This window comes from Nelumbo nucifera, chromosome 2 (genome assembly GCF_055504915.1).
Source record: "Nelumbo nucifera cultivar China Antique chromosome 2, China Antique-T2T, whole genome shotgun sequence".
NCBI lineage: Eukaryota > Viridiplantae > Streptophyta > Magnoliopsida > Proteales > Nelumbonaceae > Nelumbo > Nelumbo nucifera.
The window spans coordinates 45,359,563-45,431,651 of record NC_142650.1 but is presented as its reverse complement, the minus strand read 5'-3'; the positions used below and the strand labels follow the sequence as shown (position 1 = coordinate 45,431,651).

At 40.2% G+C, this 72,089-nt stretch overlaps 2 protein-coding genes and 2 long non-coding RNA genes across 13 annotated transcripts in view; 2 read left to right on the top strand and 2 right to left on the bottom strand.

The window, feature by feature from the left end:
- The window catches only part of LOC148802160 (uncharacterized), an 11,239-nt gene extending 3,250 nt beyond the window's left edge, over positions 1–7,989 (top strand). Inside the window, exon 2 of the long non-coding RNA XR_016082882.1 lies at positions 1–7,989. This exon is cut by the window's left edge and continues 1,743 nt beyond it. This is a non-coding gene — a long non-coding RNA (uncharacterized LOC148802160).
- Positions 1–8,002, bottom strand: part of LOC104602614 (ubiquitin-like protein 5) — a 13,165-nt gene extending 5,163 nt beyond the window's left edge. For 2 of the 3 annotated variants that reach the window (XR_736102.3, XM_010266367.3), the window contains exon 1: positions 7,608–8,002. Coding sequence is in view for 2 of the 3 variants with exons in the window: in XM_010266367.3 (XP_010264669.1) it covers positions 7,608–7,829 (222 nt within the window). In the remaining variant the exon portion in view is untranslated. The remainder of the gene's footprint in view (positions 1–7,607) is intronic. The other variant, XM_088898958.1, reaches the window with a different exon arrangement.
- A 10,638-nt stretch (positions 8,003–18,640) lies between these two features.
- On the top strand, positions 18,641–20,707 carry LOC148802159 (uncharacterized). The gene is made up of 3 exons (XR_016081808.1): positions 18,641–18,770; positions 19,236–19,395; positions 19,484–20,707. It is a non-coding gene; the product is annotated as an uncharacterized LOC148802159 (long non-coding RNA).
- A 3,175-nt stretch (positions 20,708–23,882) lies between these two features.
- On the bottom strand, positions 23,883–58,486 carry LOC104602615 (uncharacterized). 8 transcript variants are annotated; one of them, XM_010266368.3, is made up of 19 exons: positions 57,849–58,486; positions 57,085–57,188; positions 56,417–56,503; positions 56,197–56,272; positions 56,015–56,089; positions 55,866–55,919; positions 38,195–38,254; positions 37,964–38,080; positions 36,838–36,932; positions 36,530–36,735; positions 35,289–35,386; positions 30,858–30,961; positions 30,612–30,777; positions 29,304–29,429; positions 28,165–28,247; positions 27,766–27,907; positions 27,129–27,158; positions 26,902–26,972; positions 23,883–25,024 (listed from the first exon to the last, which is right to left on the bottom strand). In XM_010266368.3, the coding sequence occupies exons 1-19, from the start codon at positions 57,885–57,887 to the stop codon at positions 24,205–24,207; spliced, it is 2,553 nt and encodes an 850-aa protein (XP_010264670.1). In that variant the 5' UTR covers positions 57,888–58,486; the 3' UTR covers positions 23,883–24,204. The 8 variants fall into 8 exon arrangements, with proteins under 8 accessions (XP_010264670.1, XP_010264671.1, XP_010264672.1 ...); XM_010266369.3 differs by having other exon boundaries at positions 23,883–25,021; positions 57,849–58,484; XM_010266370.3 differs by having other exon boundaries at positions 29,304–29,426; positions 57,849–58,484.
- Positions 58,487–72,089: the final 13,603 nt, after the last annotated feature.

The window sequence follows — 72,089 nt, the reverse complement described above, 5'->3', positions numbered from 1 at the left end:
TTGCACTTTAAGGCTCTTTCTATGTAGACTAATAGTCTTGCAAGATTTTGCAAGTTTTCTATTCTCTCTCAATGGTGTTTGTACTTGCTCTAGTACTAGACTAGGGAGGCTAGAGCCTAGTCTCCCTTTTTGACAATCTCCTCTTTCTCAAAGAAAATTCAGTGATAGGAGTAAGAATGAAGGAGATTCTCCACTCTTAGAAGAATGCCAAAAGGGAGAGACCCTATCCATCTATTTTGTAGGTGGTCCCCCTCCCCCCATCAAGGAACCTCCTCTACTAGCCTATGAGAACCAAACACATCCCCCATTTTGCTCAACCACTCCCCACTCTCTCTTATCCTTATCCTCCAAAATTGAATTTTAAATTTAAAGTTAGATAATGACAAGGAGGTTAAGATTCTAGGGCCTTGTAACTTTGACTCAACCAAAATGGGAGTCCTTATGTGAGAAATCCCAATGACCACAACGATGGGCCATAACTTTATGGGTCCCACACTCTAACAATCTCCCACTTGGCCCAAGTGTGGTCAATAGTGGAAGGATGTAGCTTCATCAGCTCATGGTGATTCTCAAAACTCACTTAGGTAATTACTGATGTAAACTCAGATCATGGCAGTCCCTCCTAAAAGTGAAGTTTCCATCCATGCATCAGGGCATTTACACTCGTAACCCTTAGTACAGTGGATTATATACACCGGTCCTAGATGTGTTCTTGTGCTTGTCTATCATTATAATGTGCATGTATTAGACAAGTGCGGGACTGCAAGAACTGGAAAATTAATTACTGGCATGTGTCACCATATTGACTTGATAAAAGAAGTGACAATTCCCATGTTTTTAACGTGTCCTGTAAACACATTAAGGGGCACCCCCTTGGTCATCGAATCAGCAATCATGAGTTCAGTTCTTATATGCTTGATGATGATTTTTTGTTCTTGCACTCTGTCCCTCACTAGTAAGTACTTTAAGTCAACGTACTTACTTTGACTACTACTCTTGTTGTTATTCGAAAAGAACACAGCTGCAGAATTGTCATAGAACAACTTTATTGGCTTATCCACATAGTCAAGCACTAAGGCGCCAAGTCCTATGATAAAATTCTCCAACCAAATTGCATGTGTCATGGCATCATGACATCCTATGAATTCTGCTTCCATAGTAGAGGATGCTCTAAGCTTTTTCTTAGTAATTTTCCACAACACGGCCCCTCCTGCAAGCAGAAAAAACATATCCTGATGTTGAGGCTTTGCTATCGGGGTACCCAGCAAAATATTAGTCTGTACAACCCAACAGCTCTAGCTTGTCTACTTTTCTATAAGTAAGCAAATAGTCCTTAGTTCCTTGTAAATATCTAAATACCTTTTTGGCTGCTCTCCAGTGTTCTCTACCTGGATTGCTTTGAAACCTGCCCAACACTCCCACTGCAAAAGCAATATCTGCCCTTGTGCATACAAGAGGCTCCCAACTGGAGATGCATAAGGAACTTTCTCCATGTCTTTCTTTTCATATTGGGTTTGTGGGCAGCTATTTATGTAGCATGTCTCCTTTATTAATGGGTACTACACTCAGCATGCAATTCTCCATATCGAACCTCTACAAGATCTTGTTTATGTATGCCCTCTAGGATAACCCCAGTGTCTTGCGGGCTCTGTCTCTATGGATCCCAATGCCCAAGACGTAGGATGCTTCTCCCACGTCTTTCATGTCAAATTGTTTGGTAAGGAATTCTTTCATTTGATTAAGCAAGCCAATATTCCCGTTAGCTATAAGTATATCATCTACATATAACACCAACAAAACAAAGCTGCTCCGGCTGACCTTAAGTTATATACACTAGTCAACAACGTTTTCTTTAAATCCAAATGGTGTAATAACGTTGTGGAATTTGAAATACCATTGACAGGAAGCTTGCTTCAAGCCATATATTGACTTGTTTAATCTACACACCAAATGTCCATTTCCTTTAGCTATGAAACCCTCTGGTTGATCCATGTATATCTCCTCTTCAAGATCCCCATTCAAAAAGGCTATTTTCACGTCCATCAGATGTAGCTCCATATCATAGTGCACCACTAAAGACATTATCCTTCGTAATGAATCCTTCGTTGAAACTGGAGAGAAGGCTTCATTATAATCCACTCATTTCTCTATGTTATATCCTTTTGCCACCAATCTAGCTTTGTACCTCTCTACTATTCCAGCTGGATTCCGCTTATTACTAAATATCCATTTATATGGAATTGCTCTTTTTTCTATTGGCAACGATACAAGCTCCCAAACTCCATTCGTGGCCATGGAGTCTAGCTCACTTTTCATGGCTTCAAGCCAAAGCACAGAGTCTGAACCATTAATGGCTTCTAGAAAGGTTAGTGGGTCATCTTTGACGCCTATGTCATAATCTATCTCTTGGAAATACACAAAGTCCGGAGATGTGGTGCTTCTCCTTATTCTAGAAGATCTACGAGGAGGTACTAGCCCTTCAAGTTCAGAAATGCTTTCTTGAACCTCATTAGTAGCCTCAACTATTGATCATTTTCAATGGTCTCAACAGGTGTTACATCCCCATAATTGGGGAGTTGTTGTTCCATTTCTCGTACAAGTAAAATACACAAAGTCCGGAGATGTGGTGCTTCTCCTTATTCTAGAAGATCTACGAGGAGGTACTAGCCCTTCAAGTTCAGAAATGCTTTCTTGAACCTCATTAGTAGCCTCAACTATTGATCATTTTCAATGGTCTCAGCAGGTGTTACATCCCCATAATTGGGGAGTTGTTGTTCCATTTCTCGTACAAGTAAAACATAATTTGTATATGCAACAACACTTTGCCCACTTGGTTGAGCTTTAGGGAGCTCTCTCCCACTTTCTTCATAATCCTCTAAAAATTAGCATTCCTAGCTTCTACCACCCTTAAGGCATTATTAGGACAGTAAAACCTATATCCTTTTGACTTTTCTGCATATTCTATGAAGTATTCACTTATGGTTCTTGAATCTAGTTTCCCTAACTGTGGGTTATATACCCTTGCTTCAACTTTACAGCCCCAAATGTATAAATGGTTTTGGTTGGGTTTCTTTCCAACCCACAGTTCAAAAGGTGTCTTAAGAATTGCTTTTGTTGGAACCCTATTCAGTATGTACACTGCAATTTTAAGGGCTTCCCCCCACAAATTTTGTGGTAGAGAGGAGTTACACATCACACTCCTCACCATGTCCATAAGTGTTCTATTTCTCCTTTCTGCCACACCATTTTGATCAGGAGAACCTGGCATGGTGTATCACGCGACAATACTGTGTTCTCAAAGAAATAGAGTGAAGGCCCCCAAATTTTGACCAGCTTCTATGTACCCACCATAATAATCCCCACCTCTATTAGACATTATGATTTTAATGGTCTTTCATGTTTGTTTCTTTACCTCTACTTTAGATACATTAAATGCCTCTAGGGCTTCTGATTTTTCACACAGTAGATAAAGATACATATATCTAGAGTGATCATCAATAAAAGTGATGAAATATCTTTGGCCACCCAAGCAGGTTGTAGGTTGGGGTCCACAAATTTTTGTATGGATAAAGTCTAAAATCACACTACTTCTTGTAGCCTTCATTCCCCTCTTGGTAGTTTGTTTTCTCTTTATACAACTTACACAAGTAGGGAACTCAGTGACCCAACCTTTTGTTCCACAAGACTAGTAAGTCCTCTTCGTGATAGCTCCTTTTAATACCTGCATTGCAACTTAAGACCAATTTGGTCTTGCCCAATGAGCAGTCCAGTTTATAAAGGTTGTCAACTAAGAAACCATTTCCAACTAATTTATTGGATTTAAATAGATCAAACTTTGAACCAATAAAAACTAATTTAAAACCATCTAAAGTTAACTTGGAAATTGAAATCAAATTCTTGGAAAACCCAAGCACAAACACAATTTTGTTCAAAAATAACTCAAAACCAATGGAAAGTAATAATTGAAATGTTCCTACGGCCTTCACTTCAAGGTGATCTCCATTTCTAAGGTAAATGTGCTACTTACTTGGGCTCGATTTCCGCATCTTTAGAAACCCCTACATGGTATTAACAACATGGATTGAGGAACCGAAGTCAATCCACCAAGAGTCTCTATGGACTTCTATCAAATGTGATACACAAACAAGGGATAGATTTATACCTACATTCTTTCCCTTCTGGTCTTTCTTCCTCTCCAACCATTTCTTGTAACGAGTGCAATCACTCTTGAAATGGGCCATTTTTCTTATAGAAGAAGCATGTCGGATACACTTTTCCCTTTCCCTTGGTCATTTTCTGAACTTTGCCCTATAAAGCTTCCTTTATTTTTGTCCTTAAGCACAAGATTTGTTGTTTCCAACTTCTCATGCATTAATCTCTCTTCCTCTTGGACACATATAGTTAAGAGTCTGTTGAAACTCCATGACTCTCCTTGTGTGTTGTAAGAGATCTTAAAGGGTCCATACTCTATAGGTAGAGAATTCAACTTCAACACGAAGGCCACTAGGAAAGGTTCAGCAACGGTGACGCCTAGACTACTTAACTTGTCACTTATATCCTTCATTTCTAATATGTACTCTCTCATTGTTTTGGAATTGGAGAGCTTCATATTAAGCATTTTGTTAAGAAGGCTCTGTGACACCATTTTCTCTTAGGCCTCAAATTGTCCTTTTCTATTTCAACCAGGTATTCTATTACTATCTCCTTATCGAAGACTGCACCTCTAATATTTTTTGTTGATTTTGGACTTCATTACCATTTTGCATAGCATGTTGGAGTTTTCCCAATTTCTGAGGAATTCCTTCTCTTCCTTGGTGCTCTCATCCGTGATGATAGGGTTTTCTTTAACCCATATAACTAGGTCCAAGTTTGTACAGCCTAAGGCAATAAGAAAACTCTATTTCCCTTCCTAGAAATTGTCAATGTCAATGCCAATGACCATTGGCCTTTGGGCCCACATGATCATTGGCTCGTTAATTGGACACAATTTGTGGTTGCCTACTCTGGTTTACACTTAGATTGCTTTGGTGCACCATTGTTAGAGTGTGAGATCCATAAAGTTATGGCCCATCATTGTGGTCATTGGGGTTTCTCACTTAAGGATGCCCATTTTGGTTGAATCAAAGTTACAAGGCCCTAGAATTTCTCAACCTACTTGTCATTATCTAACTTTAAATTTAAAATTCAATTTTAGAGGATAAGAGAGTGGGGAGTGGTTGAGCAAAATGGGGGATGTGTTTGGTTCTCATAGGCTATTGTAGAGGAAGTTCCTTGATGGGAGGGAACAACCTACAAAAAATAGATGGATATGGCCCCTCCCTTTTAGCACTCCTCTAAGAGTGGAGAATCCCCTTCATTCTTACTCCTACCACCAAATTTTCTTTGGGAAAGAGGAGATTGTCAAAAAGGGAGACTAGGCTCTAGCCTCTCTAGAGCCTTCAAGTGCAAGGAGCAATTTTATTAAAGTTGCCAAATAGAGGATCGTTTTGGATGGCTAATCAATCAACTCTTGGGAAACGTTCTACCAAGCTTGAAGTCTAAAGATAATGGTTCATGGCAATGGGCACTGCAAGTATGATCATTATTTAGTTTATTTTAATTATTTGGTCCAAGTTTACATTGATATTCAGTCAACTAATAATGCTGAAACTAGAAAGGATTAGTAATAATCGAAAGGATTCAAAGGTTTTTGAGAAGGCACCAAATGCAGTTAGACAATTCAGTAGTCAAAAAAGCAGCCATAATGTTCAGGTCAAGAGTCTTTGCAAGATTGATCGGGGTTTACTTGGGGTTAGGCCCATTAAGAAGGTGAAGAAGTCAAAGAAAGCTAATAAGATAAGTAGAGGAGGTTCCTATGAAAACACTTGGAGAAGCTGAGTAACTGGTAATTTTAATTTTAGGATGGATGCTTAGTGAGTTGCGTGGTGGTGATGGAATGATGTCTTATAGTTGAAGGGCTTTGCTTAACAGGGTAAAGGTTGTGGTTTCTTTTTAGTTGAGGATGAGTTGTTTATCAGTTGGTTTCTCTGGAAAGATCATGTTTTTGAAGTTGAGTGAGGATGGGTTTTTTCTTTTTGAAGTTGCTTAACTTCCTATATCTCTCTTTTTTCTCTTAATAAATTTTCTTTTTTATTTGCTAACAAAAAAAAAACAATATGGGAAGGTCATTTGATCAACACAATACAGATATGTCCTAAAGCTGAAATATAACTGATGCATATCAACCCTGTTCCAAAGTACTTGGATAATATAATCCAGATCCATGACATGATAAAAAACAAAGCATGCAATATGAAACTCAAGATATGGCCCTATGAGTGGGATAGAACAGGATTCAACAAAGCCGCTCAAAATTGTGATGAGGCAAGTGGTACTGTAGGATTTTGATGATTGAGAAACATCTCTCCTCAGTTTCAACTTCCAAGATGTCGCCCAACTTCTGAAGTATGAATAAAGGTTATAGACAGTTTTTGCATGGACATGGACACATATCCAAGAATCAAAATTCAACTTGTGCCCTGGAGTCTGACTCGACAAGAAGAAACAAGGACCCCTCGGCACATCTCTAGAAAAGTGTAAACTATTAAAATAGTCCTTTTTTTCTTTTAACATTATAAGCTCATAGAAAAATGTCTAAAAGATTATCTTTATTACTTAGAAACATTTTGTAGAACATGGGTATCCGTGATAAACATTAACCATTCATTTATGTTGAATAGGAAAGGATAAAGGGGAAAATATTAGATAGAAATGCCCTTCAAGAATCCATGGAGTTTCAGAATCTAATGTGTGCAGATACAGACACTTCATCCATTTAGGAGAGTCCACGCAACACTGATTATAAAACATGAAAGATGGTATTCCCAGGGCTCCTCTAGTATCGTCTTGATATGTAACTAGCAGATTTGGTTAGCAATAGCATGCATAAATTCAAGTACCAAATAGAACCCCCTACCTTCGTGGAAGGGGATTAATGGTCAGGATATTGGTTTCACAAAAAAAGCTTTGAACCACGGTGTCTGTGGTGCAACTCTGAGAGGTTTTAGCAACTAAGCTGACTGGAACTGGAATATCTGTGCATTTCTACCTCTTGTTACTTCTACCTTTTTTATGGTAAATAGAACTTTCATTCCACAGAAATACGAGAAGACACATTTGTGCAAATTATAATTCACAGTTTTAATTCTCACTATCCTATATACTAAGGTGAAGTCGACCATATTGATTAGTGCAACTCAAGAGATACCAAATATTAGAAACCAGGACCGATTGATTCTTAGAGCCTCTTCGAGAGGCCTCGTGAAATTAAAAGCTAAAAAAGAAAACAAAAGCTAAAATATACTAAAGAAAACATGAAATGATCAAATAGTTTAGAACGGTAGAACCCAGTTCGTATTTGTGATCTTCGTTCAAATGAGAATAGACCAAAAGAAGAGTCCAATTTTATACAAATTCATTATATGTGCGCGGCTTTTGCAAAGCCCCTATATAAGTATTGAGAAACATCACAAAAAAGAAATAAAGAAAATATATATGATTTCGCCTTACTAACATATAGGGAACTAAATGATTTTGTTAGAGTAGCTGCTAGAATGAAACAAAGATACCTAGCTATAATAGAGTTCGAGACCCATTCCGTCGTGGATCTCGTAGTCCTTGAGGGTGATGTGATCCTTGTAGATGGTGTACCATTTCTGAATCCGTATCTTCTCGGCTCTTGTCCCCGTCTGCGCAGCGACGAGCTTCTTGAGATCGCCGATCGTGTCATCCTCGTTGCACTTCACCCTCACTTTCTTACCCAAACGATCGTTCAATACAACTTCAATCATCTTGTCTTGGCTTCTTCCTGTCTCTGACTCTGCAGTTGGCGTCGGATGAAAACCCTAATCCTCAACTTTCCCACCCACGCAGAGCAAACCGGAAGATATTTCTTTACTTCCTTTTCTTACCCTCCAGCTGCAGGCGCTAATTTGACGAGTTCCAATTTCCAAAGAGTAAAGATTACGCGGTTAGCTTTTTTTATACTTTCTTCTTTTCAACCGCTTTTGTCTTCATGGACTTGGATTCGGATCCAGATTGGGTGGTTATCCATGCCCCGTAAAAAGCATTGTCTTCTTCACCCGTTTTGAGCTACACTGATCGCTCAACTGGACGATCACAATAGCAAAACATAATGCTATCTCTAGTGAAACAGCCAGTTTTTCACAGTATTTTTCTTTCAAAGAGACCCAAATTTTGGGTTATCCAATATTTTCATCAAAAACGTCTCAAATATGAAGTGTTCTTCACTGTTTTGTTAAACTACAGGATCGTTTTTCACAGAGATTTGGCCGCCAAAGAGACCAAAAGACTGGTTTGGCCATTATTTGCATCAAAAATCACAGAGAACTTGGTGTGAAGACACAGAATAATCACATTTATAAATAGAAGTTAGTAGAGGTAGATCAGGCTATGTGAAGGCATAAAAAGACATAAAGAAAAAAAAGTAGGAATACAACAAAACACAGTGCAAGCAAATTAAGTAAAAAAAAAAAAAAACATAATATTTAGTATATAATAAGTACAAAAACAGAATAATGAAGATAGTTAAATCATTAAATATATATATTATCACCATTAATAACTTTTCCCTGACCCTTGTTTTAAAGTGCTGGTTGTGAGATTTGATTCCGAGTCAACGTTCGAATTTAGAACAAATCAGCTAACACACATCAGTTGGTTCTAAAATATCTGCCACTGATCAGTGGAAGTTAATTAAAGCTCTCCCTCATGACCTTTGTTTGTTAGCCAACCTGTTACTTGGTTGCCTTCTCTGTGATGTGGATGTTGCACATCACCCCTGCTCTTGCCTTTTCTACAGGCTTACTACATTGTTCCAGCATAATCTTGCATGTGAGAGCCTTTCATTTCTAAACTCGAACCATACTCCTTTGATGGTTCACCCAAGTAATAAAATAGATTTTGGCCCCAAATCATTCAGATTTGAAAATATGTGGGGAAGTAGAGAGGACCTAAACCAGATAATTGGGGAAGCTTGGAACCAAAGAGATAGTGGGTCCAAAAGCCAACAAATTTTAAACAAAACAAATAGTACATTAATCCATGAAATAAGGAAATGGAACAAATTAAATTTTGGAAATATACAGAAAAAAGAAAAGAAAAATCTAGTGGAGCAAATTAAGATAGCTCAAGAGAAGGTTTTGGAAAATCCTAGGAGAGACATTATTCATAGAGAACGAGCATTATAAAAACAACTGAATAAAATACTACAAATGGAAAGAGATATTTTGGGCTCAAAAATCGAAATTTGAGTGACTAAAGTGTGGGGATCTATTCATTACCAAGTTCTTTTACCGAGGAGATAAAGGATCTATTCATTACCAAGTTTATGGAGAGGTTCAACATGGAGGTTTGCCTCAATGGTTTGACAAGAGCATCAGATGAGAGGAAAAAGGAACTTCTAATTAGACAGGTAACTTCAAAGGAAATATGGAGTGCAATTCAATCTATGGGTGACTCCAACTCCCCTACCCTTGATGGTTCAAATGCGTAATCATTGGAAAGTAAGTAGAGGACACAGTTAAAAGCTTTTTTCCACTCAAGGAAATTGACCAGAGGCATTAACAAAACATTTATAGCCCTCATACCAAAAACTAATAACCCCGACACCGTCGATAAATTTCGATCGATTAATCTTTGCAACACAATATATAAAATAATAGCAAAAACCTTGGTCAATAGATTAAAACCGTTTATTGGAGACATCATAGCCCCCTTCCAAAGTGCTTTGCTTTGCACCTGGAAGACAAATTACTGACAATATGTTGATTGCACATGAGATGACGAACACAATGAAAAAAAACAAAGGAAAAAGAGGTCTCGTGGCATGCAAAATAGATATAGAGAAAGCATATGATAAATTAGAATGGACATTTATAGAAAAAGTGCTCAAAAAAAAAAAAAAAATGGGGCTTCATATTAAATGGGCAAACTAACTACAGTATCTTGTCAAATTCTCATTAATGGGGACCTCCCACCCTACATATTTGTTCATTGCAATGAGGTGCTCTATAACAAGATTTGTTCAAATGAAACCAAAAGGGATTGCCTAGGCTTCAAAGCTTTGAGAAATGGGCCTAATAGCCCTTTTCTTCAATTTGTTGATAATTGTATCATTTTTACAAAAGCAAATCTCAACAATACTGCAAGAATCAAGGAGATCATGAGTCTGTATGCAAATGCATCTGGACAATGCGCCAACTTTGCAAAATCTACTATCTTTTTCTCCCCTAACATGCATAGTAGAATTATTGATATCTAGAATCTTAAAAATCCCAATAGAAAATAAAAAGGAAGAATACTTGGGAGCTCCTATCATAGAAGGTAGAGTGACAAGGAAGACACCTTCAAGAAGGTGGAGGAAAATATAGATAAAAAACTTGCAGGGTGGAAGAAAAATGCCCTATTGATAGCAGGCAGAGCTACATTACTAAAGGCTTCTATTATAATATGATGCCACAATTTTTTATGAGAGTTTTCAAACTCCCAAAAATTATGATAGAAAATATTGAGAAAAAAACAAAAAAAGCTTTCTTTGGAATTGGGGTAGAAAGAGAGAAGTGAACCTAGTTAAGTGGGAAACTATATGTAAATCGAAAAAGAATGGAGGATGGGTTTAAGAAACTTAAAATGGGTTAATGAAGTAAGTATTGCCAAACTGGGGTGCAAAATACTTACTCGCCTAGAGAATTTATGGGTGAAATTAATAAAGGATAAATACATTAAAAACCAAGACTTTTGACAAATTAAACCAAAGAAATCAATTTCTTAGGCTTCGAGGAGCATTCTCCAATTTAGAGAGGTCCTTAAAAAAGGAGTTGATTGGGAACTAAGAAATGGGAAATCTATAAATTTCTAGACAGATGTGTGGATGGGTGATAAAGCCCTAGCAAATGAAGACATATATATCCTCAAATGGATCAGCATTAATGCAAAGTTAATGAGTTCATCAATGACTCAAAGACATGGAATCAAGAAAAAATTATTGATAAAGTCAGGATGAAGAGGATAGAGTGATCTGGAAGCACAACCCTAATCATGAACGCTCCATTTAATCAGCCTGCTCCTTATCTGGAAGGAAATTCAAATGCCAATGACAGAATCAAGAGACTTGGTAAAATTTGAAAATTAAAAAGCCCTACAAAATTACACTATTTCCTATACTTAGTGTTGAATAACAAACTTCTGACAAAACAATAGAATTTAGGGCTAACTGATGTAGCGGATTGCCCTTTTGTGGAAACGAAGAAGACCTAAAACATCTCCTCCACAATTGTGTTAAGGTGAGGCAAATCTGGTTAAAATTTTGCGACACTATACCCATACCCTCATTAAATGGGACCGGGACCGTGAAGTAGTTGTCATCCTAAAGTTGCAGCTTTCCTCGATACAAATTCATTATACAAGGAAATTCATCAAGAACTTCATTGATGAATGCCTCCATGTTTGCAATCACTTCAACCTCGTCATCTCGTATTCTCATGCGTTAAGAGAAACAAATTTTGCGGTGGATCGATCATTTGGCAAGCTTACGTCACGTATTAAATGTGTCCGATATATACTAACTTTGAAAACCAAGCGCTTCGATTCAATTGTTTCTTTGATGCCTGGGGCCATTTTACCAAGTGTCATGCCTCCTTTTAGTTTCTCCTTTGTGTAATTTTCTTGTTTCGGTGTTTTTGTTTAAAAAAAAAGAATCCCCTATAATAATGTTATCAACTTCTAAAGCCCTTAGTTTCCTATAGCTGCTCTCATCTCTGCTGTGGTAATGGTGGATAATCCACCCCTCCCCTCTATGTTTACGAATAATATATTGGTTGACAGTATTGAATTCTGATGCATCAAGCTTTATTTTCAACTCTCCAAGTTTTGGTAGTGGCCAATTTAACCCATATGCCTAGTTTTTCATGCATCTCCTCAATTAGGCCCAGCATCCTTTTGGCTTCGATATATTCTCTACATCTTCTAAGATTAAAGGAGAGCTATAATTTTTATTTTTAGAGATCTTTTCGTTTATGCATTTCTATAAGTACCACATGATATAGGCTATAGGCTGCATTTGGCATTCCCTATTTTAAAGATTCATCTCTTTTTTGCAGTTAAAATATCCTTATAAATATTAAATTTTTAACAGTAAAAAGGAGATAAATCCTTAAAATAAAGAATGGCAAATGCAGCCATAGTCTATTTTCTCCCACGCCATATTATTTGCTTCTCTAAGGTGATCTGCCTTGTGAACTTCATTCCACCGTTCTAAAGACATTTTGGTGTCTATTCTGATCTGGGCATTGATATTATCCCCAATCGTTCCCCAGACTTGTCTTGCTATTTCGCACTTAATAAGTAAGGATGTGCATTAAATCCTCAGCTCGAGAATTCGAGATCAATGTTAAAACCCTTGTCACATAATTTGACCTTAGTGGGTAGTTTGTCCCTCAGCTCGTGACTAACCAAAGAAATAGCTTTATCATTGTTATTTGCATGCCACTTGGGTCTTCCTCCTTTTTGAGCATCTCATAGGCAGACTAGACTGTCGGTTCCCAACTAGGACTGGCTCCCCATACTATCTCATTCTCCCTATCCTCCAAAGGTAGCAGTGTAGCACTATCGATTCGATTCTATGTATCACTTCCTCAAGGAATAACTGTCTCATTTGAATCTGATCCCAGTTTTTAGTTTTTAGTTTCATTAGAAATTATTTCACTTACTGTTGAAATCTCCTCCCTTGCAAACTTGTTTTGTGTGTTAATTATAGTTTCCAATGGGTGATTATCTTTCCATAACTTGCACCTCCTACCGTTTCCTATTTGGCGCATCATACCTTTTTTTCCAAATTCTCTATCTGATTGCAAAATCCTCTCTCGGCCCAGGAGCATATCTTAAAGAATTCCTTAATTTTTAAGTATTTACTTTTCACTACCTCTACCCTATCAGGTCATGCCGTCTATGGCCCTGGCACAATTTTGGTCCGGCCTGATACGACAACACACAGGCCGTGCCGGGGCTTGGGTTTCTAGGCCCATGGGCCGAATTAATTTTAATATATATATATATATATATGTGTGTGTGTGTGTGTGTGTTATGATTTTTTATTTCATTTTATTTCATATATAAACAATTGTATACATCAAAATTCATATAAAATAAATTTTTAAGTTCTTTTTCATTTTTATGTCTATTTTGTTAATTTATTTTAATTTTTTATTATTTTTTCAATTAAAAAAAATACCTCTCATGGCTTGGCCCAGGCCCGTGCCATGGATCACACCGGGCCGGACCTCTGAAGTATCCCAGAGGTAGCAAGCACGGCCCGGCCTGATCCGTGGGCCGATTTACAGCTCTACTCTACCCACAAGGACTTGTCATCTCGTATAATCCTCTATCCTAACTTCATTAAATAGGCATTATTACTATGTTCCAAATTTCTTACCCCAAGACCACCATTTCCTTTATCAATCAATTGCTTGGTAAATTGGAAAATTCTCATTTGATATTGATTAGTGTTCCCAATTAATGCCTTTAGCAAGGCCAATCCTCCCCCTCTTGATAGAGTTTTACCTGTCCATCCTTCTAACTTTTTCTTAACTTTTCGTAAACAATCTTAGAAAGTTGCCTTACTCATCCTTTCTTTTATTATTGGAGCTCCTATATACTTTCCCCCTATCTCTTTTTCAGGAATTTTGACTATCTTCGAAACGATCTTTCTTAATTTCCTGAGTAAGTTTTTTGAGAAATACATTTCTGATTTTCTGTAATTAGGAAGTTGGCCGAAGGCCTTAGCATAACTTCCTAATATGCTCATGATCATTAGGGTGGCTTCAACGAAAGCTTTTGAGAAGATTAAACAATCATCTACAAACTGTAAAAAGGGTGTTGGGACTATTCTTAGAAACCTGTATTCCGAGGTCAGATTTGCCTCTCCATGTTTCTCTCATGATTTACCCTGTCAAGGCTTCATTGCATAAAACAAAGATATAAGGAAAGACGGAGTCTCCCAATCTAATCCCTCTAGAGGGAGTAAATCTTTCTCCTAGGGATCCATTAATTAAAACTTGATAGCTCACAGATGTAATGCATTCTATCACTAAATCCACCCATTTTTTATTTATGCCAAATTTCTCCAAGGTTTTCCTTATATATGTCCATTTCAGCCTATCAAAGGCTTTTTCCATATCTATTTTGTACCCTGATTCACTTTCTTTATATCTCATAGTGTGTAATATCTCATGAGCCACTAGAATGTTATCAATTATTTGCTTGCCAGAGACAAATGTTGATTGATACTGGGATACCATTTTTCTTTAGTATTTCTTGATTATATTCACCAGAATTTTTGCAATTATTTTATATATGATATTACATAAATTGATGAGTTTGAAATGCTCCGCTTTTTCAGCGTTTTCATTTTTGGGAATGAGGGTAATAAAGGAATTACTTAGTTGTCTTTTCATTTTTCATAAATGAAAAAAAAAACCATGTAATTTCATAAAAACCTACAGTTACTTCTATTCCATCTTTGTTTCATTAATGGATCTCCAAATTTATAAAAGTACCCTTATTATAAATTAAACTGTTAGATTTGCCTTTCTAGACTTCACTAGATATAATATTTTTATAGGATAAAATTACTTTTATTCTTTTCAATTTGACTCAAGAAATTTTTTAATTAAAAGTGAAAAAGTTCTTTTGGAGGTATTTTAACAATTTTTTTTTTCTGAATTGATAGATATAAGGGTAAAATGAGTATTTTTAAAAAATGAATGCATTAGGCCAATGTTTTCGTCTATGACATTAACAAAAGGGAGGTAATTGTAGGTTTTTTCAATACTACAAGGGAGGTTTTTGTGAAAGTGAAACCTCAAGGGAGGTTTTTATGATTCTCAGAAGCCTCAAGGAAAGTTTTTATGTTCTACCTTTTATTTTTTTCAACTTTGGCATGAGTTTTGATCAATTTGCTATTTTTATCCCTTTTATTTTTCAATCTGTTTGAATCAATTCCTGAGATTCAAACAGAAGATTTGTCATGGTTTGAAACTGAATTTGAATCCTATACGCAGGGGAGGAGCCAAGGGGGATCCCCCCCGGGCCCAAAATCCCACTTATACCATGTATATTCCCCTCCCCAATCCCTTGTGTATACACTTTATTCCAGTAACAACAGTCCGAATTTTCTACTATCTCCATTCTGTTGTCCTTCCTACTAACTCAATGACTTGGTGACAGCCCATCTTCCTGTGATGTTATTATTTAGGTGAAACATCTCCCCCTCCCCCATTCTAGTGCTGCTGAACAGCACCACCATCCTCCCCATCAATTCCTTTTTCTCTTGGTTCTGTTCATAGTTCATAATAGAAACCTCGACCCTATTTAACTATTCTCTCTCTCTCTTACACACTCAGTAATCATATAATCATTGCTGTTGATTCATTTAAACAGTGCTAAATGGGTAGGAGCTTTTATTATTGGCATTCAGCTAGTCTCCTAATTCATTCCTCATCATTTAATATTCAACTAATTTAATAGGACGTTAAGAACCCAGATACCAAAAAAAATGAAAAAACAAAAGGACCCATTAGTATAATGGTTAAAGCTTGTTGGGGACGAAAGTAAAACCAATTGTAAATTAGTCAAGGTGATTCTTCACAACTCTGCCAGGGGATCATTTTCTGGTTTGTTTGAATGCACTACCTCTGCTATTTTTGCTTTGCAACCAATCCAGATTGAACCCCCAAGTGTTCTTTCACAATGACTGCCGAACAAAGTAGTTGTGATTTGCTTTTGCTTCATCGCCTCTGGTTTTTTAGTGAATCCAGACAGAACCCCTAACTCACATTGACATCCAAAGGGTACAAATTTTTTAGAAAGAAAAAAAGTTTTATCGAAAAAAATGGTCTGCCTACAAAATTTGTCAACGTGCTTCCTTTTGATTTAAGAGAGAAGGATGAGCTTACCCGCTTTGTTGCCTATTTAGGGTTTAACTTTCAGCCAAAGTTCTGCAACAGAGAAAAGGAAAACGACACAAGGGAGGGATGTCAAACAAACATGGGACAGATGCCACCATGTCATTGAGTTAGTAAGAAGGGTAGTAGAATGTGGTGAGTAGGAAATCTGGACTCAAAAGCCAAGCTTCAATTCCACTGTAATCCGGACTCTAGTCATTTATATCTATACTACTTTAAAAAGTAAGAATAGCCTCAAGAAAATTTCTAGAATTTTGTGATGACAAAACTTACCCTCTATATTTAAATTTATTGATAAAAAATGAGGGCAAATAGGATAATTAGTTATTGATAATAAATTAGTTGAAAAGAGTTAGTTTTAAGATATTAAATACATTCTATTATCTCTCATTAAATCCAACATTCAAGGTATTAATTTGCATTCACCTTCATTGAATCGAATATTTAAGACTTCTTTGTTTCTTCTCATCATTAAATTCTATAATTAAATACGTACATAATAAATTAACAATTTCAATGTCATAAAAACTTATCTATATTATAAAGAGAAAAGAGGGGGAGGCGAGGACCCTCTTACCACAGGCCTCACACGTAAGCCTCTCCATTCTCAATACTTACACATGTACGGTTTTAAATGCTTTTAATCGGTAAGTTTTCTCATTTATTCCACTTCATTTTGCCTTGCCCCACTTTTCATTGAAGTCCACCTTCCCGTTTTGGTATAGGCTCTTCTTTTTTTGCCCCTTTTTTTTTCTTGAGGTCAGTTTTTCGATTTTGATACATGGTATGCTTTGTATTACCAATGGTTGCATAGTAACTTTAAGAAATCTCTAAGAGATTGATTCTTCCTCCTATTAGTAACAGTAGAATACTGAGTTTTAATCTCTAAGGGTCGGTTCAATTTTGTTAGGCTCTTACTGAGTTTTAAAAGCTCTGAATTAATTTAAAATTAATGGTTGCATGCATATACACCTTTGTATATTCATCGTTACGGAACATAGTTTACCTATTAACATCATATCATTCACTCAAACCATCTATGGAGCTAAAGTCATTTGCTCAACTCACATATATTTTTCTCTGAAAATATTTCTAGGCTTCTCCCAACGAATTTCTACTTTTCTAGGTTTTTTTTCCAAATTGGGTTTACATTTCTTGGAAGCCTAGAGATAAGGTCATTTGTTCAACTTAGGTATATTTTTAATTTTACTTTTCTGGGCTTCTACCAATGCATTTCTAATTTTATGAGATTTTTTTCAGACCCAATTTTTCCCATTACTTGTAGGCTTTTATATTTTTTGGGCCTCTGTCAACATCTTTTCTATATTTTCTGGATTTTTTTGGTAAATACGTTCTTAATTTTCTATCAGCACATTTCTAATTCGCTTAAATAGTTGCTAATTTTCTCCCATTACTTGCAAGTCGTTGGTTTATGTTTCTTGGGATTTACTTAAGAAGTATCCTCTACCCTCATTAAAGAGTAAACCAACAATTCCAAGTACTTTTCTAAACTCCATTTAAAATTTTTCTAGATATTTTTTCACACTCGGTTTTTGTGTGCATTTGTACTTTTGAAATGGAATTTTTAGCATTTTCATTGAATACATGTTGAGAAAAGCATTGTGTATGCATATGTACTTTTCTAAACTCCATTTTAGCATTTTTAGACTGTCTTACCACTTTTCTAAGCTTCGAACCAAAGCCCTTCTATTTTGGTTTTCACAACCAATCAAAGTAGTTTTCTGGATGTCTTTCAAAGTTGAAAGGAACCATGAGACATCAAAGACCAACCTGTTCCTACAAACTCAGTGGGTGAACTAATATAAAGAAATCATTGCTTCTCTGTTGTTCATTCTGTAGTATAAGCATATGTGGTCAATTTGTTGATTTTATCTATGACTTTATTTTCCCACTATTAATTTTCTTGAACATGTAGGTAAGATTTCAGTAATTCTCTTTGGGATATATTTACTTGACAAAATCTTGCCTTTTACATGCAAGTGTTTTGATCCAAGATATTTAGAAGTATCAAATTTTTGAACACCCAAAGTTACTAGTTCTGATATGATATCATGTTTGCATATTTAGGGATCTATGCCCCAAGTGCCTTTGAATGTGAGTCATATTCATTTATGGGTTTTTCATTGGTATCCATGTATAGTGTGCTTACTTGATGTAAATACCTAAGAACAAAATTTCCCTGTTATTTACCTAATTGGTATCTTATGGTAGAAAAGAAAAAAAAATAAAATAGCACTCGGTTTAGGTACATTGAAAAATTATTCTATAATCCCTAGTAGTTTTTAAGGGTCTCTCACCACAAACCTCATATGCTGCTCTTTGGCCTTTCACGTTTCAAACGTGTGAACAATCTCTACTTTTTAATACCTATTAAGGAAAATGACCATTTTTCATCAATGCTTTTTAAATGTACAAAAACACCCTTATTAAATAAGGTATAATTAATTTATACAGGCGTTATAACTTATATAGATGTTATTTTCGTCTTTTAGTGTTCTTATTGAGGTTAATGCTCAAAATAGGATTAAGTTCCCCACCAATTCTTCCCTCAGCCAACTAAAAGCCAATTCATTGTTTTCTTCTTCAAATGCTTTTATTATTGTCTATTGTATTTTTACTTGATAAAACCTGTTAATTGGTTTTCAGGTTATCTCTATTTTGAACCTTCTTCAAAATCACGCTTTTGAGTTGATGAGAAATAAAGAAGGCAAAGAAAGAGATTGGAATCATGTAATTTTCTCTCTTATTTATATATTTTCGTCATCTATTTTCTTTCTTTTCAAGCATGTTTTCAGTTAACCTTGGTAGCATTTGTTTTGTTTATGCATATGTAAACATCTTTTGCAATTGCATCACCTTTGATCACCATGGTCTCTCTCTCTCTCTCTCTCCCCCCCCCCCCCCCCCCCCCAATTATCTAAGCATGATCCCCCTCTGTTCTTATTTTGCAAAATAAATAGATTTAATTGTTTCCCTCCGCTATGTTAAAAGCAAGAACTTTTAAGATTATAATTTCTGGTGTTTTACCGGTCATGCAAATGGTTACTTTAATTTGGTAAGGACCCCATTTTTATTCTTCTGCAAATTTTTTTTCTTATGTTTAAATAATGATCCCAACCTTTTCTCTACTTTCTTCTTTTATATACATAGATGTATGTTGAGTTGCTTTCAATCTCCATTATTGCAAATGTGTAGGTTCTTCACTATTACCAACAAAATATGGATGAGGGGACTTGGGCAATCATAGATTTTCCAATAGATAATTTTCATGACAATATTCAGTCCCATTTTCCTAGACACAAAGACAACCCTTTGGTTGCATTACCCAAGATATGCCTAAAGGATATACTCCAAGGTGAGATTTAATATTCCACTTATGTCGATATCGTATGTTGTTCTCATCTTTGTAATTACAAATTCAAAGAAATTTATTTTTTTTGCAGAAATGTAAGTGGGATACAAACTCACTTTTTTTTTATAAAGAAAACCCTCTGATTCTCTTGTCACGAACACAACCCAAACTTGTACTTGTAGCTTGTCACGGACACGATCTGAAAAGTTTGACAACATGTAGTTGAAGAAAGAACTTGTAACGATCAATTGTATGCACACAAGATAGGAGAATTTTCTTTCTTTATTGTTTTTTTTTGTTGTAGTAATTTGATGAAGCTTTTGATTGCAGCAACTTAAAGTCCAGAATCCTTTAGCCGACTTTGCACGAAGTTGTAACGGTTTCGAAGCTTCAATGGTTGAGGAGCCAAAATTCTGATTCTTCTTCCCTTGATCTTGGTGCAGCCTGTCTCTTCTTCTTTTTTTTCAAAAGCAATAAAAGTAAAGGAAAGGAATTGGGTACCCGAAGGGGAGAAAAATATCTTTAGTTGGGCACACTTCCCAACATGCATGCAGCTATCACCATTAATCTTAAAACTTCATTTCTAACAAAATGCTTGAAAGCGGCAACATGCAGGCGTTGAAATCATTTCTCCTTTTTTTATTTTATTTTCTATCAAAGAAGCTTCTCTTGATCACCTTTTAGAGAGAGTCGGAGGAGTGCTAGAGCTTCTTCTTGTTTTCTCCTCTATTTATCGATTCATCCTTAGTCGATGAGCGGGTCCAAAGGATTTAAATTGATTTGAATCCACCAATCATTGTTGCAATTTAATGTTGGTTGACATGGAACCCACAAATTGATTTGAAAGGAATTTTCTTAATTATAATTTTGTATTATTTGGGAAAATTGGTTGGTTTGAGATCTCCAATTAACAAATCGATGATCTTTGTATAAATAAGGTTGATTGGAAGATGTTTGTAAAGGTGCCACTTGTCAAGAAATTAGGGCCCACATAAGGAAGGAAATCCATTAATTGAATTAAGCTAATCCTCTTTGAATAATCCAATCAAATTTTCCTTTTAACCAAATTGTTAATTAGGCATGGTTGCCAATCAATTGGGCCCCACTAAAATTGATTAGAGAAAATCTCTCTAATTGATTTAAGAGTTTAAGAAAATCTTTCTAATTGCCATGAATGGTGGGCTTTGTCTCAATATTCAATCCTCTACGTGGTAGGTGTGAGCCCTACCTAACACACTCTTGGGTTTGGATCTAACGGTATATTTCTCTCTCTTTTTTTTTAACCCACTCAATTTTTTTGGGGGGGAATACATTAGCATCCAACATCTTTCTTGGGCCTAACAACTCCTTTTCATTCAATCTCATATTGGGTTCTATTTACTTCACTTCCTAGGCCCAAAATTTACATACCAACATATATATTTTGTTTTTGGGATCCTAATTTACTCTCAAAAAAGGGTTGTTTAATATTCATTTTTCCCCTTGCTATGTTCTACTCTTGCAATTGCATTTGTGAATTAGTAGATTGATGTTGTATTAAATATATATTTGTAGGTCTTTATTTACATTTTGTTATGACATCCTCTTACGTTTGCTTCCTTTATTTTCTTCTTTTTTGTTTTTATATTTTGCGGACAGAATTGGTTTCAAGTAGAAATTTTCCATCTATATTTGATTCACCTTAAACAAATGGCACCTTATTTGCCTCAGTGTGTGAGTTATATGCCCCGGACAATAGTTAGGTTTGATTCCCTTGGGATCTGTTTGGAAGGAGTACAAACGCAAATACGTAGAGTGCAAAACCTTATATTTTGTATGTATTTGTACTGTACATATTTGCATTTGTACTCTTTCCAAACTAATAATTGGGATTTGTGGGAGGCTTAAGGTCTTTGAAATGGCTCGTGTCTCCAATTGCAATTATCCATGGTGCTATCTTCCTAATTCTATTAAAAGTATGTATCTATGTTGGGTTGTGAGGTTTCTTCTTGAAATTGATTAATCCTTACATGCAGTTCCATGTTTTTTTGACCTATATCTTTAGTAATTGTGAGCATATTGCGATTGGAATGAATGCTTTGGGTGGTGGTGTGATCCTAGATGATTTTTAGTATTGTGGTGGTTCCTATGATTGTTTTGGATATAAAGGCAAAAGAGGATAGTATGTTTTGGGTAAGTCATGTGCCTAAAATATTTTGAAACTATGCAAATAATAGCATGGGCTTTCTAGAGCATACATATATATAATTGCTTTTTTAGGAAACCTAATCATCATTCTATTACTTCTTTGGGCAACTTCATAAAGTTTCCTACCAATGTGTAAGTGTAAGGCTATAAGACTCAGGGATGTGCCAGTTATCTCAAAAATTTGTGTTTGTAAAACTTTTTTTGTTCTACCACAAAGTTAGGTAATATATTCATTGAAAACTTCAAGAAAATTGAGGTCTTATATACATAGATTGAAAAACTAATCCACTAAAGAGTTTGAAAGAGTTGAGAAATTCTGTGAGTTTCCAGATTAAAGCCTATATCTTAAATTGGATATCATTAAACTTATATCTATAGGTTACTCATAGTAGATGTCTCATGCCCCTTTGATGAACCATGCAGGTACCAAAGGTGGAAAGAAGTATGACTCATTTGTAAAGAATTTGGAAACCTTAACCGTATATCCATGATTGATTCTTATTCATGTGTTTGATCAATAGCATGATTTTATTATTTTAGTTTTTTTAAATAAATCAAAATATTTTTAACCTTAAACAACCAAATAGTCCTTCAATTAATATATAAATAATTAAGTTCTCAAAAAATTGTATATTCATTTTTTTTACTTTGTATATATATCATGTATAAAAGATATTCTATCTTAAGAAATAATATAATGATATCGAGACGGATCATCTTTTTATATTTTTTTTATATATATATTCTCGTGCATCACACGCATGTCTTGCTAGTAATTCCAAAACGGCAAAACACGCCTGTCACAATATATATTTATTAGGTTATAGGGGTCTATATATATCGTTACTTGTTATTTCAGAGCGATAATGGTGACAAGAACCCCGTAGCAAATAACTGACTCGCATTGGCTCAAGATAACACCGAAGGACGCGAGTGAACTGCTATCTAAAGCTATCACATGATTTACTTGTATTGTATGTAGGAATCGTCACAAGAACTTTCTTTCTGTTAACCATGGTTTTCAAAATCGGACCGAAAAAACCGGCAACCGGTCAGGCCCCCGGGTCCGGTTATAGCGGTCAGCTTCATCTACGGCGGCCAGCATTTATTTTGCAGCAGGTCCAGCCGTCCAGCAGTAATAGTTACGGTAGTAACAGGTCCGGCGATCGATTTGCAGCGGCAACAGGCGATTTTGCAGCGGCGGGCGGGGGTTTCTAGCGGCAATAACAGTTGAAGGCTTGCAGCAGCACTTGCAACGGCAATCGCCTGCGACCAAGCCCAAGCCCACCGTCACAGTCACACTACCATTATCGGCGGTGACCATCTTTGTTGTTGGTGCCATGGCGGGGGCAGTGATAGCCAAGCTTGAGCATGTCAAGGAATTCATAGCTCAAAAACGCAGAAAATTTGCAGCCCCAATTAGCCCAGAAGCTGCCGCAGTGCGAACCATCAGAAACTTGCGTAGTTTCCAGTATATTATTTCACTTAGCCTGCCTCTCCCATGACTTTCCGGACCAACCAACCCGGATCTGCCCTCGCAAGTCTCTCTGCATTTTGGGAGCAGAGCATGCAAAATTGAGCAATGGATCTTAGAAGCTTTGAACGGCACGACTCTTTCTGCACTGGCATTTGAGTTGTCTCCCCTCCTCTTTCAATCAACACACTCGACGTAGATAGCTCCGGTGGCCCTGGCTTCTGCCTCTATCAAGCGGCGACAGCCCCTATCCTCCCCTACCACGCCTCCCCAAGAACCCATTTTTCAGGATCTGTCTGGGCCATGATCTTTCTGAGCCTCTTGCAAAGACCTTTGGTGCTTGGAACCTTATTGACAGTGGTGGCAATTTCAAAACTGGATATATTCTGGTTCTTCCGATGATACAAATTACAAGCTTGACTGATTTTCTGTTGCTTCCTGACTTCCTGTCACTGCCCCGTTGGTTGTCATTGCCGATTTAATTGAGCGCTTAGTCCTTGGCATTAGAATCTTGGTCATCGTGATCATTGTTGAGCTCATCCGCACACATGCTGTGATTCACCTTCTTTTGTCACTTGGCATTGGAGTTAGAGATGATGACGAGGATTTCCAGAGTAAAGCTAATTGAATTCAGTCTCAGATTCTCCAACAATGTCATAGTCATCTAATAATCTGTTGGTTTTAAATTTTATTCATGTTGGTTTCCTTAGTTGTTAATTATTTAGATAGGTTCCTCAGCTTGACTTGCTCAATGCCCAACAAGTATGTAGAGGGAATACTTGAAACCCCCACTCTGACTGCAACCAACCAAAGTTCAAACATCACAAACTAGAAGATACCAAGGATATTATAATAGGACATAAATAATTGGCTCGTAGTCGAACTGTCAAAGACATGGAAACTATGGAATACAACAGTACGGCTTAGGGGTACCCGAACAAAATCCCCAATTTAAGGTAAAAATAAATAAATAAATAGAAAAAACAAGAATAGTATAATAGCAATAACAGCAACAAAAAACATGACCTTAGTACAAAATTCCAAATTGGATTATACTGTACATATACATGTGACAGAACACCCATGCCATCAATAATGGCACCGGTATCCATTGGCTCCAATATTAGGCAGTTAAGCGGTTAAGCAACCAGTCATTCCAGAACAGCAACCTCTTGATAATAGTTAGCATCATTGAACTCAAACATACTTGTTCCATCCTCAGTGGATTTGCCCTCTGATAACTTAGGGTCATGATTTCTCTTCAAGAACCCTGCCTCCCCAACTATCCCCTCTTTCAAGGTCTGTACCATTGCCTTCTCTCTGTCCTCTACTTCCATGCCAACAAATTCAGCATCTTCCTTGAACAATGACGATACAGTAGCCATCTTACTTGCATCAGCCCCCACAGGCCTGTCACTGGAACCCACAGCATTCATGCTATCATTTCGTGTTTTGACCTTTCCATCAGAAAATGATTTGATGTTAGTCCCAGTGGCATCCATGGGAGTAGAAAGATTAACATCAGAGTCGCCATTACCACTTGAAGGATTCCTCTCTGACCTGCCTACCTCTAAATCCAAAGACTCTTGCCATCCCACCCAATCAGGAAAAGCCCTATCACCAAATGGCTTGCTACTGTCTGATGTTGCAACTTGGAAGAAACCAAGATCAGCAGAAGAGCTTGTCTTCTCACTCTGGGGGTTCAAATCTTGCCCATTCACTGGACCATTATTAGCACATTCACCCAGGGCATTTTTGTTGGATCTGGATTCCCCATTCATGGGAGCTGCACTGTTAGCCAAATCCTCATCCTCTCCAACCACCACTTCATCATCACTATGGTTGCTGCCACCATTTGCTGTGCAACTTAAATTGATCTTGTCCATCTTCTCAGATTGGGAAGTGCTCAAATGCTCACCACCAATTTTATCATCTCGAAAAGCAAACCAGTTGGAATTTGTAAACAAACTGCTGCAACAAGAAATAAAGAAATTGCACAAGGTTTCAATGATAACCAAAAGGGTTTCCAGCTGCATCAATTATTGTGTGAAATGTGGATGCATTGAGCTTGCATCAGAGAATGCAATCACAGGGTTATTTTAGTTACATGGAAAGATGACTCTAGCAGAGCCAGACCCATCCTTCTGACTGACCCTCTGGCTTTAAGCCAAATATGCCCCAATCCATACGAGTCCCACAAGCCACTGGAATTCACTTATTTCCTACAAATAATAAGGTCATTAGCTCACTTAGTCCCTTAGAAATGAGTATGGACCCAGTAAACTCTTTTAAGCCAGTTGAACCTTGCCAAGGCCCAAGGGAAAGAGTGGTATATGGAAACAGGAGGCACATTTCTGCAAATTCAGCACCATGTGTCAAACTCGTGTAAAAGAAACATTATCAACTACAAATACAGCCAAATTTGGAAGAGGACTCTGATTTAGACATGCAATCTACTCCAACTTATGAACCTCACAGAGCAGCATCAACATAAAGCTCAAACAAGCTTTTTTTCAGAGAAGGCTAAAGCTGGGATCTGGGAACACAGGAACTGTATATATATTTGGGGTCCAGTAACTTGCCACCCATCCCATTAAATGGATGATGGAGAAAAGTTTATCAGATGGTTAATAGCCATCAAACAAATCTGATATATAGTACGCCCATAGCTTTAATAGGGATCCATTTAATGGTTGGTCATGATTTCTGGAAAATGGAAAACTGGAAACACAGATGACAACTCATAGGAGACTCGGATCTGGATAAGAATCCAGTGTCCCCAGACCCAAGATGCACCCTTATAAAAATGAGTATCAAAATTGGTAACAGAACATGACCAATCAATGAAAAGGAGGATCATGAGGCAAATGAGGATGAAGAAGGTTCAGAAGAAGTGTAGTTAGAGGAAAATGAAGGTAAAGACTGAAGAGGGGTTTGGATGAGGAGAAAGGAAAGAAATAAAGGAGTGGAGGCGCAACATTAGTGGATGGATGTTTTTGATTCATCAAATAAACATTAGTGGATGTTTTAATCAAAGGAGAGGAAAAAAAAGAAAGATCTTTTAATCAAAGGAGTACGAGCGCAACATTAGAAGAATTTTGGGCTTGATTGGGGGCGGGAACTGCTGAAAGGGAACAGTAGGGAGTTGGGAAGAATTAGTGAGCACTTGAGAATTTTCAGGGCATCATCATTTGTTGCTGCTTGGGTTGACTAGGCTTTTTAGTGGATGTTTATGAAGTAGTGTGTGGGGGGGGGGGGGGCGTTTGGGGGTGGAGGTGTAGTTGTGTCTTATTTGTGTTTGCAGCTGGGTATTGGAATGTTCTGAGTAAGGTGGGGTGATATTATCTTTGTTCACTGTTCGCTGATTTCCTATCACCATTTCTTGTACTATATACCTTTTGTTTTTAACAAAATTTACTTTACTATCAAAAAAACGAAAACCAATGGCAGTCAGCAGTCTCATGTGACACCTGGAGTCTGTCAAACTGAAAGTGCCAATATCCAAATTCATTAGGAAAAATTTGATACTAATAGGAGAATTATCAAACCGTCATTGTAGCAATTTCATTTGAGCACTGAAACATGATTGTTATTCTAATGCAAAGGAGGACCACCCTTTCCACCTAGAGTGCTTGGGCCATAGATGATGTTAGGATAATCCAATGTGTTCAATCTTTAGCCCATAAGATCTAATGATATCCACCAAGTGTTGGGTCCTATACTTGGGCTTGTTCACCTCATGCAGTCATTTTGCTAGGTTGACCCCCAGGAAAAAAAAAACATCATTAATGCATTCCCTGGAAATGAATGTTCGTGTATCCAAATATTCCAATGGATAGGAACCTTACCTCTCATGGCCATCACCAAGCCTCAAAGAAGATATTACAACCTCAGTTGATTCATCATCAAAGTAGGTATCCTGCAATTTTTAATTGATCAAAAAGCACTCAGATCAAATGTTACAATGGCATCAAAGACAAATTCATCTTCCCTAGTTTTTTATCTGAATGATTTATAATTATCAATGTATTAGTTTTTCTCTATAATCAGGAGCTTAAAATTAGAAATAATATACCTCATCATCTTGTTCAAGAGATCCATGGACCTGCAACAGATAAGGTAAACCATAAACATACACACATTTAGGCGAAACTAGGCTAGTTCAGAACCAACGTGACTTCAGGATGCACCTAGTGAGAATTTTAGGCGCAACTAGGCTTAAAGTTGAAAGTTTCAAGTAATAGGCTAGATACTGAGTGAAGGAAAGGACCTTGAATTTTTTTCATGGCTCAATCATTGGTCTCAAGAGTGAAAACCTACTTCAGTTGGATCTGAAGATCAGCCAATTCTCGAGAGGGTTATTAAGATAGAAAGAAATTGAGAGGGAATTTTATTGGGGAGATATTCTTCCAGGTTAGCCTGTGAGTAAAGAGTAATATGAAATTGTACCCTATCATCATTGTAGTTCCGCTCTTCAACTTCAGGAGTTTGGTGTACATCATCTTACCCATTACCTATGTCAACTCATTATCCCTCCTTCCTTTCAACTCACCCTTAAAAACTTATTAAGAATCCTTTCATTCATTTTCTACATCTCCAGCCCAAAGCTGTAGAACATGCAAACTACATGCCTCATAGCTAAAAAAGAATTCAAAACAAACAGAAATCATATACTTCTACTAGTCAGAAGGTTTTAAGTAAACATGCAATACCTCTTCTCCATCATCATGTTCAAACATATTGTATCCAAATGCCGGGATTAAATTATTGGCAAGAATTGCAACATCATAATCTCTATCATGGAGTTCATCTTCATCACTATCCCTTATCCTGTCCTGCAATGCAGTTGGACGGCTGCATAGAATGGATTGCAACAGAGCTTAAAGGTTGATATTAATGAAAACAGAAACCAACCAAGAGTATAAATAGTAGTAATTCCTAATCTCTAACACTTGATCAAATAAACACACACACAACTCGTCAAAGCATCAGATGCCTTTTTAAGCAAACTAAAATTTATGATTATTATATCTCATCCAACATCCATGACATGGTGCTTTCTCCAATAGACAAAGGGGGTTCTCTTTTATAGTGAACAGATAGAAGCATACCCACAGGCCCAGTGGTGAACATTTTCGACATGATAACGCTCCTGTAGAACGTTCACTTGCCAATCAATCCATTCATCATTTTCCTAGATAAAACAAATTAACCAAAATGTAACAAAGTTCCATCAAGTAAAATGCTCAAAAATGATCAAGTGCTCATTTTCCCTATAACAGTGTTATTTGAAGCTAATGGCCTTACAGAAACATTTAACAGAACCCACTTTTCTGATTGAACCAAGGTACCAGAAGCTATTGGAAAATAAAGATACTCTCAATTCTCAAAGCTCTCCATTCACTTTCTTTAAAGGAGACTTTAAAAAAAATTATTAGTGTAACAAATTTGAACACCTACATAACAGTGCAGTTGAGAACAGAAGCATGCTTCCATCAACGATGCCAACCATTCTAAAAACACCTAGGGAAAAGTAGGGGAGCAATCTGGGCAGGCTGGGCCAAGTTTAAGGTCAACGCAGGCCCAACCCTAAGACTCCCGAGACTGAAATCAAACCTGAACTGCCCAACCTAGGTCCAGCCTGAACTAAAATTTGACACTCAGGTGGGCCTCTTGGGCCCAATGTATAAAAATGGCCCTAAACCTATTTAGTATCAGCTTTCTGAACTGTTAGGTAGGAACATTATATTTTGTGTGCATGCATGTACATATGTATAATCAGCCTAGGTTCAGGACAGGCTAGGATTGGCCTGGGCTCCAGCTACCCAAGGGTGCAGGGTGCGGGCCCAGCCCAGAAAATCCAGGATTATGGGCTCAGACCCAGACTCCAAGCCCAACCCATGTAAAATATCAGGGTGAGTCAGTCCAAGCTCAGGTTCAGCCCACCCAAGTTGCACTCCTAGGGCAAAGTACTAATGCTCAACTTTTTAAAGATCAGCTTTGAAGCTGAACTTTGACAAAAACACATCAAGTAATGTGGGGATCAACCAAAATTAGGGGAGTTATTACAGAGTGCAATAATCCAAAAGCAGTCTTTGGGTGCTTCAACAAGAAAGATTCCATTAAATCCATATCTATAGTTCCATTGGAAAGTATTACCTCTAGAGTAAATATGAATTTTCAATAACTATTTGAATTTGAGCATTAGACCATAAATTTCTCAAAGTCAAAGGAAGGGATCTCGCAATACCTTTAGGTATGCCTGGATGTAGTTGTTGCCATGTCCTAGTTCAACAAGCTTGTTAGAAATCCGAGTGACATGGCCAAGGTAGCCTGCCCTTGGCATGTGTCTTCCAGCAGCAGGTAAAGTTGGCTGCTACATAAAACAATACCTTAGAGTTAAGGAATACATAATTACTCGTGGAGGCTTTGCAGATGCATTTGACGAAACCAAAAATCTTCACAAAAACTTATTCTAGTTCAGTGTCAATGATCTGGGAAGTTTCCACATAGCAATAGCTTGGGGCCATAAGGCCCCACAAGTTCCTTTGGCTTCCTTCTTTTCATGGATGAGTTTACAGCTTCAAACCCCTTGCCAGTTGCCACATGTAACTCCTTTTCGATGGGCATTTGTAAATTAAATTATTGGAACTACAGACTGCTCATAAAACTTGTTGGAGTTGGGAGGGGATTGGGAGAGTGAACAGGTGGTCAGTCAAGGGGATCCCCATCCAATGAATGGTTTGGATCAGCAACAGGATTCCTCCATGTCACAGAAATAGGTGGGATCCTCTAGTAGAAAGGGCATGTGTTGCACATTGGAAAATAGAAAGTACCAGAAAAGGTCTATAGGAGAGAGATGGAAGAATGGCATCATAAAACAACAGTAATTATTGATGTTCACAAATGACACACTCCGGACCAGCAGGGGTGTATTTAGAAACAATGGATAACATCAATATTTCTTGTTGGTCACCACCAGAAGAAGGTTTTATCAAACTTAACTTTGATGGGAGCAGCCAAAGCAATCCAGGTTCAGGTATAGATGGTTTATTTAGAAACAAAAAAGGAAGTATTCTGGCTTTGTTCTCCAGACCAGCAGGGGTGGGAAACTCAATCAGAGTCAAGCTCTTAGCAGCACCTCAAGGAATATAGTTAGCAAACAGATGAATATTGATAAATTGATTGTTGAAGGGAACTCCAAGTTGGCAACAGCTGGTTAGAGAACCCAGAGACAATAAACTGGTTGTATAGGGAGGGCTTGAAGAGATTTAAATGGCCTACCAACAATGACTTTGAGAATTCAATGGGAAAGAAGATTGGCCAAGGAATGGCACGCTCTAGCTAAACAAGGGGTTTCTAGGGAACGATTGTTTTGGGTTCAGTTGCAATCTCTTATTGTTGATTGGGGGAGGTGCACCTCATACCTCCCTGTGAATCCTCATACAGTTTAAGGCCTTTTCTGATTAATAAAATTCTTCATTTACTTATCCAGAAAAAAATATTGATGTTCACAAATGAGCAAAGCAACATTATGATTATTTGAATATTTAACTACCTGACCACAATCTCCAGAAAGAACCAAACGTTTATCAGCCTGAAGAAACTTGCCAATTAAGTTGCAATCTCGGAAGAGATGATCAACAATCATATTGTTCTTGCTCTCCAAGCATGATAAAATGATACTCTCTACATGATGATGCAGCAAGTTATTGAATGGATACCTGCATCCATTATAATATCGTATAAAGCTACTGGGAATTGCACATGTTTGGCCAAATAGACAAATGAAATTCTAACTTACTCAAAAAAGAGATCCAGGATTCTCTGGATGGTACCAGAGCTGACCAATTCCTTTTCAGCAACTTCATTGCCAGCCCTCAATAATACTGCAATGAACTCTACAATCTGAAATGAGAGAGCAAGAGGAGAATTAGCAAGGAACACCGAAACTGCAGATCAATGGTAATCTATTTTCAACATCCTCACTATTTACAACACAGAACCTTGAAAAACCCCAAGGACCAATGTCACAGTGATCATGAAAACCACCAACTAGGTGTGCAACTTGGGTACCCGAGTTGAAGACTTCACACAGCATCAAGCACATGCCCTCAGGCTGGACCCACTCAAAATTTAACCTCAACTCAAGCCCAAAAAGTTACATCTTACCAACAACTAGGCTATATGTAGTCCACAAGAGATTTCTAATTACCTTGTACAAGAAGCAGGACCTGGCAATTAGTTGTGCCTTAATTTCTCAAGGAAAAATTTCCCCATCCAGTTCAATAGTATTATTGTTGATGTTCCTCGGTATTTTTTCCTTTTTTCTGTAAATAGAACACATTGCCAATTTTTTTTATCAGAAACGATAACTTTCTTTTTTTGATCAATTCAGAAACGACAACTTTCATTAGAGATAAATTAACCTGAAATACAGAATTCAACCCTTATTAGAAAAGGTTGATCCAATAAACATCAAACATTACAGCACTGCCCAAAAAAGACTCTCCCTTGCAGCCCCTTGTTTTGCTAGGGCGTCAGAAAAACCATTTGCTGATCTCCTTACCCACTTGAACCAAACACCCACCTCCCTTGTTATGCTAAGAATTTCCCTATCAGCTGTCTATATTGCCAAATTCCCAGCTGCCCTGATTGCATCCACCCAATTACCAACTTGGAGTCTCCCTCTATCTCAATCTGCTGTAGCCCCAACTGTTTGGCCAGTTTTACACCTTGATGTAGTGCCAAGATTTCCGCTCTTAAGGAATCTCCAACTCCTATTGGACCTGAAAACAAAGCCATTATCTTGCCTTCATTATCTCTGAAAACACCTCCTATACCAGATGGGCCTGGATTACCTATAGAGCTTCCATCAAAGTTCAGTTTCACCCTTTGTTGTGCCGGTGGGGACCAAACTTCCTGTATCATAGCTTTGGAAGTAGTAGTAGATGCCACAATACCCAACTTTTATAAATTTCTTCAACCGAGAAATCCTTAAAAAGATCACAGGATTTCAACCAATGGATAACCTTAGTAGTTATTCCTTCCACAACCTCTTCCTTGGATCTACATCTGCCTTTAAAGATCCTATTGTTTCTTTCCTCCCACACTGACCACAATACAACAACTCTAGTGGCTCTCCACATAATCCTTCCATGAACCGTTGGTTGCCTGTAAAAAGTTGGATCAAAGAGGTTCACCACGCTTGAGGAGGGAGTCCACCTGTAGCCAAAGAGAGAAGAGAACCAAGACCAAATAAAGAACACAAAGGGACATGAGATTAGTAAATGTGAAATTGTCTCACCAGAACCCAAACAGAGGCAACAAACATGGGGGGAGAGGCACACATTTGGCCTCTTTTTTTGCAATAAATCCAAGGTGTTGATTTTTTGGAGTACCACTTCCCAACATAAGGCCTAAATTTTAGGGGGTACAGGGCTACCCCACACCTCCTTTGAAGGAAAGTTCCCTACAAGGTTAGAGGTCTGAAGCAAAATGTTATAGAAAGAAGAGCATTGAAAAAACCAGAAGGAGAAGGTTTCCAAATTCTGCTATCTCTACAGGACTGATCAAGAAAGACTTCCCCTAACTGAGTGATCAAATCATCAACCATCCCCATTTCAGAATCCCTTAGACCTCTTCTCAAAGCCCAAATCCCAGGAGTTATCAACAAACACTGAAGAGATCACTTTTCTTTCGTTTTCAGACAAGGAGTAAATAGAAGGAAATCTATCTTTAAGGAAGTTTTCACCAACCCAAACATCTTCCCAAAAAATATATAGGTAGTATATTAAATACCACATTATTTGTCAGTATAGTAATTGATTCTTCTGATAAATTAAGTTACAATTTTACCAAATGTGAGTCTGTCCTTCAAATATGATACAAAACTAATAAAAGAAATAAGAAAAGTGAGAGAAAAAGAAAGGTTACAGCAGAATAAAAGAAGAAGATGGAGAAGAAGAAGAGAAAGAATAAGAGAGTTTGATGATTCTCTCTCTCCCTTCACTAATCTTTTATTAAACTTAATTAATCATGCTAATTACAAGTCTGACCTTTAAGTGGGCGGCCAGCAAAGCAATAGCTTAAAAGAACTTAAAAAGAAGTTAACAGGCCCATTAACACATAAAACAGATATAACATTACTTAAACATAAAAGAAATATTAGGGCCCATTCGGCCCAGTCTCTCTACACTCCCCCACAAGTTGAGCATAGATGTCAATCATGCCCAGCTTGCTTATATAGTGTGTCAGTTTTCCTTTTGGAACACCTTTGGTCAAAACATCAATCAATTGCTCTTCTGAAGCAATAAATGGCAAGCAGACTTCCCCTAAAGCAACTTTCTCCTTTATGAAATGTCTATCAACCTCTATGTGCTTAGTTTTGTCATGCTGAACAGGATTATGTGCAATGTCAATAGCTGCCCAGTTGTCACAGTAGAGCATCATTAGCTTTTCATAGTCAATACCCAACTCTCCCAAAAGTGATCTCAACCACAATAATTCTGAGTCTCTGACACTCCATAACATCAATTTCTACCATAGTGATTTCAACATGAAGTAGTAAATTGCTACACTCTTCTCCCCCTGTCTCAAATTTTTCACATCACTCTTCAACTTATAGGCTCTTGCAACATTTAACTTCTGTGAATAAGTTTCTGTAAGACTATCTCAAATCTCCTTGGTTGAGGTCATCCAGAGGTAATGCTAACTTATATGGATCTGCAAAGAGTTGACCAACCATCCAATCACTGTGTAGTTCTCCTGCATCCATTTCTCATATGCAAGGTCTGTCTCTGCAGGTTTCACCTTACTACCTGTGAGATACCCTAGTTTACCTCTACTGCAAACATAAATCTGTATGGATTGTGCCCAGGCTAGATAATTGGTTCCATCTAGTTTAATTGTGGTCACACCAGTCAAAAAGGAATCTACCGAGCCAGCCCCAGATACCGGCATCTATTTCATTTCACTTCTAAATTGCTCCATTGATCAAATGAAAATAAAAAAACTAGTTTTTCAATATTTATGGACCTAAATGAGGTCAATACAGTACCTAGAGATTAGAAAAACTAGGGTTTCACTGCACCCAGCTGTCGGGGAGGAAGAGAGTAGCAGTCGCTCCTACCAGAGCTTCCTAACCTCCTTCAAATCTCAACCGCACACTTCTGGAGATCAAAATACACCTACCAAGACATGAACGCCACACTCAATCCTTCTCCTTAACCTATAACTTGAAACCTCTCTAGTCAGCTAGGGTCTTGGGCAGAAAAAATACAGCTTCAATTCCTGGCAATTTTCAGCCAGATTCTAACTCTCTAAACCCTCTACCAACTAGGCAAATAGTCCTCTGACTGATCAGCAGCTTATCTCTCCATACACTTCTAATCGAAGGGTGTATTGGAAAAAAAAGAAAGAAAAGTGGAGGAAGAACTGCTCTGATACCAAGATGTGAGTCTATCCTTCAAATCTGATATAAAACTTATAAAAGAAATAATAAAAGTGAGAGAAAAAAAGGTTACAACAGAATAGAAGAAGAAGAAGAGAAAGAAGAAGAGAGTCCGATGGCTCTCTCTCCCTTCACTAATCTTTTATTAAACTTAATTAATCATGCTAATTACAAGTCTACCCTTTAAGTGGGTGGCCAGCAAAGCAGACAGCAGTAACTTAAAAAGAGGTTAACAGGCCCATTAAGAAAAGGCCCATTAATACATAAAACAGATATAACATTACTTGAACATAAAAGAAATATTAGGGCCCATTTGGCCCAGTCTCTCTAAATTACCCTCAAAGTAGCACATTAAATGCTATTATTTATAATGTTTTCCCATCTTTCATCTGTTTGGATTCTGAAACTTCATTATTTTGCTTCACCTTTTATAGTAAATTAAACATGGTTTAAATGTAAATATATTAGTTATATTAGAAACAAATTGAGGCACATAGCGGGCTTAGCTTGTGTGCTATATATTTGGATAGCTAAACAATCCAACTCCACAGTCAAAGAAAGGTAATTACAATATTGTTCATTTCCTGGGTAAAGGAGGGTATAAATCACCTAGGAACATAAATCAACTGGCCAAGTCTTGAAGATATCCAAAAAGCCTCTAGAAGATTGGATTTGTGCAACTTTATAATGGTATCTTTACTTTAACAGAGCAAAAAGCTATTAGCAAATAAAATAATAAGGAATACAACATTAAGGCCCATCATCCTTCACAGGAGAACAAACCTTTAGACGGTGCTTCCCGAGAGGAGGCCTAAGTTCTCCATATGTTGTAAGCAAAACTCTCTCATCATTGGAAACATTCAAAAGCATAAGCAAGTCCCCTGCAGTAATATCAGGAAATAGCATGATGATTACTGTCATTAAAGAAATTCAGAATTATATTTAATAAAAGTGTCAAAGAGATGCAAGTGAGGATATATTGATTACAGGAACTAAATCCACCATCATCGATCACAAACTAGTCAAATTGACAAGGTATCAAATAACTAAGCTTCAACAAGGTTGTATTACATGTATCATAATGATTGTTCATTTGGAACCTTTTAAAACTAAAATTTTTACTGAGTTGATGATAACTGATAAATAAATCACCAAAACAAAATCCTAAAGACTAACATAAGTAGTTGATAGGTTGACCATAGGGCTTAGCTCAAATCAAACATCAAAATCATCTAATCCATCTCACTGTCAGGAACGAAAAGTAGGCATCAAATACACAAGCTCTGTTATGTTAAAACAGATATCAAAACCCTAGCTCAGTGTGCTCAAGTTTCTCTCATGGGTTAAGATAAAACAAGAGATGAGAGCCCTAAAGGGGGAAAACAAGGAATTATGTCCTAGGGAACTTCAATTTAAAACAATTGACTACAATTATTTTTTGAGAAAAAAAAAAATATGCCAATAACTTTCCACAAGGAACATATACACTGCAAGTCAACTAATAACACTACCACTTTTAGCTCATACCAAAGAGCCATCAAAGGGCAGGGCAACTTACTCCCAACATTTTCAAAGAGCATAGAAGTTCCCATTTGTTCCATTTCCATACAGTAATTACAGAACTGAAAGAAAAAGAAAGGCTTAAAATACTATTGGAGCTCAATTTTATCCCAATAAATTACAGAATCCACATGGAAAGTAAAGGACAAATCAACTACAACAAGGACGGTACAATCAGAGAAAGAAATGTCATAAACTACCTAACATGTCCAATAATTGGCGAAGGGGAAAGGGAAAATTTCTTCAATCAACCAAAATTTGAAGCTCGGTACACTTGCAAAACTTTTTTCTTGATAAATTACAAAACTATAACAACCACAAATTACAATATGAAAATAAGTTCTTGAGGGGTTATTGGGGTCAATGTTTATCCAATCCAATACATGAAAAATAAAGATCCATTGGAAGAAAATACTAGAATACTTTGAGGATCACAGTTCAAACCTGTTATAACACAAACTTACCAAGTTTTGGCAGCATAGCACTAATAGTCTCAGGATTAACATGAATGGATGGTTCATATAAATGTTGACTTCGAAGAGGATTAAACAAAGGAGAAATAGCTGCTCTTTTGGGATCCAACAAAGAAATACAGACAGACAGGGAGTGCACAAGTGCAGATTTCAACTCTGAAACTTCAAGTGCATGACCAAATATTCTTGCAACAAAGCTGCATAGCAATACAAAATGGAAACAACCACCTTATCAATATAAAATGCTTAGTTGTAAAGGGAATTCTGATAGCATAACATCTCAAATGTAAGACATAAACCTTGGGCTTGAAAGTTTAGTGGCCAGAGCTGAAGGAGCATTTTGAGTGATGACACAGAGAGTTTCTGCTGCATTAGCATGAACTTCAGGAGAACTCTGATCAATTTATGCACAAATTCGTCAGGGACCAGATTGCTAAATTAGCCAGAATGGTGAACTGAAAATACACATATACATAAACTGATAAACATTTACATATGTTGTCCATTGTGCTTAGAAAGGGCACCAACTGACAAAGTTAAAACTAAGCAAACAAGGTAAAGTTATGCGCAACTGTTCAGGTAAATGGTTGATCATGGCCAAAAAAGTCATGATCGAAAGGAATAGGTTTATTTTAAGTTCCACAATTAGCATACACAACATGCATACGCATAGTTGTCAAGGCGACACCTAGGTGGGCACCTAGGTGACGCCTAGGCGACAAGGTACCCTTTGAGGCTCGCCTCGCCTAATCGCCTAGCAATTTTCTACTTCCCACTATAAAATACTATTTTACTCATTCTTTTTTGAGATTATAATTATAAAATAGACATTATTAAACTAAAATAATCATTTTGTGTGTTTATATACTTAGTTCTTTTTATTATTTTCTTATTTATTAGGGTTTAATCAACACAAACATTGCTAAATGCTGTATTAAACCCTCAAAGACTTAAAAACCTGAACCAATAAGTAAGGAAGAACTTAAAATTTTAACTAATCAGCACATTTTCCTCTTCCATATCATGAATATGTTGATTTTCTATACTTTAATATGAAATTTATACTTTTTCTTATGAAAATCAGGAATAATTATTAAAGAAATATGGTTATGGTACCTAGGGAACTACCCTAGGATCTATGTTTTTAACATAAAAAATCTATCGCCTAGGCGACGCCTAGGCGCCCCCCAATCACCTAGCCTCGCCTTGGCGCCTTGAAAACTATGTGCATACGTAATATAAGGCATGCATACATGCATACATGAATAACATATAGTGTATGGATAAACATGTGAAAAGTTTCACCTAAATGAAAAACTATTTTTATTACCTATTTTATTCAACTATTATACACATTACCAGTTAATTTTTTACATGCATCAAATTTGGTTCAACCATAACAAAAGTTACAATTTAGGCACTCACAGATGGGCTCAGTTTATCGGTGATCATTTCCAGCAAATTACTATCAGCCAACCATTGCATCACATCCACAAAATTGGGATACATGTGATCATCAGCACTGACAAGTCGAACCAGAACCTGGATAAGAGTTTGTCAGGATGGACTATTCCCCATTCCCTGTCAACAAAGAGAATGCAAAATCCATATCCCAATTAGCTACATATGATTAACATTATGATTTTAGTTGCATACCTCCATAATTGACGTGATTCCTATCAAATCAACTAGCTGGCAGAAAGCATCCTGATGAACCTGACCAAAAAGCAAGCAGATGTAAACAAATCCAGTCAAGGCCTCGAAGGATAAAAAAGGCATGTAATCCATCAATAGTTCAAGAATTATAGTTTTCTGAAGTCAAGCCATTTTGGAAGGGGTATCTGTATCTACATACCACATAGTACTTAAGGTAGCATGTCCCCTTAGTATACAACAACCAACCCAGAAATGGATTATTTCCAAAGGTAGCAGCCCCATCTATTTGTCTAGTTAGTCCATATATGGCATGGTCACCCCCCCCCAACAAAATCAACTTGAATGTTGATGATGGTAGCCTTAGGGAATAATAGGAACTCAGATATAGGTGGTCGTATTGAGAGATCATAATGAGGATGTTGAAAGTGGTGTTTTGTGGATCATAAGGATTTGATAGTTCCAAACAAGCACAGCTTAAATTTGAAAATGGCTACTTCCCTTGGTTTCTGGGGTCTGATTGCTGATGGGGATTCAAAGACTAAGGCATTTGTCCATAAACCTAATTTTGCATTTAATTCCCTTCTAGTTTCATTATTTTTTTAAGGTAAGGTAATTTATTAAAACAAGAACCAGTACAAAGGAGCCTAGGCCACAAATTACAGATACAACCAGTTCTGAGATCTAAACAACAGACTCAAATTCTGATTTTTAAACACCTCCATTGCCAACACCCAGGACAGAAGTTTACCCACAGCTTTCTGCACCATTTCCTCTGAAGATTTGGCTTTGCCCTGAAAAATTCTGTTATTTCTTTCAATCCAGATAGTCCAAAGCACAGCAGCCGGGATAGTTTTCCAAACCAAGATACCTTTCTTGCTGAGACCCTCAATCTGCCAACACAACAGCAGATTTTTCACAGAATTTGGCATTACCCAGCTGATTTCCAAAGCTTGAAGATGTTCTGGGCAATGTAAGGCCAGATGTTCTGTAGTTTCTACTACCCCACCACATAAGCCACATGACATGTCCGAAATCTGAATGCCACGTTTCACTAGATTAACTTTGGATAGACATTTATTTAAAGCCATTGTCCAGAGCAAAAACTTCACTTTAGAAGGACTGGTTGAGCTCCAAATCTGCCTAGCCGGAAAGTTTTCCTGACCTCAACTTATCAACTTACTGAACATAGACTTAACAGAAAACATGCCATCAGCTTCCCATTTCCATCTCCAAGCATCCTCCATGTTTGGGCCAATCCTCTGGTTCTGGAGCAGGCCCAACAGAATTGCATACTCCTCAATTTCCCAGTCAAAGAGGCGCCTCCTACAAGTTAGGTTCCAACTGAAAGAGTTCCCATTCACATTGAAATTCTCAGCCACCGAGGAGTCCTGATTTACAGAAATTTGATACAAGAGAGGAAAGGCATCTTTCAGACACTTCAGAACACCAAGAGTCTTTCCAAAATTTGATTCTTTCCCCATTTCCCAAGTTGTAACCGATTCCTTCCTCAAATAGATTAGTGTTCTTCATTATACCTGTCCAAATGGAGCTTATCCCTCTTGAAATAGGAGAATTGGATCTCCAATCACCCCAGTCCACTCCATATTTGTCCACAGTCAGCTTTCTCCACCAAGCATTTCTTTCATTTGCAAATCTCCAAAGCCATTTACAACATGAACCTTCTTCTCCTCCTCCCAACCTCTCCAGAGAAAGTTTTTCTGTAGTTGCTCCAATCTGTGCCACTTTGGAAGAAATAGGAAATAGGGAGAGGTAGTAAGTAGGTAAATTAGAAAGAGTACTCTTAATCAAAATCACTCTCCCCCCAAAAGAAAGGTATTTAGCTTTCCAAGAAGCCAATTTCTTCTCCATTCTTTCAACCACTAGATTCCAAATCTGAGAGGAAGTATATTTAGCTCCAAGAGGGAGCCCCAAGTACTTGACCGGAAGATGGGCAGTCTGACAAGCCATAACTTCTGCACAAACATCTAGATTTGTAACAAGACCTACAGGGATAATCTGAGATTTACTCAAATTAACCTTAAGGCCAAACACCACCTCAAACCAACTCAAAATTCCAAGCACCACCTCCAGTTGATTAGGAGAAGCATCAACAAAGCATAAGGTGTCATCAGCAAATTGAAGAATATTGACTTTTTCTTTTCTCGGAGCAATTGCAAAGCCCTCCCAAAGCCCATTCTCAACAGCCTTCTTGCTAAAGAGAGATAAAATTTCCATAACGCAAATGAAGAGTAGGGGAGAGAAGGTCACCTTGCCTCAAACCTCTTGAACTTCCAAAAAACCCCGTCGTTTGCCCGTTAATTAAGATGGAGAACTTAGGAGTCTTAACACAAACTCTGATCCAGTTTCTCCAAAGTTGCCCAAAATTCATTTTCTCCAAAACCATATCCAAGCAATGCCAGTTAACATGATCATAAGCTTTTTTCAATATCCAGTTTACACAGAACACTTGGGGTCCCCTCTCTTCTTCTGGACTCCAACAGTTCATTGGCAATGAGAACAGAGTCAACCATCTGTCCACTCGGGACAAAAGCACTTTGGTTACAAGAGATAACACTGCCTAACACACACTTCATTCTTTCAACCAAAACCTTAGACAAGATTTTGTAGAAACTGTGCAAGAGACTAATGGGCCTGAAGTCCTTCAATATTGACAGCCCCCTCAATTTTTGGAATAAGAGTGATGAAAGTTGCATTCAGACTTCTCTAAAAGGAAGCATTAGTGTGAAATGCCTGAAACACCTGCATCGGATCACTCCTCACAATATCCCAACATTTTAAATAGAATAGATCAGAGAACCCATTAGAACCCGGTGATTTATCATTTTCTATCTTTACTGCACCCTTAATTTCCTCTTCTAAGAATGGTCTCTCTAACCAGATTTTCTGCTCTTCATTTAACTTATTAAATTGGAGCTCGGAGGGAAAAGGTCTCTGAACCCACTTCTCTTTATAAAGGTTCTTATAGAAAGAAGTAGCTACAGATTTAACTTCAGAACTAGACTCACCACACCTATCCTCCCACACCAGCTTGCTGATTGAAGAGAACCTAGCACGAGCATTTGTTATTTTGTGAAAGAACTTTGTATTTTTATCCCCCTCTTTAAGCCAAATGGATTTAGCTCTTTGTCTCCACTTCCTCTCTTCCTCAACTGCCATCTTATCATATTTGATTTTTGCAATTGACCTCTTAAGTCTCAGATCTTCAGGCAAGGGACGCACCTCTTGAAAACAAAAACAAATGGTTGAAGATTTCTGTTCTAATTTCATTGAGAAGATATGTACAAATATATACACCTTCTAAGAATCAATCTAGGAGCTATTCTAGGAAACTAACCCACTAATTTAGCCTAAAGAAAAAAAGGAAACTAAATCACAGCCTAAAAAAGGAAAATAATCACAGCCTAAATAAGAAAACAAATAACTAAAAAAATAGGAAAGATTCTGACTCGGATTCCACAAGGAATAATCCTCGTCATCCCTTTCCAACACTCCCCCTCAAGCTGGTGAATGTATATCAATCATTCCCAGTTTGGATACATTTGTCTCAAACCCGACCCTAAGTAATGGTTTAGTGAGGATGTTTGCTTCCTGTGATCCAGATGGCACATAGGATAGACAAATTTTTCCACTTTCGATCTCTGATTTGATGAAATTGTTGTCAATGCGAACATGCTTCATTCGATCATGTTGAATAGGGTTGTGTACAATTGCTATTGCTGACTTACTGTCACTATACAGTTTCATTGGACTATCAAGTGGAACATTTAGGTCTGACAATAGTCGTTCAAGCCATATTAACTCACAAATCCCTTGTGCAATTGCCTTGTATTCTGCTTCTGCACTACTTCTGGACACAACAGTTTGCTTCTTACTTCGCCATGTAACAACATTCCGCCAAACCTTTGTACAATATCCTGTAGTAGACTTACTGTCCTCAACCGAACCAGCCCAATCAGCATCTGCAAATCCCTCAAGTAACCGATTATCACTTTTCTTGAACAATATACCCTTGCCAGGAGCTCCTTTCAAATATCTAAGGATCTTATCAACAGCACACTGATGTCTCTTAGTTGGAGCATGCATAAACTGACTAACTATGCTAACACTATAGGTAATATCAGGCCTAGTAAGTGATAGAAAGATTAGTTTTCCCACAAGACGTTGATATCTCTCTTTGTTAGTTGGAGGATCATTCTCAGAGATCTTATGCTTCCAATTCTTCTCCAGTGGAGTGCTAGCTGGATGACAACCAAGCTTCCCGGTTTCCTTCAACAGATCTAGGATGTATTTTCTTTGAAAAATGAAAATACCAGTTTTGCTTCTAGCAATTTCCATCCCAAGGAAATACTGAAGTTTTCCAAGATCCTTAACTTTGAACTCAGATTGTAGTAGACCCTTGAGATTCGTAATCTCATCATTGTCATCACCCGTGATTACCATATCATCAACATACACAATCAAGATTGATTTTTTTCCATCCCTTGACTGTTTTATGAATAGGGTGTGATCTGTTTGTCCTTGTGTGTATCCAAATCTTTTTATAACTGTGCTGAATCGAGTGAACCATGCCCTAGGAGATTGTTTTAACCCATACAGAGACTTCTTCAATTTACACACTGATCCTGGTTTTTCTTTGTCTTCGAAGCCAGGAGGCAGCTTCATGTAGACTTCATCAAGAGTTCCATTCAGGAAAGCATTTGAAACATCCATTTGGTGCAATTTCCAATCCAAGTTGGTTGCCATAGACAAGAGAACCCGTATAGAGTTCAATTTTGCAACTGGTGCAAAAGTTTCTTCGTAGTCAAGCCCGTATGTTTGCGTATACCCTTGAGCAACCAAATGCGCCTTGTATCTCTCTATTTTCCCTTCCAAACTTACTTTCACCGTAAAAATCCACTTACAGCCCACTAACTTCTTCCCTTCAGGCATATTTACAACTTCCTATGTATTATTGTCATTTAGTGCCTTCATCTCTTCCAAAACAGCAGCCTTCCATTTTGAATCTCTCAAGGCATCATATATATTTGCAGGAATTGTTACATTATCAAGTTGAGATACAAATGCCCTGTGAGTGTTAGATAAACGGCAATATGACAAATGATTTGAAATCGGATGTTGAGTACAAGATCTTACCCCCTTTCTTATAGCAATGGGAACATCCAAATCATCAATTGTAACAGCACCTCTTTGTGAATCTTGTGGTGAATCCGCCATAGGTTTCGATGATTGGTTTTGCTGAGTAACACAGGGCCTCCTTAAGTAAACAATTAGTTCACTTTGTTGTTGGACTGATTCTCCCCCTTGACCGAGACCTGTGGTTGTATCTAGTAGGGGTAATGGTGGAGACTCAGAGGATGGTAAAGTGGACACTGATGGAGACTGGGGCAAAAACACAGAAAGAGATATCGAAGAATCCCAATGATTATCTTCAATTAAGTTCTCCCCCTGAAGAGAATCATGGGAATAGAATGATTGATCTTCCAGGAATGTAACATCATAGGACATATAGAATTTTTTTGTGACAAGATTGTAACATTTATATCCTTTTTTAGTGGGAGAGTATCCTATGAAGATACATTCGATGGCCTTTGGATCAAGTTTTCCCCGAGTAGGACTGGTATTATGAACAAACACAGAACACCCGAATATTTTTGGTGGGAGAGAGTTGAGTAAACGAATATGAGGGAATTCTTTTTGGAGACAACTGACTGGTGTACGGAACTTGAGGGGTTTTGATGGAAGTCTATTGATTAAATAGGCAGCAGTTAATACAGATTCTCCCCAAAAATGATGTGGAACAGCACTAGCAAACATGAGTGATCGAGCTACCTCCAACAAATGACGATTTTTTCGTTCTGCAACCCCATTTTGTTGTTGGGTAGATGTACATGAGCTTTGATGAAATATGCCATTTTGAATGAGGTAATCTCCAAGAATCTGTGCAAAGTACTCTCCTCCATTATCTGTGCGGAGTATGTGAATGTTGCATTGGAACACGTTCTTTATCATTTTATGGAACTGTTGAAACACATGCGGCATCAGATTTGTTCTTTAAGAGATAGACCCAGCAAGCACGAGTATGGTCATCTATGAAGGTGATGAACCATCTCTTGCCTATTAAATCCACAACCCGTGATGCACCCCAAATATCACTGTGAACAAGATGGAACGGTTTGGAAGATTTGTAATTGTGAATAGGATAATTTTTTATGGACTATTTCGCAAGAATACATGACTCACAATGGAAAGAAGAAGGATCTTTATTGAAAAATAAGTTTGGATACAAATGTTTCAAATATTGAAAACTAGGATGTCCTAAGCGTTTGTGCCATAGAATTACATCTGAATTCAACGAACTAGACGCAGAAAGAGATAGATGTGGTTTTGGCCTTGGAAAAGAATCAATGAGATAGTAGAGACCATGTCGTTCTTCAGCATTGCCAATCATCTTCCCCGAAGACGGATCTTGAAAAATACAACGATCACAAAGAAATGTTACTTTACAATTTTGATCCTTAGTTAACTTACTAACAGAAAAGAGATTAATTCTTAAACTCGGAACATGAAGAACAGATTTCAAATAAAGTCCTTGGTAAAAAACATCTCCAACTCCAGCCACAATTATTGTATTCCCATTTGCCACTGAGACTTTTATCTCACCATCACATTTTTTATAATTCAAAAAAGTTGTATGATGTCCTGTCATTTGGTCTGATGCACCGGTGTCAACAATCCAGTCATTGAGATCATCTTTTCGTGACAATCCAGTCATTAGTTCCGGTGTGAAAGTTGTTGTGTTAGGCTTTGAAATAATTCAGGTCTGCCTTAGAGTTCGGCCTGACTGAGTTCAGTTATGTAGAAGAAAGAGTGATAAAGAAAGAGAGAGAGAGAGAGAGAAAGAGAGAAGAGAGAATTCTGGTTCGAACTGAAAGAGTCAACTTGACTTCTCCCAGTCGGCCAGTAAGTATTTATACTATTATTAAAACATAACTGAAAAGACCTATGTGCCCTTACTTAAGTTAAGAGCACATGTTTCAACACAACATTACAGATCAGCAACATCAATCAAGGTATAAAGACAGAAATACCCCTACGCTAACACTCCCCCTCAAGCTGGTGAGTATATATCATATACTCCCACCTTGTTACATATGTAGTCCACTCTTCCCCGACTCAAGCCTTTTGTAAATAAGTCAGCCCACTGATTTCCTGTATTAACATGTGTAGTGTCTAGCTCTCCATTCAGCACCTTCTCCCTCACAAAGTGACAGTCAACCTCAATGTGCTTGGTTCTTTCATGAAACACTGGATTAGAGGAGATATGAACTGCAGCCTGATTATCACAATAGAGCTTCATTGGAGTGTTAATGTTGTACCCTACTTCCTGTAGAAGGTTCCTTAGCCACACTAATTCACAAGTGGTATGTGCCATAGCCCTATATTCTGCTTCTACACTGCTTCTTGCCACAACCGTCTGCTTCTTACTTTTCCATGTCACCAGGTTACCTCCCAAAAACGTGCAATAGCCTGTAGTAGACCGCCTATCAGACATAGAGCCGGCCCAATCAGCATCAGAATACCCTTCTATTTCAAGTTTTCCCCCACTCTTGTATATCAGACCGCGACCCGGGGCCCCTTTTAGATACTTCACAATTCTCAGAACCGCATTCCAATGAGGAATAAGAGGTTTTTGCATGAACTGGCTTACCACACTAACTGCAAATGAGATGTCTGGTCTGGTAATGGTTAGGTAGTTCAGTTTGCCCACAAGTCGTCGATATCTGCCAGGGTCTTCAAACACTTCACCCATATCACTGCTTAGCTTGGTATTTGTGTCCATGGGTGTTTCAGCTGGTTTGGCACCCAACAAGCCTGTTTCTTCCAGCAAATCAAGCACATACTTCCTCTGACACAGGTTAATCCCATACTTGGATCTCGCTACCTCTATCCCCAATAAGTATTTCAGTTTACCCAGATCCTTTGTCTGAAAGTGATCCTGCAGATAAGTCTTCAGCCTGTCAATAACAATGCTATCATTCCCAGTAATAACAATATCATCTACATACACCACCAACAGTATTTTTCCTCCCGGAGAGTCATGACTAAATACAGAATGGTCAACTTTGCACTGTTTCATGCCAAACTTCTTTACCACCTCACTGAACCTACCAAACCATGCTCGAGGAGACTGTTTAAGCCCATATCCTTCCTTAGTCTGCACACCTTACTATCCTCCCCCTGAGCAACAAACCCTGGAGGTTGCTCCATGTAGACCTCCTTGAGTAAGTCACCATGCAAAAAGGCATTCTTGATATCAAGCTGATATAGTGGCCACTCATACATGGCTGCAAGAGAGATCACAACACGAACTGACCCTATCTTAGCAACCGGTGAGAAGGTCTTTGTGTAGTCAATGCCATATGTTTGGGAGTACCCTTTTGCAACTAATCGCGTTTTCAGGCGTTCAACACTACCATCAGGCAGATACTTAACCGTATAAACCCACTTACAACCAATAGCGTGCTTCCCAGGAGGAAGAGCAGTGAGGTCCCAAGTATGATTATGATGAAGGGCTGAGAGTTCTTCTTCCATGGCACGGCACCACCCTAGAGAGGCAAGGGCTTATTGGACATCTTTAGGAACAATAACTGATGATAACAAGGTAACAAACTGGCGATGAAAAGCGGAAAGGTGAGTAAGAAACATAATTAGAAATGGGATGAAGGGTGCAAGTACGTTTACCTTTCCGCAAAGCAATGGGTAGATCAATATCAGATGCTAAGTGGGGGTCTGGTGCCGGATCCGTCGACGGAGATGTAACCGGAGTAGTAGCTGGTGCACGTGGGCAATGTGTATACACATGACGGATAGGTGGGCGTTCAACAAGTGGTGGCACCGGAGGCAAGGATTTGGTCACGACTAGAACAAAGGGAGGAGGATCGACAACAGGAAGTGGAAGAGGAGGTGATGAGGAGGATGAAGCATCACCAGACCCCAAAAAGAACGGAGTAGACTCAAAGAAACTGACATCAGCACACACAAAAGACCGTCGAGAACCAGGATGGTAACACCTATACCCTTTCTAGGTCCGAGAATAGCCAAGGAAGATGCACTTGAGAGAACGGGCATCAAACTTGTCGTTCCCGGGACCCAGATTATGGACAAAACAGACACACCCAAAAACTCTCGGCGTAAGAGGAAACGGAGACAAAGTGGGAAACAAGACCTGAAACGGAGACTGACTATCAAGGATGAACGTGGGCATCCGATTAATCAGAAAACAAGAGGTAGGCACTGCATCACTCCAAAAAGGTTTGGGAACATGCATGTGATGCATTAGGGATCTTGTTGTTTCAAGGAAATGGCGATTCTTTCTCTCAGCCACCCCGTTTTGTTGTGGGGTGTAGGTACACGAGGTCTGATGTATAATGCCGTATTGGTCCAGGTATTCCTGAAATGATGAGGATAAATATTTGCGGCCATTATCAGAACAAAAAACTTTGATGTGGGTACCAAATTGGTTACGAATTTCAGCATAAAATTTTTGAAAAATGGTAAACAATTCACTTCTGTCTTTCATTAAATAGAGCCACGTCATCATTGAAAAATCATCCACAAAATGACAAAATATTTGTATCCATTATATGACATTACTTTATAAGAACCCCAAACATCTGAATGAACTAAAGAAAAAGGACTCGACACACAGTTATCAACCCTAGAACTAAAGGGAACACGATGGTGTTTCCCAAACTGACACGACTCACAATCCAAAACAAAAAGCTGACTCAAGGACAGAACTAAGGACTTCAAGACTTTTGAGTGACGGATGACCAAATCGGCAGTGCCACTGGAGAGGAGAAAGAGATGACTGGAGAGCTGTTGAAGTTCTACCACCACCACCGTCAAGATAATACAGTCCACCTGCTTCATGCCCTCCACCAATCTTCATCCCCGTCTTAAGATTCTGAAAGACACACATAGAAAGATAAAAGGTAATAGAGCAGTTAAGTGATTTGGTCAGCTTACTAACAGACATAAGGTTAAAAGGCAATTTAGGAACATACAGAACTGATGAGAGGGATACAGGATCTAGGTCAACATTACCAACACCACAAATTGAAAATGTGGAACCATTAGCAAGGGTAACAGATTGTGATGTTGAGCAATGAGATGAGGAGGAAAACACACCTGGAGTTCCAGTCATGTGATCGGAGGCTCCAGAGTCAATGATCCAGGGATTGGGTGTAGATGCCAGACAAGCCATACCTGAGTGAGCAAAAGTCACCGTGTTCTGCTCTGATTGGATAAACCTCTCATATTCATCACGGGGAACACTCACCATCTCCTTCATGGGACCATCTGTGGATGTAGGAGGCAACTGGTCAGATGAATGATTCTCCTGTCTAAAGCTGGAACTTGAGTCACCGGTCGCGGCATGATTGGCCCAAGTTGAGGGAGGACCATGTAAATCATAACAATAGTTGATGGTGTGTCCATCCATACCACAATGAGTGCACTTCCTTGGGCCTGAGCTACGTCCTCTACTACGGGCTCCCCCTGAATCTCTGCTCCCAGTACGACCACCACCACGATTATAAGTAGACCCACCATTGCCACTTCGGCCATATGCAGAACCACTACCAACACCACGGCCAGACTGAGCTCCCCGAGCTCCACCTCTACCACCACGGCCTCTCGATGCAGCAAAGGCAGATCTATCTGAGATATTAGAGTTCTCAGTAGATCCGATAAAAATCCTCCAAAGTCGAGCAAATACCTCTTCTAGGGACGGAAGAGTTGATCCCCCTAATATCTGAGCCCGTACTGGTTCATATTCAGACTTTAGTCCCACCAAAAATCTAGTCACATCAAGTTGCTCTCTCTGTTGTTGCTGAATCTTGACATCAGAAGTGAGAGGATGATAGACATACAACTCATTAGTATGTTCCTCATGTTGGCATAGTACTCTTCAAGACTCCGATTGCCCTGTTGCAGATTAAAGTACTCTTGATAAAGCTGATAAACTCGGGTTGTATTGTCCTGCCCCGAATACAATTTCTTCGCATGGTCCCACACATCTTTGGCAGTATCAAGGAACATGAAGTTCACACTAATCCTGGGTTCCATACTGTTCCACAACCATGTGATGATCTGAGCATCATCTTGCTCCCAGTCTTCATACTCGTGAGAGTCAGAGGAGGTTTTCTCCTCTCTGATGTGTTTTACCTTCTTCTTTGCCTTCAGAAAGACTTCAACGGATTTAGCCCAAGGCACATAATTCTCTCCATTTAACTTAATGGAGGTCATCTGAACATTCAGGTAGCCTGTAGGCACCATCACACTAGGTTTATAATCATTATTGTCTCCCATTATGTTATCACCAATTCTGCACACTTACTGACTTCTATTATCACTGAGATCTGCACATTCCACACCACTAGGTCACACCTATCACACTGATTGCAGCACTAATTGTTGCTGGAATGTGTGCTCTTTACACCACAAACCCTAAATCACACCTGTCACACTGATTTCAGCACTTGTTGTTGCTGAAAATTGTGCTCACACCACAAACCCTACTCCTACAACTACCTGAAATCTCACCACTATATGATCATATCTCTTCCTTCAAAATGCACAAAGAAACTAGCATAAACCCTAATACTTACTAGCCGAAACCCTAGCAAATGGTCTGAAACACACCTTCTATTTAATCCATAACAAATATCATGCACTGAAGTCTCTTAACTTATCGCTGAAGTAACACCCATGCGAGCAGGAGAGCAGTCCACACACAACAGCCGCTTCACACACAACAGCCACACACAGTTCGGCCCTCTATTCTTCCTCTACTAGGAGAGGGCGATCTCAGAAATCACAGCAACCGACCACATACGACCTGACTGGAGGCATAGAGACCCCCAAGGGAAGAGGGCGATCACTCCTTTTCAACCCTTTCACTTATCTCCAATCGAACACAGGAAAAAAAAAAAACCTAGATAGGGTGCACAGAGAATGAACCCTAGGTAAGGCAGATTTAACCTAGCTCTGATACCATGATATAATTCAGGTCTGCCTTAGAGTTCGGCCTGACTGAGTTCAGTTATGTAGAAGAAGAAAGAGTGATAAAGAAAGAGAGAATTCTGGTTCGAACTGAAAGAGTCAACTTGACTTCTCCCAGTCGGCCAGTAAGTATTTATACTATTATTAAAACATAACTGAAAAGACCTATGTGCCCTTACTTAAGTTAAGAGCACATGTTTCAACACAACATTACAGATCAGCAACATCAATCAAGGTATAAAGACAGAAATACCCCTACGCTAACAGGCTTCTTTGTCTCAACAGATTTGGCTACATGAGCTGAAGGGTTGCCTTTCCTCTAATTCTATGGTTTCCAATCTGGAGGTTTTCCATGAATGTCCCAGCAAGTCTCCTTTGTGTGATAACGGCTTTTTGCAGTGTTCACACCACTGGTGGTTTTCTTTTTTCTTCTGAGGTTGAGACCGAGTAGATGCAAGTGCAGATCCTTGAGATTGTTCCTCTAGGATTCCGTGTGAGGATGGGTTCAGCATGACTTTCCTCTTGCTTTCTTCTCATCGAACCTCAAAGAACACCTCACGAAGTGAAGGAAGGGGTTTGATTCCAAGAATATGACCTCGTACTTCATCCAGGTCTTTATTGAGTCCTTGAAGAAAATCAAATACTCGATCTTTCTCAAGGACTTGATTGTACAATACTCCATCATCAGTACACTTCCATGGAATTGTATAAAACAAATCCATTTCTTGCCATAGATCAATCAGCCTGTTGTAGTACTCTGTTACTGACATTGATCCCTGCCTTATGTTCCGCAGGAGAGAACGAATTTCAAAACACTGAGACGTGTTTCCAAGATCTGAGTACATCTCCTGAACAGCCTTCCATATTTCGTGAGCATTCTTGTAAAACAGATACGTGCGTCCTATTTGCGGCTCCATGGAATTGATTAACCATGCCATGACAATGGAATTTTCAGCTTCTCATGTCTTGTAACTCGCATCACTGCTCGCTGGAGGAGGGATTTCACCAGTAAGGTAACCCACTTTTCCTTTTCCTCGAATCGCTAACAAAACGGATTGAAACCATTCACAAAAATTGGACCCATTTAATTTGTGTTGGTTAATCTGCAGAGAATGGCTTATGTCAGAGGTGGTGAAGGAGGTTCCAAGGGATCTCAATGCATTCATTGCTGAATCTACTGCTGTCGAGTCCACTGTTGATGAAGAATGGCTCATTCCAGACATTGTCGCAGGCTCTGATACCATGAAAACAGAAACAAATGGTTGAAGATTTTTGTTCTAATTTCATTGAGAAGATCTGTACAAATATATACAACTTCTAAGAATCAATCTAGGAGCTATTCTAGGAAACTAACCCACTAATTAGCCTAAAGAAAAAAAGGAAACTAAATCACAGCCTAAATAACAAAATAAAAAACTAAAAAAATAGGAAAGATTCTGACGGATTCCACAAGGAATAATCCTCATCATCCCTTTCCAACACCTCTTCAGCTCTATCAATCTCTACGATGGTGCTGAACAAAGCCTTCTTATCAGTAACCCACTTCATATTCTTCTCCTTGCTCCAAATTTTTAGTTTACCCTTGACAACCTTAAATTTTGATGCCATAACGAAAGAACTAGAGCCCTCCACTTGCAACTCATTCCACACAGAGCTGATTAAGGGGATAAGATTTTCCTCCTCAAACCAAGCATTTTCAAACTTAAACGAGGATTTGACTGTCTCACGGAGACCACAAACAAGTTGAATAGGGCTATGGTCAGACATCAGTCTAGGAAGGGTAAGCTGTCTGAAATCAGGAAAGAATTCATCCCAATTTGAAGAAACCAAAAATCTGTCCAGCCTAACCAGGGTCAGGACAGATTGGTTATTGGTCCAAGTGAATCTATTACCCTGAATTGGGACGTCCATTAATTCCATATTGTTTAAGAAGTCAGCAAACATGTTCATCGAACCAGTTCTTCTACCCCCTGTATTCTTCTCATCCACCGAAATAGTTGCATTAAAGTCACCCCCAATTACCCAAGGACACTTTTGAGGGTCTCTCAAATCTGATAATTCCTCCCAAAAAGCCACCCGAAAATTAGAATCAACAGAACCATAAACGTTTGTGACTTGAATAAGTTTTCCATCTTGTAGTTTCAGTCTCAGAGTGATTGAGAAATTTCCAATTCTACAAGAAACCAAAGAACAGAAAGTGGGGTCCCAAAGGCTCACAATTCCACCAGCACTCCCCAAGGCAGCCAAGGCCTTCCATCTTACCTGACCCTCTCCCCAAACACTTCGAATTGTAGCAACATCAACCCACTCCAGCTTAGTTTCTTGGAGCAAGACAATCTTTGACTTCGATTGCTTCAAAGAATCACATACCATCATCCTCCTCCTTCCCGACCCCAGCCCTCTAACATTCCAGGAAAGAATTTTCACTTCCATAAGAAAAAACTAAAGAAAAGGACCCACACCTCACATCTCCTTAGACCCCCTTGCAGCCCCTTAACTGCTCCCCGCCTTATCATTCAAACCTCAAGTTAATCTCATCATTTCTCTGCTTCTCTTTGTTTTTAATCCCCCTTTTTTTGCCGTCAATTTTCCCCTCTTCATAAGCACTCTTTGTTCAATTCCTTCCAAGAACTTAATAGTATCAGCTTCCATCCCCTCTATCGAAATTCCCAGGAAAGTCCCCAGCCCCAGAAGTTTCGATGTCACCCAAGAAGATTGATTATTTTCAGACTTACTGTCCTTGCCTATCTCCGCGGCTGATGAACTTGCTTTCCCCTTGTTTCCTATCAAGACTTTTCCGTTGCTTCTCCTCATTTGCTTGAGGCTTACACCGCTATTTCCCAACTCTTTGGATTGATCAAGACAATTTCCCACATTCCCACTATGAACCTCATTACCCACCATCGCAATAGGGGTCGCCACCAACGGGGTCTCTTCCACTATCTCTTCCACTGGCACCAGAGGCAGCTCTTGACTTTGTTGCCGCCTGTTGTCCATCTCACACGCACTTTTTGAAGAAGACCGACCTTTTTGAGATGAAGTAGCAGCCTGACTCAGATCACCCATCACCATATTATCAGGGCTAGGAATGTGGGCTAGAGGAGAACCATCACTTGGATTCAACTGTTGTTTGGATGGCAGACTAACCCAGGCCGGTTCCAACCAAACCGAACCATAATTTGTTTGTCTACCAGTGGGCCACCAAGGCTCACTAAAAAACTTTTTACCTTCAAGTTTCTTCGCCAATTGAGTAGAGCGGGCGGGTAGGCAAGGACTTAAATCTAGCTTGACCCGGATCCGGAACCTGAGTCCAAATCTGAATCTCCTCATCTTCCTTGGAATCCGATCCGGCCCCTTGTCGAGCCTCCCTCCCCCTAAACCTCGAGACCTCCACGTCCGACTCCGCGTGTAGTTCTTTAATGCATTGCTTTATGAGAGTTTTTAAATCCTCCACCCTCGGAAAATCCCCACTTCTTCCCTTCGTTAATTCTGGCGTGCAAGATTCAAAGCACTCAGCCTGAGGATGATCCTGACCGTCCAGCGGAACTGCTTGTGGATGGATCAGATTGATCCCACGACCATCTTCTTCCCCTCCGTCGACCTCTGGCGAGCTACTCAATGGCGGTTTGAAACTCAATGACCTTTTATTTTACTCTTGCGGCAATGAGCTTTCTCCCTCATCTTCTAAGACCACCGTGTTAGAGATTTCCGAGCTCCTTCCCTGCAATCGGAACTGACTGTTCTCATGAATCTCCTGCATCCAACTTCGGACCGTCGGCAGCAACTCAAGCCAAATACAGATTTCAAATATCGTCTCCCCCAAAACAACCTCCACTTTTTCAGGAATCTTCTCGGACCTTTTCACCTTCATTCGAACCCACTCACAGGTTGAAAGCTCCTCAGGGGAGTCGTCGGTTTCCACAAAACCACCGCAAGCATCCCCTATGTTCTTGATCACACTTGAGCACCACAGTATCAGAGGAAGACCATACACCCTCACCCAGATGGTTTTTGAACGGTCTGAATCTTTGCTTGATTCTGGATAGAAGCAGCCAGCGCTTGCCCCCCACTAGTCCAAAAAGAGATGATTTCTCCCCATTTTCCATGGACCTGCTTAAGGATCCAAGCCGCCGCTGATCTCAACGAGAATATGAACAGGAAGAGGTCATCGGATAATTTCTTTACTTTCACTCCTCCCAACATCTACTTACCCATTTTTCCACTTCTTGAAAACCTACCCTCCATTGAAATCTTCCCACCAAGCAATCTCTCAGGAATCTCCTTCTGGCCTCTACGCCTTGGGACTTTGTAAATATCATTTGTCTATCCTCCACCTTCTTGATTTCAGACTGCCCAAAATTCGACCAAACTCCAGTCGTAACCGCCTTACTGTAAGAGAAGTTCGGTCTCCTCCTCGCCCCCTTCTCTACACCCCTGTACCAATTCCTAGCTTCCCATCTCCTTCCACCTCCCTGATCTTTCCGAAGAGATCTACCTCGAAACATCTTCCACCTCCCTGTTAGAGAGCCTCTTTCAACCATATGCTACTCAATCTTGAATTGGAATATGGGCAAATTTTCCCCATGATCTGGAGCCAGATCTCACCCTTAGGTCTTAAAAAAAATGTTTAGTCAAATCATCCATGACAAATTGAAATATAAATAGACCTTTGCCAAAATGAAAAACAATGACCTCTGTTTTTTATGCTTTAGAAAATCAAGAATAAGGTTTGAGCTCCAAGGACAGGAAGAGCACTAGAGAGCAGAATTGCACAAGTATGTGTTGGAGAAAAAAGCACAATGTGTAAGCCAAAGACGGAGAATGGTTTAGGTCCTGATCGCTTGTTTGAAAGAAATGTTGCATTTCGGAGAGGAAACACACACACACAACTGCACAAGTATGTTTCGGCTTCTCTCTCTTTACTTCTCTTCTGACTTCTGTCCTCTTTGCTGGAATCTTCTCTAAAACAGACCCTCAATTATTTCTGCTTCTATGGTCTTCTGGTCCCTTTGCTTTCTCAAGCACACAGATCTGAGATATCTTACTTTCTATTTCTTCTAATTACAGTGCAGACCTGAATTGATTTTATCCTATCTATTCCAATCTTCCAGATCCAAACCCTCTTCTGGCCCACCACAGTTCAAACCAGTAGGACAACCTCATACCTGCACTAAACCATTCATTCCCTATTTCCTCTTTTTATACTTTTTCCACCCTTTTGTAATGTTTTAACCCAATAAGTGCCAAGCACTAGTCTGAGTAAACAGGAAGTGGCAGCAAGGTGAAATAAAGGAAAATTTATAGGTGCTTATACTCTCTTCTTCCTTCAAATGTTAATCAAAGTTGTCTACTTTCACAGAACACAAAGGCACAAAGACAGTGGAAATGTTAGTGCTTTCAATTTTTTTAACCTTAGAGGCTTAAACAGGTACAGCTGCTCAAACTGAATGGTCAAATGACAGGACCATGAACTGGTAGCTTCAGTGATCCAACCTCCAGTTCTATTGAAAAGAAATGGTTATATAACAAAAGGAAAGGGAGGAAATAAAGTGTTTATAACAGTAACAGCCAAGCCAATACTTACTTGAATGTAATTCATAAGCGGGATTGTCTTCCGTAACATAAGGCACGCAACAACCTAGAATACCACAGTGAAAAGACACTAGTAAACTAGTAATCCCACATAAAAACATCACATAAACAGACAAACAATAAATGAGACTCAAAGTATACCTTACTGAAGTACCCAGCCAGCAAGGTGCTATGAGGGCGATTTGGTTCCAAGAAAGAGAAAAGTAAGTCCATGAGCTGCAACCACACATAGAATTTAATTGAATTATAATCATGAGCTATTATTGAAGCAACCTCTATAAACAAAGATGGCTTGCAGAAACAGGAATAAAAGAAAGACATACCTCCTCTTCATCTACTAAGGTGTTAAGGACGACATCAATTTCACACATAAATATCTCACAGGCAATGAAGGGAAACCTAAAACATGAAATAAATAATGTCATGGAAAGCAAAAAAAAAAAAAAACAGCAGGAAAATATGTACTTTGGATACGTACAACACAAAACCCAATAAACCTGCAGTCTTAGTAGAAATTATTTCCTTCAAGTCAAAGTAGCTTACTTGAAAGCACGTTTCCTTTCAGCATCCTCTGGAGCTTCTTCTACAATATAGCACAGCAACTGCTCAAGCTGGGCTCTGTCACACAGACTACAAAAGGGGGACTTGTAAGTGCCACTGGGGTCCCACCCCAAAAGTAACTTCACTGAGGTCTATGATATATGGGAAGAATGTTAGTTTCCAAAATGAATTGCATCTGCAATTCTTTATTGGGCTTTCTTTTTCTTTCTTTCTTTACATACTTTTCATTTCAATTTTATTTTACATCTCGGTTGAACTTACTTCTTTGGATATTGAATTTCCACTTCTGATGCATTTTATGTCCAACTACAACAAAGATTCTTTTTCCTTGTTGGATTTGTTTCTTTACTTTCTTCATATACTCAATTTCCGTTTGAAGACTTCACCATCCATTTCCAATACTAGGTCATTGAACTTTAAGCTTTGGGTTTAATAAAAAGATGAATAACTATTTCTGCTAATTTTACATACAGACACACACCAAGTAGAATTAATTGTTGCGCATGAATGACAAAAGAAAAAGTTATCGCACACATAAAACATATTGAATTGTTACACGGAAAGAACCAAAGAGAAACTAATTATTTCTTAGAAGGTAGACTCAAAATTGCAATATTGCATATATACAAGTGACCAAGAAAATATATTACAAATTTATGAGGCGACTGTTTAAAGCTTTGCACTCATGTATTATTTCTTCCTCATCTAGTAGGTCTTCCAAAGTGAAGTTGTCCTTGTCTAAAACTGCTTCCACCTATAAAATATGAAAAGTGTTGGTAAACTCGAATACCAGAGACCAAAAAACAAAGAACGACCAAAAAAGAAAAGAAAAGGGGAGGGGGGAATAACTGCTATTTCGACCAACGGTTCATCCAAACAAAACATAACGAGTACCTCAAAAAGGGAGAACAATAACAACAGTTACCTCAAAAGTTCAAGACGATTAACAGGCAAAAGAACACAAGGGTGCTAGTGGTAATGTGCTTGCTACTAGGAAAAAAATGAAAAGAAGAATGTCCATGTGAAGGGAAAGGTAGTTCCACGACTTTCAATCTCAACCCACGTGGCAAGTTAGAACATATAAATGAATAAATAGAAACATTCCCTTCCTCTATAACCGATAAGTAACACTAACCAGTGCAGTAAATCCAAATTCAACCCTAATGCATCCAACTGGCAATCTCTCGGAAGCTTATCAGCTAAAAAAATTGCATAAATAATATCAAAACAACTGCATACTTATCCGTTTTTCCAATTACGCTTGAGCTTACCAGCTTAGAATTTGCAATCTTAACATCATAAATTTCACAAGTAAACTATACAACAAAAAGTAACTGCCATTGACAGACAGAAACCCTAATCAAGCAGCTGAGACTGTCGACGGAGAGATATAAAAAGATAGGGTTTCGCTTACAGGAGAAGAGGCGGAAAGAGCTGTCATGCGCCAAAACATCTTCAAATCAGTAACTTAACGGACATGCGAGCATGAAAGCAGCAGTTCTGCAGATCTGCGGACTTAAATAAGAAGATGAACGAGAACAAACGTTATATGTTAACGCCGTCCGAGATTTAAGAATCCCAAGCAGAAATGGCGGTGTTTGAACTTCTAAGTTCGATTGTTCGAAGCTTCTACCCAGGTTTTTGAAAACAAAAGTTTTCAGATAGCAGGGAGGGAGAGTAAGCAAACCCGCGAAGATCAAAACCCCCAAAATAACCGATGCATAATGCAGATTGCGCGGAAGTATCAATAAAAAAGGCCGGCATTAACAAAACCAAATGTGAATATATCCACGGCATTAATAAAAATAACCGCGATTTTTTATCAGGCGATTAAAAAAGCGGAGTATGGATCTCCTGCGCCTGCCGATAAATTCATTCCAACTCCCTACCAATATAACCTTACACCGCACATTTCATATATAACGGGTCCCATATAAGTCTACCGGATCATGTTAGTAGGATGGGCCGGAGAAAATCGTGTACACCAATGAGTTTACATCTGCCTCCGACAATGCCTTAGAGCAAATCCCCACCCTGTATTGTGAAAAAATAACAGTATGGGAGATGATGAGACCAAGGTTCTAAATATCGATATGAGGGGTGTATCCGCCTGTATCGGTGCATTTTTTTTATGTTTCACATTTTTTAAATGATTTAAAGGGGCCGGTTTAAGGCTCGGCTACCCCTGTAAGGGTATGTATAATTATACATTAAATAGTTTTTTTTATTTTATTCAATGCATTGTAAAAGACGTCACTAACATTGGATGTTAATGCTTATGGTTGGCTTTTTTTTAAGTCCAATGTCTAAATTGGCCTTTTTATTAATTTAAGGGTAAAATTGTCTTTTTATGCATAATACAAGGGTTGTTAGAGCCGATAATCCCAATGTTGTGATTTATTAATTAAAAAAAAATGGTGGCTACTTACAGTTCGATTTCCTTTTTATTCAGAAATTGATTGTAATCGCTCACTCCCCCTTTAATCTATAAACTAGAGGGGACCCCTGCGATGCACGGGATAACGAAATGTAATTTTTGATAAATTATTGTATTTATCTAGGTTCATATTATTTGATAATTTGAAGTAATTGTCATTCTAAGTTCTACTGATTTTTTGAATTTAATGGTTATTTTTATAAAGTTATACTAGTTTCATCTATTTTATCATATTTTATGGAAATTAGTGTTTATTTTTCCCTAAGTTCCACTAATTTCTGGTAATTTCTATTATATAATAATTTATGATAATTCTTGGTAAATATAATATTTTATGGAAATTAGTGGTTATTTTTGGCTAAGTTCTACTAATTTTTGGTAATTTCTATTATATACTAATTTATTGGCAAATATATAATAATGTATTATATTTATTTTATGATAGTTTATTGGTAAATTATAGTAATTTATCAATTTTATGGAATTTAGTGGCTACTTTTTGACATTTTCTACTAATTTATGTTAATTTTTGGCAAATTATTTTAATGTGTTTAGGATTATATTATTTGACAATTTCAAGTAATTATCACCCTAATGTCTACTAATTTGGGATAATTTCTTTTGATTTATTTTTAGTATTTTTTTATAAATATTGGTAATTTATGTCTAATAATGGTAATTTCTTTTAATTTATATTTTATAATTATTTGACAATTGTTATTGTTATATTATTTGACAATTATAGGTATAATAGTTATCAAATTAAAAAAAAAAATCAAATAGCAATATTTTTAACTTGAAATATGTAACAATATTCAAAGCACAAAATCTATAAATGTAAACCAAAGCAATTCAAGGTTCAAAGTATCGGCCCATATCAGCCGATATGTATCGTGTTGGTGGCTTCCAGATATGCCCCTATAGAGGTTGTATTAGGTCAGCCACTACTGGTTCAAAGGGTAGACAGGCCTTAAAACCAGCCCTTCTGAATTGATTTCAAAATAAAATAAGCAAAACATAAAAACAAAAAAAAAAGCACCGACGCATAGCGAATCGGCCCGTGTCAATATTTAGAACCTTGAAGCAATTCATTAAGCTAAATGCAAATAGAAATTTTAACTAACATTATGTAACAATCTTCAAAGCACAAAACTCAAAAATTTAAACCAAAGAAATTCAATAAGCAAAAAGACAAACATTATTTTTGTTGATTGTTGTTAACATTATTTATTAAATATTTAATTATTAACAACATCTATCAATAATAGTAAGTAATTACAATATTTTATTAAATAATTAGTAATGATAGTTTAATAATATTATTTAGTTAATTTAATATAACAATAATTATTAACTTTATGAATAGGATTTATTAACAATATTCATTAAATTAATAATGACCAAAATTAAATTAAATTATTAGTATTTATCAGTAATAGTTAGTAATTATAATATTTTATTAAATAATCAATAACAATACTTTTAATAACATTTTTAATTATTTTTAATATAATAATAATTACTAAATTTATTAGCAATATTTATATTTTTAATTTAAAGTAAAATTAAAGTAAATATCTATTTATTAAAAATATTTATAATAACAATTGATGTAGCGCGATCCGATCACTCCTACCTGGCACTCGCGTGGCTCCTGAGAGGTACTTGGAACGAGAGGGAAGAAGAACTCCCGGGGTTTTCCCGGTGGGAACACTCTGATGATTAAGTCAGTATTTTGTGCGAGAAGCAAAGGGAAAACGAAGGCTAAGAGTGAAGATTGCACAGGTGATTCGAAGATACCTCGTTCCTTGAGAAGAAGCCCCTTATAACTGAATTCCATCGCTTCAGGCCCTCTGGCTTCTGACAGGGCAGGTATAACCGCCACTGTCAGTCTGCCACAGCCGTTGCAGGCAAGGCTGAGGTGGCACGCGCGGGGCCGTCATTGCAGGGTACGTGCTTGTCAGGTGCAGGACACCTTTCTAAAGGTGGCAGGCGCGGCGCTATCTGACAAGGGACATGTCTGCTGTCCACAGATTTGTCGGGTACGGCGGTCGAGCAGGAAGCCCTCCTGTGGTATACCGAACTACCCTTCTGCGAATTACCCTGAGCCGGGCTGTCCTTTGAGTGACGAGCTGCCTGTAAACAGTTATGCCGAGCTGGCTGACCCAAGGTGTCTAAGCCTCGGGGTGTCCGGAGATGGATCGGTGCGTTCCTGTCTAGGAGTGGCCCGAGGTCCATTGGGGGGAGATCGGGCCTTAAGAGAGGTCAGGGTGCCCCGAACTCGGGACCCCCCGAAGTGCCTTAACCCCGGGGAGGAGGTGCGGGTACCCGCCCAGTTGCCGAGCTGAGCTCGGTAGGAATTTCCCTCCGAGTTGTGGCCACGACTGTTGCGCTGTCATGCTGAGTCACTGTTTGAGCAAGGTCACGCCCACGTGTACCTGTGCTGCGAGGTCGGGCCAAATCACCCTCCATCAATTGCCCCCCACTCCCTGTGCTGGCGGCGATGACCCAGCGCGGGGAGGTCATGACATGCCGGGTGGATTTGGCGTTAGTATTCATGCGCATTTGTCGCATGCTCCGTTCAGCTGGACCGGTCTAGCGCCCGGTTTAATCAAAAAAGACTCGAGTCGCATCTGAATTATGCGCGGATCTCACGTGATTTGGACTTCGCAGACGTAAAAAACGCACTAAACCATTTTCGCCTCGAGGAACCCGCAGCTGTGGCTATAAATAGGGGGACCCTTGGCCATTTTCTTCGCCACAAAGCTCTCATCATTAGCGTTTGAGCTCGCGTCGGAGGTCTCTTAGCTCGGGTCTTCCAATTCGTCCTGTTCTCCCAGTCTGGTTGCGTTTCTTTTGGTGAGTCCTCCCGATCTTCCTTCCCCTTTTCAATTTGTTTCTTCCCTTTAGTTCGCTATGTCGTCTAGTGTAGACAGCCTTATCGACGAGCCCGAGGTGGGTACTTCGGCTCGGGGTGGCTCCTCTGCTGCTCAGCCATCCGAAGTATGGGTGGCTTCGGGTCATCTGGCGTTCACCTCCCACCGAGATCGGGAGCCAGATCAGTTCGGCCCTTCTATAATGACTTCGGAGAGGCTTCAGGACCTCATACAGAGGTTCCACCTCCCTAAGGAATACTCATATAGCCTTCCCACCGGCAACTTTCCATGGGAGCACGGTCCTGACGAGATCATGATCTTCAGGGAGCAACTGATAGCCGGGCTCCGACTTCCTCTTCACCCTTTGATCGTTGAGGTGTTGGTACACTTTAACATCACCCTGGACCAACTCCACCCAAACTCCATACGGAATGTGGTGGGGTCCATCTCTCTTTGCTTTGATCGCTCCCTCTCCATAAATTTAGACGTTCTCAACACAATTTTGGCCATAAAGAAGAGCGCTTCGAGCGCTCTCCCCGGGCACAGGCGATCCTACTACCTGTCCCCCCGCCCAGGTTTCAAACTCATGCACAAGCTCCAGAGCAAAGTCCCAGCTTGGAAGCGGTACTACTTCGTAGTTCGGAGCAGTACGGGGTGCCCATTCCCCACCGATTGGAGGATAGCCGTTCAAGACCCCGGTGTCATCCTAGACGGGAAGACCAAGAAGGTGCTCCAGTCACTGGCTCAGCTCAAGTTGAATTATAAAGACTTCACTTTTGAGGAGAAGCTCGTCCAGGCGAGCTTGAGCCCGGGTAGGTTTTCCTTCACTTCGGCTTTCTGTTCATACGTTTACTTCGGGTTGCTGATGTCGTGTTTTGCTGCAGGTCCCATGGAGGCGGAGAGAATAGATAACCAGAAGCTCTTTCGCCAAATGAAGAGAAAGAAACGCGTAGCCAAGAAGGCGCGCGTTGAGTCCCCGCAAACTTTAGCCGAGGCCCAACCTCCACAGACTTCAGCTCCGGGGCCCGAGGTGGCAGCGAAGCCTATCATCGACTTGGAAGGAGAGGCGGTGCCTCAGGGGCCTGAGGTGGTTGCGGAGCCTGTTGTTAGGCCCACTGAACCTGCTGCCAAGCCCACTGAGCCTGCTGCTGAGAGCATTGCCGAGGCTCGTGCTGCAAGGGCTACTGCCGGGGCTCGTCCTGCCGAGGCTGCCGCCGAGGCCTTTGAGAGTTCCACCCACGACGTAGAGATGACGACATCTAGCTCGGAGGGCCAGGGGAGTCAAACCGTTCTGAACCCCCAGTGCAGCCTAGAGAAGAGCAAGTTGGCTGCATACCCGGGGGAGGTCAGCGAGTGGGTTGAACTCACTCCTGGTCAGCTCGGTGCCCGAGTTGCCACTCATACTATGGTGGTGAGTCTCTCTTCTCTTTTTTTTTTTTTTGGTTTCCCTTTTGCAGGTGAACACCGCCATTCGCGCCTTGACTCTTCAATCAGATCGGCACCTGAGGCGGGCTCTGGAGGCTGAGAAGTCATCTCGCGCAACCCATACTGAGTTGAGGGCAACTCGCTGTCAGGTCCACCGCCTGGAGAGTGACGCCTCGGCTCAGAAGAGCTTCATCGATGTGTTAATGGCAAAGAAGGGGGAGTTGGCCCGAGACAAAGATAAGCTAAGCGCTGAGGTAAACGGGCTCAAGGTCGGTCAAGAGGCCTTAGGGCTTGAGGTAAACAGCTTCAAGGCTGAGCGGGATGCCTTGAAGCTCGAGGTGCAAGGCCTCAAGGAGGCGAAGGGGAAGTTGGAGCACGAAGTGGGGTACCTCCAGAAAGACATAAGAGAGAAGACTGCGATCTTCGAGGGTGCTCTCAAGGAGGCCAAGACTCAAGCCGTTATCGACTACGTCAACTCTTCAAGGTTTGACAACGTGATGACGGAGGCCTACCGTAAGGGCTTCAAGCTCAGTCGGTGGCTAATCAGGCACCTCTACCCTGACCCGGATACAAGCGCCATCACCACTTCACAGATCACTGACGACATCGTGCGTCAATCAAAAGATGATCCAGATTCTGAAGATGATGGCACCGAAGATGAAGCAGAGGGTGCTGGCCCAATTACTGCCCCCGAGGAGGTCCCTAACAGAGGCAACGAGCTTCTGAAGTAGTTTGCTCCCTGTATTTGTGAACTTAATCTTCTCCCTTTTTCTTTCTTGTAATCAAGACGTTCTCAATGGGATTTATGTAATGAATTTTCTGCAATGAAGAATTTTTTTTTCCTTTTGTCAAAAGTTTGCGCAATTCATTTTTTGTCGAAACGGTTATCTCACCCCAAGCTGTTAACCTGTCGAGTTGAACTTCCGAAGTCGGTGTTCCTTAACGGCCATTGTGGCCCCGAACTATTTAGTAGGGGTAGCCTCGTGTACGCCGGGGTGAGGAACATAGTAAGGCGCATGCCCGACTTGTTTGCACCCGAGGTAGCTTGTCGTCTATTATCCTTAATGGGTCCAACTCTTAGCACGCCAGGGCGGGCTATTTGTTGTAAGCTTCGTGCCCGAGCCGCCTGCACCTCAGGCCCTGCAAGTACTTAGTTCATGCTGAAGGGGTAACTTAATTTTGTATGCTGCCGATATTTCTTCATTAGCTCGGCGTTTCAGCTCTTAGGCTGGAGGAGTGGCTCGTGGCTCACTCTCGGAGTCTTCCCATGCCATAGAGGCGACTGAGTCCTGTTGTGCCGAGGTCATATTAGCTCGGTGTTCTGGCCCTTAGGGTTTGGAGTGGCCCGTGGCCTACTCAATTCCTACAGATAGTATTGCCTTAGGTTAACAATATTCCATGCCCGAGGTATTTGTTTCCCTTCGAGGGTCTCGAGCTCGTATGTTCCTTCCCCGAGCACTCGTTTTACTCGGTAAAGGCCTTCCCAGTTGGACCCGAGTTTGCCAGCGTCGGGCTCAGGTACCATAACTTTACGAAGGACCAGGTCGCCAACGCGGAGACTCCGCTTCTTGACCCTGGCGTTATAGTACCGAGCTACTCACTGCTGGTAGGCTGTTGTCCTTATGTACGCGAGGTCCCTTACTTCGTCGAGTAAATCGAGGTTGGTACATAGTTCATCTTCGTTTGTCTGATCACTGTATGCCTCTAATCGTAGCGTAGGCACTTCGATCTCTGCGGGAATCACTACTTCGGTGTCGTAGGTGAGATTGAAGGGTGTTTCTCCCGTGGCGATCTTCTCCGTGGTCCGATATGCCCATAGAACACTGGGTAGTTCATCTGCCCACAATCCTTTATCCTGGTCCAACTGTGCCTTTAATCCGCGGAGGATGGTGTTTGACAGTTTTGTATGCCCTTAGCTTCAATCAGAATGATGTACTTTATGAGTTTATTGTAAATGAATAAAAGTGCATATTTGATTCATGTTCCCTTTGTATGTTTCTGTGTAATACCTTAAACTGGACACTTAATGAGACTCGTGTTAGTTTAGAATGTTCACAGCCAGTGGGTTGGTCTAGGAGACCTATCATGATAAGGCTGACACTGTTGTGCCACCAAGTCGGTTGGGGTAGCCAGTCTCAGCTGCCAGGGTGAGACCCTAGGCACATACAGTGTATGATTAATTGAATCTTTGAATTGGACCAGATTTCCAGTATTGCCCTGGACCTTGGAGATTGATGGGCAAAACTGGAAAGTTACACCCAATCCATAGACTCGATTATGATACTGCACTAGGTGTCGGATTGGGCTGCCTTTGATGTACCAATCAATGAGATCCTTAGCAGGGGTCAAAACCTGGGTATGTTGGGACAGTCTGAGAATTCATCTGAGTGGGTGATCATAATGACAGGATCAACCCCTTTGTCGGACAAAGGTAATGATCGGGGATGCACTCTCACTGATGGAAACCAAGATTGCCGGCAGCCGATTTCAATTGTTGAGATTTGTTTTGCAAAATATATTTTATATGAGATATAAAAGTATATATATTATGGTTTTTAAAATGTTTTAATTCCCGGGATCCATATAAATAGAGAGTGCAACACTGTTCCTTGCAGCCGAGGGAGAGGTCCTCTCTTGTCGGGCAGTGTATGATCATTATGGGCTGAGAAGTTAAGTGTAAGACTATTGACTAATATTGCATCTGCCCACAGTCCCTAGGTGTTACAAGGTGGCTTGGTCCAGGGACCACTTAGTGTAAATTTTGGGCCCATAGAGCCCATTTGATGGGTTTCAAGGGGTGCACTGTCCATAACAGTGTATTCGGCCAGGCCTTGTAACAAAGGCTGGGCCGAACCCATGTGGCTGATGTGTAGATCAATGCTTCGGTCCCACGCCATACAAGGAAGCCCAATTGGGCAGCAGTTAGGAAGGTTAAGGGAGCACATCAGCTTAATGGGCGTAAAGCCCATTTCGAACTGGACTTATTTAATAAATTAAATATGGGCGAATTCTGAGATGGATCAGCATATATGATAGGGTCTTAACCCTATCCACTCAGAGAGTCCAGATCTGAATATGATTCAGATATAGAAACCTCCTAATGAGATTAGGAGAAGGCTGATCTAATCTGCAGATAAGATAAGGGTTTATCCTTATCACCTAAAGAGAGGTCTGATCCAAATATGATTTGGATCAGCAGTTTCTAATTGGATTAGGAGCTGATCTTTTAGGGTCACAAAAGAATGAGGGGGCGGCAGCCTTTAGAAGAATCACATAATCAGATCCTCTTCAGAGCTGAAATCACAGAAGAAAGATTTATGCAATTCCTGCAAAGATCTTTCTTGTAGCCGCCAGACATCCAGTTCGATCTCCAGTTGTGGGAGAAGTCAATATTCGATCTTGACATCAGTTATTTGAGAAATAATTGATAGGAAGTTGTGCTCACGTGCCATCCTGCTGTTTTTTGCGAAAGACAGAATTCTTGGAGAAGAATACTGCTAATTCTGCTCCATCCTGTGCTACGCCATCTTCAGTGGGAGCAGTCTTTGGATCCTTCCTTGGGCGTGAACACCTTCGTTGGGAGATACTTTTTCTCCGCATCATGTATAATCCTCTCCTACTCCTTTTGGTTCAGATCTGGTTCAGTTTGTGGTTCAAGATTGATCCTTGAAAATATGATTTTTCTAAATAGGGAATGCGATTCCCAGTTGAAAGGGAGAGTAAAATTTTTGAAATTCGCCTCCTTTATTCCACAAGATTTGGGCATCCATACGATGAATCTCTCATCCTTTCAGATGGCTTTGTTTGTGACTTCTGCCTGACCATTTGCTTGAGGGTGTGCTACTGAAGTAAAGTTATATCGGATTCCCATGTCTCGACACCAGTCTTGAAATTTGATGTCCTCTGACTGCTTGCCGTTGTCGGAAATCAATACCCGAGGTAATCCGAAACGGCACACGATGTTCTTCCAAAAGAAGTTTTGAACATTACAGGTTGTGATCGTCACGAGGGGTTTGGCTTCTACCCACTTGGTAAAATAGTCCACTGCTACTACTAAGGACTTCCTTCCACCCGTTGCTGGCGGGAATGACCCGAGTAGATCAATGCCCCACTGTGCAAAGGGCCACGGGCTGGTGAGATACTTGAGGTCAACAGCGGGTTGGTGGTGAATATTGGCATGTCTCTGGCATTTGTTACATTTTTCTGACGAGCTCAATAGCATATGCCTTCATTGTTGGCCAATAATACCCTTGTCGAAGTGCCTTTTGGGTGAGGGCCCTGCCCCCCAAGTGTCCGCCGCACAGACCCTCATGAGTGTCGCGGAGTACGAGCTCGGCTTCGGTAGGTCATAAGCAACGCAGGTAGGGGAGCATGTAGGCTCTCCGGTATAGCCGTTCGTCTATTATGACATATTTGGCTGCCTGGCGCTGCACCCTTCTGGCTGCATTGTGATTTGCAGGGAGGGTCCCGTGTAGCAAGAAGCTCGCGAGCGAGTCAATCCAGCTCGGCTTTGCTTGAACGACGGGAGCGACCTCCTCTGCCCCCCCGATAATGCTAGGTCGAGGCAGGTCCTCTATGTACAAGGTTATCATGGTGATGTCGCTGGTGCTACCTAACCCGAACAGGGCGTTGGCCTCAGCGTTCTCCGACTTAGGGATTTGTTTGATGAAGTGTGACTGGAAGTTGAGCAGGGCCTCTCTGACTTTGACTAAGTAGGCGACCATGGTCGGCTCGCGGGCTTCGTACTCGCCAGTGACCTGGTTGACTACGAGATGGGAGTCGCTGCAGATAACGATGTGTTTGGCTTTTACTTCTCTGACTAAGGCTAGTCCAGCTATCAACGCCTCGTACTCTGCTTCATTGTTAGATGCCGCGAACTCGAAGCGTAGCGTGTACTTCAGTTTCATACCGCTTGGGTCGTGCAGAACTATTCTGGCTCCGCTGCCCTGTTGGTTCGAAGAGCCATCTACATGAAGGATTCAGGGCTCTTCATCCCAGCTCGCGCTTGGCCGAACTAGGAGAGATGCCACGCTGGCTGCTACCTCACAGGGCTTGAACTCGACTGGCCTGGGAGCTTCGGGCTCACCCGAGCTGGGAGCCTCGTGCTCAACCGGCCTGGGGGCTTCAGAGTGGAATGTGCACTCGGCGATGAAATCTGCTAAGGCTTGAGCCTTGATGGCAGTTTGCGGCTTATACTAGAGGTTGTACTCGCTGAGCTCAACGGCCCACTTCGTCAACTGACCAGAGACCTCGGGCTTAAGTAAGACTTTCCTCAGAGGTTTGTTGGTGAGGACGATAACAGTATGAGCTTGGAAGTACGAGTGGAGCTTCCGAGCTGTAATTACCAGTGCGTATGCTAGCTTTTCCATCTCTGGGTATCTCGTCTTTGCTCCCTGCAACACTTTGCTAACATAATAGATGGGTCGTTGGACCCGATCTACTTCCTTTATTAGAACCGAACTGACCACTTCGTCGCTCGCCGATAGCTACAGTTCTAAAACATCGCCCTCCTCGGGCCGGGTTAAGATCGACACACTAGCGAGGTATTTATTGAGCTCGTCGAACGCGAGCTGGCAGTCTTGGGTCCATTCAAACCCTTTGCTCTTAATTGCCTTAAAGAACAGCAGGCAGCGGTCCGCCGACTTGGACATGAAGCGGCTCAGGGCGGCTATGCGGCCGTTCAACCTCTAAACCTCCTTCAACTTCCAGGGTGGTCTCATATCTAAAATGGCCTTAATCTTTATCCGAGTTGGCCTCAATGCCGCGCCGGTTAACGATGTATCATAGGAACTTGCCTGAGGTCACACCAAATACACACTTGTTTGGGTTCAGTCTCATATTAAACTTACGCAAAATTTCAAAAACGGGATGCAAATCTTGTATTAATTAATGTGAGAATTGAGTTTTGACGACCATGTCGTCTACATAGCATTATACTTTTCTGTCGATTAACGGCGCAAACAATTTATTTACAAGCCTTTGAAAGGTTGCCCCTGCGTTTTTCAACACGAAGGGCATAACCTTGTAACAGTACAGGCCGAAACTCCATGATGAAGGCAGTCTTTTCTTCGTCTACCGGGTCCATCTTGATTTGGTTATAACCCGAATAGGCGTCCAAGAAGCAGTCTTTTGGGCAAGCCCGGTTCAGGTCGGTGTAGTCGACGCACATGCGCCACTTCCCGTTGGCCTTTTTTACCAGGACGGGGTTGGCTACCCAGCTCGGGTAATGGACTTCTCTTATGAAGTCAGCTGCGAGGAGCTTCTTGACCTCCTCGTCGACCGCTTTCCAGCGCTCCGGGGCAAGGTTGCGTTTCTTCTGTCTAACGGGCCTAACTACAGGATCAATATTCAACTTGTGAGTTATGAGTTCGAGGTCTATACCAGGCATCTCTGCCGCAGACCATGCAAAAATATCTAAATTTTGAAGTAAGACACTTACCAGTTCGGATCGTAGGGGCTCCTGGACGGAAGCGCCGATTTGAAGCGTTCGAGCTAGGTCTGCCGCTGAGGTCGGAACTGCGACTGTTTCTTCTGGGGGCGCGGCTCGTTCTTCGCCTTGCTCCATATGCCGCTCCAGTTCGAGGTCGTCGACCACCTTGGTTTCCTTTAAGGGCGGAGACGTAGCACTTGCGGGACTCGAGATGGTTGCCCCGCGCTACCCCACACCGAAGTCTGTTGGGAACTTCATAGCCAAATGGTAAGTGGAGACCACCGACCGTAGGACATGGGTGATCGGTCGACCTATTATGGCATTGTAGGGGAAGGGGTCGCGACCACCAAGAAGTCATGTTTGAAACTGACCACACAAGGCCATGTGCCGATTTCCACATGTACTGTTATTTTCCCAAGGGGACGGACTTCTTCTCTGCTGAAGCCCACCAAAAGGAGTGTCTGTAGGCTTCAGGTCGCTTCTCTGCAACTGAAGCTGATCGAATGCAGCTTTGAAGAGGATGTCGGCTGAGCTGCCTGAGTCAACGAGTATGCGCCTGACCTCGAAATCGTTGATTCTTAGCTTTATTACGAGCGCGTCATCATGAGGATAGTGGACCCCTCGCGCATCATCTTCTGTGAAGAAAATTGGGTCATCCATCCTCGGCCACTTTGGAGGGTTCTACTCCTCCCAGGTGGCCTCACGAACTGACGTCCGAGCTGCTGCTGAAGTGCAACCCGCAACGATCGAACCTCCCACTATCATGTGGATGGTCCCTCGAACTGACCTCTCCTCCGGAGGCTGCCTCTGCGGTTGTTCAGCCGGCCTATTGCTGGACTCGGGAGCATCCTTACCATGCTCCCCTTGCCGACCAGTTTTATTACTATTGTTATTATTATTTTGTACAAAGTTTCTCAAATATCCGCAACGGATGAGCTCCTTTATCTCATCATGGAGTTTTTTTCAACTTTCGATACTATGACCGTGATCTTTGTGAAAACTGCAATATACTATTATTTCTTTCATTGGGATTCCCCTTCAGACGGGGTGGCCACTTTACGTACGGGGCGTCCTTGATTGCCATCAGGATTTGGCCCGCTTCGCGTTCAGTGGGGTGTAATCAGCTCGGTCCGCCACAGGAGCTCGCAACAATTGACCCGGCTTTGCCTCCCGAACTGTACCCTTTTTCTTTCGGTTGTCCCCTTGACTGGAAGGCTCTCCTTCCCTCTTTCTTTTTTCGGGTGCACCCTCGCCCTTCTGGTTAATCTCCTCTTCGGTGGCTATGAACCTGTCTGCGCGCTTCAGAAACTCGGTTATGGTCGTTGGCTGGTCGACGAACATGTGCCATTTGAACTCTTTGTGTGTCACACCTTTCTTGGTCGCTGCAAGGCGTACGGCGGGGTCCAGGCGCAGTATCTGCATACAAGCATCGTTGAACTGCTTGATATAGCTTCGGATGGACTCTCCCTCTCTCTGCACTATGCTGAGGAGGCTTTCTTCAGTTCGCGGGCACCGTTTGCTGATGACGAAGTGGGACGTGAAGGCTTGTGCGAACTGCACCCAACTTCTTATCGACCCAGGTGCCAAGTTTCGGTACCACGTGCGGGCTGCTCCCCTAAAAGTAGTGGAGAAGGCCACGCACATGCACGACTCACTGGCTCTCGCCAGGTGTATCTGTGACTGAAAGGCATCTATGTGATCATTTGGGTCGAACGACCCGTCATACTTGTCGAGAGGGGGGAGCTTGAAGTCTTTGGGCATTGGGACTGCCAGGAGTTCGGAAGACAGGGGGGATGGAACTGAGAGGAGGGGAGCTTTGACTTCGATTGAGCTTACCTCTTCTTTGCCCCCGAGCCCAGGAAAATCGCGGGTGACAGATCGGCGAGCTCGGCGGCGGCGTTTCTGCTTCTTGGTGGGCTCGGCGTTCGTACTGCTCACCTCTGCGTTATCCGGAATGGTTTGCGCAGGAAGTAGCCCAGTCTGCTGGTGATGACTGCGAACAGGGGGATCCTGCTTGGAGTCTGTTGCCAGGATCTCGAACCGGTTCTCAAGGATCGGGGTTTCAAACTTCGACTGCCGAGGTGATGTAGACCTGGCGAGCTGGTGTCCTCCCATGGCGAAATCGGGGTAGCCGGTCTCTCTCGTCTGCCGCGGGGGGAGGCCTGGTTTTTTGGGAGGTTTTGGGGGGCCTCACCCTGGCCAGAGGGGCGCTCGTCCTGGCGGCGAGACCTAGTTTGCCGCGAGGCTGGGTGCCGAGGTGGGAACGGCGGCTGCTGAAGTTGAGGTTGAGGCAGCTGGGGGAACTGCTGCTGATACTGATACTGGGAGACCTGGTGCAGTACGTGTTGTTGATAGAGCTGAAGTTGCTGGAACTGTTGCATTTGGGCTTGCATTGCCCGCATGCACTGCATCAAGTCCTCCAGTTGGTTCGGGCTAGCCGCTGGGGGCACGACCGAAGGTTCGGTGAACGTCGCTCCAACTGTAGTA

Coding starts and splice junctions, on each gene's coding strand:
- LOC104602615 (XM_010266368.3), bottom strand. CDS start 57,887: ATGTTTTGGCGCATGACAGCTCTTTCCGCCTCTTCTCCT. Junction 38,081..38,194: donor GAATCACGTCAATTATGGAG/GTATGCAACTAA, acceptor ACTCTTATCCAG/GTTCTGGTTCGACTTGTCAG. Junction 27,159..27,765: donor AACATGATGATGGAGAAGAG/GTATTGCATGTT, acceptor TATCTGTTGCAG/GTCCATGGATCTCTTGAACA.